Below are 68,345 nucleotides of genomic sequence, written 5' to 3' on the forward strand. Positions count from 1 at the left end.
GCTGCTCAGATCCCAAGTTGACTCATGGCTAAGGGCGGAGGCGGGGGCACTCACCCTCCCATGAGCTGCAGAACCGAGGCTTTGTCCCTTCGGCAGGTGAGGTGCCAGAAGAACTTGGAGTCACCTGGCCCTGGGGTTGATTTCAGGCCGGTGGTCCTAGCGAGTGCGCTGCCTTCTTGGACCCTCCATTTGTCCATCGTTAAGATGCGTGGGGCCTCAGCCCCAGGCGCCTGGTCCCCCCAGGCCGCCTCCAGCACAGGACTGGCTCATGCGGAGCACTGCCCGTCACTTCCCTTTTATTTCCCCTTCTCCCTCTGCAGGCCCCTGCCCCCCCCCCGCCCCCCCCCCGCCCCCCCCCTGCCGCCCACCTGCCCCCCACCTCCTGCCTCTCCCATCCTTCCACACTCCGGGATCCCCATCCTTGCACCTGCTTGGGGGGAGCCTGGTGTCTTGCTCATGCAATCCCCTCACCTGGAGTGCCCTCTCTCTGGCACCAGCTTTTGGGTGCTAGCTCAAATGCTCATGGGCTCCAGTTCTCCCTCTGTGTAGCTCTGAGGTTCCCTTCCAGGAGATCCCCCGTGACCCCATCGCTTCCTGCCTTGTTTTATGGACACACGTGTCAGCTGGCATCTTCCCAGGGATCAGCTGTACCTTTTGCAAGGCTGAACTCACCAGCGCCTGATACTATGCCCAGCATACAGTAGGCACTCATTAAATGCTTAACACTTAGAATTTCGATCCATTGAATTCCTGGAAGCCTGAAGTCTTTGGAGAACAGCTCTGGCCTGGCCCCAGGGGCAAGAAGTGACACCCCAGCCTGGAGGATACCCAGGTCTCCCGCGGGTGCCCCAGCTTAGCACCTGAGGGGCCCCGAGCTGTTCTGCCAGACCGCACGCTCCGCCTTCTGCAAACGGTTGTTGGGGCAGCAGCTTGGGTAAGTTCCACTTCCGCTTCCTCCTGCCTCCTGTCCTGCTGTGGCTGCTCCTCTGCCGGGGCGCCTTGCCAGGCTCTCCCAACCCCTGGAGCCCGCAGAAACCCTCTGTGCCCTGAGCTGTCACCAGCGCTGCCTCCCAGGTCCCGGACACGATGCAAGCCATCAAGTGTGTGGTGGTGGGAGATGGGTAGGTACCTGGCTGAACTTCCTCACCTGGCTGAGGCTCTTGACGGGGGTACCCTGAGATCCGCCTGTCCTGCCCAAATAGGAGTCCCTGGGAGGCAGCCGGGAGGAGCTGCTCCCCTCTTGTCCCGGGACCCAGAGAGAGCCCCTGAGGTGGGCAGAGGACAACTTCACCCTCTTTGCCTGCTTCACTCCGGAAGCTGCTTGGGTGGAGGTGGCTGGAGGGCACAGGACGGAGGGTGGAGGTGCCTGGGGCCCCTCCTCTGCACCCCGAGACCTGGAGCACGTCTCTTAGGGGACTGGTCTTCAACTCTGCGGATGCAGGTGCAGGAGTGGAGAGCCAAGATTCTGGCCTTTGTCCTCAGGCTGATCTGGGCTCTAGTATCTGGCTTGCATGGCTGGGTGTCTTCGGGCAAGCCACAGAGCCTCTCTGAACCTCTGTTCATCCATCTGGGAAGAGACCACGCCCCTGGGATTGATGTGGGGTCACCTGACCTATTTTGAGTGGCTGTGCTGGGCATAGTGTGCTCAATAACTATGAACCTCCTCCCCTCCTCCCTGCCTGGCTCTCCCCTCCCCCTCCCTGCAGCCTGCCTGGCTGGGGAGGATGTGTGGGGGATGTGGGTGAGAAGCAGGAGGGGGAGGGGGCATAAAGAGAAAGTGGAGGAAAGAAGCGATGTGAGGGTGATTGGGAGGGCTGGTGCGGGCTAGGCTGGGCTGAGGGGTCTTCTGGGCTGTGGGAGCACAGTGACCTTGGGTTGTCATGTCCCCGTGGGCCTCTTTCTAACAAGGTCTAAGAGGCCGGATCTGCCAGTCTCCGGTGCTAGCCTTCCACAGTGTCTCAGGCCCCAGCCCACAAGGTGCCTCCTGGGGTTTCCTGGGAGTCCAATCCAGCAAACCCCAGCATCTCAAGCTGGCAGACCTTCATTCCAATGCCCCGTTCTACAGAGGGGCAGCTTGAGGCTTGAAGAGACTCAGATCTTTCCTGGCCTGGGTTAAGCAGCCCTACATGACAGACGAACTTGGGCTCTGACAGGTTTCCTGAGAGCGGGTCCTTTATCAGCCCTCAGCTGATTCCGATGCACCGGCCTGGCCTTATCTGCCCACAGGCTGGGCTCTGTTCACTTCCGCTTTGTATCTGATCCGAGGAGAGGAGGGCAAAAGCCAACGTCCCAGTCATTCAAAGTCACCTTGGTGACAAGCTCTGGGCAGGGCAGTGGCGGGGAGAAGGTGGCCGGCCTCCTCAGAACAGGAAGTGACCAACAGAGGAGCAGGGCTGGAAGGCCCAGGGCTGCCCCTTTGGTTGCTAGACTTGCCCTGCACTCCCGGTGCCCCCTCCCAGCCCCAGCGACCTGCAGACCCCGGGGAAGCCAGCGCGCAGTCCCTAGCACTTACTATGCGTCAGGTACTGGACTCAGTCATACCCCCTCTATCTGGTTTTCCCACCAACCTAATATGAGGCCCATTTTCCAGGTGGGAAAACCGAGGCTCCGAGAAGTTAAGTAATTTGCCCAAGACCTCATGGAACGTGAGGCCAAGTCTCTCTGACTTCAAAACTCCGTGCTCTTAACCGCTGCTCTCTCTGGGGAGGTGGGAGGGAAAGAGGAGGGAGCGACAGGCTTTCCCTGATGTCGACCGGCTGTTACGCTCCCGATGTTCAAGATGGGGAAACTGAGGCCTAGGGAGATTAAGTGCCTTGCCCAAGGCCGTGTCCCTGGGAGGTGGTGGAGCTGGGATCTGGAACCCAGGCGTGTGACAGCAGAGGGCTGGTCAGGCACCGATTGTCCGGTTCAGTGGGCTCCCAGGTACCCCCAGTTCTTAACTGTGCCAGGTCGGCGTCACCTGGGAAAGCTTGTTAAAAATACAGATTCCCAGTCCTGTCTCGCACCATGGCTCAGAATCTCTGAGACAGGACCCTGAAGCCCACCCTTTAACACATAGCCTGGATGACCCTTGTGACTCAGGCTTGGGACCGCTGAACTTGGCATTCACAGGTGGGGAGACTGAGGCCTGGAGAGGTGGGGCTGGGTCTTCCCTGAGGGCTGGGCTGGGGGACCTGGAAACCTCCCAGCGTCCTGGGCAGGGGCCATGACCGCCGTCTCCTCGAACCTCCTGTCTTTCAGAGCCGTGGGCAAGACCTGCCTTCTCATCAGCTACACCACCAACGCTTTCCCCGGAGAGTACATCCCCACCGTGTGAGTCTGCAGGGGGCGGGAGCCAGGACACGCATCACCAAGCCCACCCCCTTGTCAGGCGCTTCCTGTGGGCTGGGCCTTGGGTGGGGCCTAGGAGGGGTGTCCCCACCTGGCAGAGCTGCCTGACGACCCGTCGGAGGCAGTGTGCAATGTTGAGGGGGGCAGTGCGGACCAGTGCCACCAGTGCTGAGGCCATCAGAGCGGGAGAGATGGGGCTGGTGAGGTGGGATGGGCGGCCCCCCGGCTGGGTGTGGTGTGGGCAAAGGGGGTCACGCAGGGCTGAGAAGTGGAGGGGAGCGTGGGCTGGTGGAGGAGGAGGAGGCTGTCCCTGGCCACGGAGCAGGCAGCGGGACTTACGGGAGAGGGCAGTGCCATCTGGAGGCCAGTGGAAGGCCCTGCCCTCTTGTCGAGGGTGGAGGCAAGGCTGCTATTGGATGCCATGTGGGTGGGTGGCAGCCTCGGGAGGGAAGTACGTGGGGAAGCACCGGCCCTCGGCAGCCCCCTTGCTCACAGGACAGCGTCCCCACCCCCAGCGGGACACCGGCTTCTCCCAACCTTCCCTTCCAGCATCACTGCCCCCACGCTGCCTCACGTTCTGTCTGCTTGTCCCCGCCACACTCTCCTTGGGCATTTCCACCTCAGGGCCTTTGCTCAAGCGGTTTGCTCTGCCTGGAGTGTCTTTCCTTCAAACTCGTCTCAGACTCCAGGCCAGCTGCAGGGCCCCTCCCCCGGAGACTTTGTCACCCAGCCCCACAGCCCTCTCACTCCCCAGAAGACTTGATCTGATCTTTCTCGTGACCAGGAGTCTCTGTGGGTGGGAAGGCTCAGCCAGTTCCCTTGGGTCACCCCATCAGCTCAGTTTGGTGTCTCAGGCACGCCGTGATCTACGCGCTGTCTTACACACACTGGATGTGTTTTGAGTTGACTCGAATTCATGGAGAGGCCCTGAGACGGTCCATCGGAGCTAGCCTCCAGCCACTGAGGGCCGGCCGTGTGCTGGCCCCTGCAGGGAACATCACGCGTCTGCTTTTATTTGAGCCCCATAAGAGGTGGCATTCCACCTGGGCCGCCCATGGGGAAACTGAGGCTCACTGCAAAGGGGCCTCCTGACCCCCAGGACCCTGACTGGCATCCCGGCCTGGGCCAGAGGAAGGCAGGCAGCCAGGACAGGGCAAAGACACCCGCGAAGGGAGCCTGGAAAACCGATTTCTGCCCCAGGTCCCCAGACGGTCTGGTGATGGCACCTGTCCCACTCCGTGCCTGCTGTATTTGCCCCTGGGCCGTCAGTCACCTCCTAATGCTGACAGAGGGCTGACTCTAGGCCAGAGGAAAGGCAGCTTCTGCACAAGGTCACCATCATCGACCCTGCACTGGCTGCCTGCTGTCCTGCCTCTGCCTGTCCCAGCTGGCTGGGGGCCCGTTTGCTGAAGGGCCTTAGACAAGTCACTTCCCCTATTAGAGGCTCAGTTTCTCTTTTTATAGGGACAAGACTGGACTGGGCAAGCCCAGGCTCACTGCCGGGGTGCCTCCCCTGGGCAGGGAGATGAAGGGCGTGTTCTCTGGTGCAAGACAGGGAGAGGAGCAGAGGCCAGGCTGGACCCAGTTGTTCCTAATGTCTTGGAGAGCCCTGGCCCTTGGTGGTCCCTGGTGGTCTCAGGACACCACCCTTGCAGGCCAGACAGAATGAACCAGGCAAGCTCTGCCTTTCAGGACTCTGGGGAGTAGGGTCAGACACTTAGGGCCGTCTTGAAATTCTTGGCCTTTGCACAGGGATCTTGCATTTTCGTTTTGCCTCTGCTCCTGCAAAGATGTGTCAGTCCTGCTTGTCCCCTTCCTGTGTGGTCCCGGACAGAGTTGTTTGGCTCTGGACGAGCCCTCCAAGGGGTTCCCGCTATAGTGCCTGTACCCCTGGTACAGGGAAGCGGAGATAAGTCACGCAGAACTCTTGACATTGGGAGGTGGGGCCGCTGGTGAGAGCGGAGTTGGGGAAAACAGGGGATCTCTGGCACAGAGATAAGATGGGGAGAGCTGCTGGGGTTCGGGGCCTGGAGGGTTTTCTGGGGAGGGTTTGCTGGGGCTCGGGGGGTTTTCTGGGGCTGGAGGGGTTTGCTGGGGCCGGGAGGGTCTGCTGGAGCCCAAAGAGTTTGCTGAGCCTGCAGGCACGTAGGCCAGCTCACAATCAGATAAGCAGGTGAGCTGCGCTCAGCTCCTTGCCAGGGGTAGGGGGTTAACAGCTCAGGGTCAAACCCTCGTGCCACAGAGGGGGAGACAGTCTTGTGCAGGGGACTGGGGATACCAGAACATGGCAGGAGGACCCTGCGCTTGCCTGCCTGTGACACAGGGGCTCTCCCCCACCCACGTCTCCCCCTTACAACCATTCTCAAAAGGAAGCCCAGATGAGTTTTCAAAAGCGAAAATTAGATGCAGCTGTGCCCAGACCTAAGCCCCCCTCCCACGGCCCCCCTTCACATTTGATACCGTCTCCTCTCCTGTCGTGTGAGTCCCGGAATGGCACCTGCCCCCCACCCCTAGCCTCATCTCCTACCATAGGCCCCACCCTTACCCCCTCACTCCAGACCCTTGGGCTTCCCTGTGGATCCCATCAGCCTCCCCACACCCCTGCCCTCCTCCTGGCCATCACTCAGTTCCCTGCTCAGGGATCAGCTCCCGGACCCCTTGCCTCAAGGGGTCCCTCCCTTTCACCCAGGCCCCGCCCCCCACCCCCCTGCTTGATTTCCCCTTTTTTCTTTTTTTTTTTTTTTAAAGATTTTTATTTATTTATTTAACAGAGAGGCAGGCAGGGAGAGAGAGGAGGAAGCAGGCTCCCCACGGAGCAGAGAGCCGATGCGGGGCTCGATCCCAGGACTCTGAGATCATGACCTGAGCTGAAGGCAGAGGCTTTAACCCACTGAGCCACCCAGGCGCCCCATGCTTGATGTTCTCTATGGCCCTTCCTGATCCGACTTCCCCTGGTCCGTCCGGTTCACGGCTATCCTACCAGCTTCTAGAACAGAGCGAGCATGTCCCTGGCACTCTGGAGTGACTGGGAGCTCTGGTCTGCTTTGAGAAGGTGCCAGAACTCAGCCACCCGCAGACAGCTCGGCTGGCGGGAAGGAAAACCACACAGTTAATTGAGGTCCCATTGGCCGGTACTTGAATTTCGCCTTCATTTCACCTCCTGACAAGTCAAGCCTGGACTTCCATGGATGCGGACACCCAGGGTCTTCTGCTGGGCGTTCACTGCCCCTCGCCCGGCCTCCTGCCACCACGGGCAGCCCCTTGTGCCCCGCCTGGGACACCCTCCACCTCCCCCAGCCACCCTCCTCTCTCCTCTCTCACTGCCGGCTCCACAAGCCTCCCACTGGCCGCCCAGCTTCCCCCCTGACCCTCCTTCCGGGCTTCTACACCCAGTGGCCAAGAGGAGCCTCTTATTTTTTTTTAAAGCTTTTATTTTAGATTTTATTTATTTATTTGAGAGAGAGAGACAGACAGAGTGAAAGAGCATGAAAGGGGAGGTCAGAGGGAGAAGCAGACTCCCCATGGAGCAGGGAGCCTGATGTGGGACTCGGTCCCAGGACTCTGGGATCATGACCTGAGCCAAAGGCAGTTGCTGAGCCAACTGAGCCACCCAGGCGCCCCAAGAGGAGCCTTTTCTAAATGCAGATGTGATCACACATCACCCACCCCTGCAGCCCCGCCTGGCCAAGCCTCTCCGCCGTGGCCTGTTGGCCTGAGGACCGAGACTTGAGTCCCAAGAGGGGTCCACGCCCCGCCTGACCTGGTCACTCCTCTCTTGTCCCCATGTCACGAGCCATGCATGCCCTCTGATCTCTGGGTTCCTTGAGTACACCTTCTTCCTTTCTGGGGGTGGGCTTGGGGCGGGGGTCCGGCGATGCTGTGTGCTGAGCTCCCTTCTCCCACGTCCCCAGTCCTCTGCTCCACTCCATTCCAGGGTCAGGGCTGGGCCTGCAGCCCCGAGAATACAGAAGGAGGCCGCACGGACTCGGCGTGAACACACGCCATCTGTGTCACCTCGGGCAGGTCTCTTCCTATTCCTGAGTCTGTGCCCTCATGGGTAGCATGGGAATAAGGGTGGTAACTGCTCCCTGGGCCCACTGAGGTGGTCTAAGTAGGAAGGGCCTGGAACTGTCATTGACACCCCTGGGTGTTCAGCAAATGTGAGTTCTCTGTCTTCCCACAGCTCAGGGAAGCCCCACGCCCAGGCTCGAACCCCCGCCTCTCCAGCCACAAAATAGCCCCCCTGTTTACCCTGTGGGATTTTCTGAATTGGGGAACAGGACTTACTTAGTCCTGGCCACCGCCAACTGACTGTGAGATCTTGGGCAAGTGCCTTCCTGTCTGTGGGCCTGTTTCCTCATCTGGAAAAAGCGGTGGGGGCCGGCCAGAGCGGTGGTGTAAGGTCCCTCTGGTCCTGGCCGCCCCTGAGTCTCAAATAAGGGGGACCCTGGAGGGCCGTGGGTCCCTGCTGCGTGCCTGCAGTGATCCCCTGGACCCTGGCGGCCAGGCCTCTGGGGAGGGACAAGCGGGTATGTGTGAGGACATTGGAAATGTGATCTCAGCAGCTTAGCATCTTCCCTCGGGGTGACCTGACTGTCCTCTGTCTCTTCGGATCCTCCTAATGGTCCTAAGAGAAAGGACTTTTTTTTTTCACATTGAAGAAAGTGAGGCTCAGGGAAGGTAGGTGACTCACCCAGGGTCACACAGCCAGAACAAGGCTTCACAAGGAACTCTGGTCCCTCCTAGTTCTGGGTGGCTGTCCCTGGGGAAATCACCGCCCCCCCCCCCGCCCCCAGCCCTTGCTCACTAACAGAGGTCACAGAAGGAGCAAGGCTCGAATCCCAGCTCCTATGCTTATGAGATGGTTGGCTTTGGAAAAGTTACTTGACATCTTGAGGCCTCAGTTTCCCCATCTGTCTGATGGGAGTAACTTGAGGTTCTTTTGTCTTAGGTTACCTGAGACTTCAAGACCTAACATAGAAAGGTCCCTAGCTTTCTGCCAGGCCCCAGATCTGGTACTTGGTGCTGCTCCAAGGTCCCAGGACCCCACTCTTTCCCCACTGCCACGGCCCCTGAGACCGTGGGGATGGCTCCGAGAGGACACAGGCCTTTGGCTCAAAGAATCTTAGGCGGATTTTGGGTACCAGAATTTCAGGCTGGACATTAGAGAGAAGAGTGTCCCAACCCTGTAAGTGTGTCCCAAAGGGATGTTCCTGACCGAAGCGAAGGCCCTTCTTTTCCCATTATGCCCTGCGGTGTCTTTCTGGACAGCGGCTTCTTCCTGACATCCCCCGGCAGTGTGGGTGGCATCCAGAGCTGGTACACAGAGCACCTACTGTGTGCCTTATACTGTGCTGGCCTCAGGGTGCCGTGAGGAGCAAGCCAGGCATGGCGCCTGCTTTGGCACAAAGATTGCTGGCTTGGCTGGACTGGCTGGGGGCCAGGAAAAGCTTTCTGGAGGAGGTGACCTGGAGATGGGGCTAGAGGCGGGTGAGTAAGAGTCAGCCGGGCACGGTGAGGAGGAGTGAGGGAGGAAGAAGAGTGGGAAGTCAGAGGAGGAGTGTCTGTAAGAATTTCCAGGCAGCGGAGAACGGGTCATCTGTGGAACTGAGAGGTGACTGGAATGCTCCACAGATGAATAAGCATGGTGTGTTAAAATGCCAGGCTGCTCACTTCTGGGTGCGTGTGTATGTGTGTCTTTCTCAGAACAGGTGTCTTTGGAGTCACTCTGAAACATTAGGGCTTCTTCAGCCTGTCACTGAGGGACATTCCAGGAGGGCTTCCTGGAGGAGGTGGCATTCCAAGGGCTTCATTCAGTTCACTTTAATTTCGATCCACTCACTAAGTGCTAGACCTCAGACTAGAGAGGAAGAAGGCACAGGCCCTGCCCTCCTGGAGCCCAGGGCCCCAGGCAAGACAGAGACACCCTCACAGCCTCTTTCAGTCAAGATAAAGAGGGAGGGAACAATGGGCTCTTTCCCGGTGAGGGATAGAGAAGGAAGTGGCCTGGAGCTTTCCCCAGAAAGGAGGAGCTGCCCGGGCAGGATTTTGAAGCACGAATAGGAAACAGGGGTGAAAGGGTATAAAAGTTTATTCTAGACAGAGGCACAGATGGGAGAAAAATCCTGGAGAGTGGGTAGGACTGTGTGGTCAGGATAAGTGGGAACATTTGGACAAAGAGAGGTGGGGAAGGGCATTCTGGGCAGGAGCAAGTCCAGGGAGGTAGGCAGTGTAAGCTTTGCCCAAGAAACAGCTTGGCTGATGTATGAGGGGAAGAGAAGGCAGAGGAGCCTGAGGTCTCAGTGGACCACGTCCAGGGATGCAGAGCAGGGCCTGCATGGGTAGCCTCAGTGAGGAGAGACAAAATGATGATCCTTGGCCCTCACAGGCAGGAGGTGAGGGCATCTCCGGAAAGCACAGGGCAGTGAATGCTAGAATCACACCCAACTGATTTCCCACTTAGTTTGGTCACTCACTGGCTGTGTGGCCTTGGGGAGGTCACTATACCTCTCTGATCCCAGTCTTCTTTCCCACAGGCTGAGAAACCAGCACCTTCCTCTAGTGAGAAATACTGTTGGGTTGAATAAAAAGAAAATCTAGAAGCTTGTTTGACTGCCCAGGTGGTCTCGCTGGTGCTGGCAGGGGATTTTGGCTGTTCCTGTCAGTACCCTGCCCCACCATCCCTTTGGCGCATGTCTTATCTGTGTGTGTTGGTGGCATTTCTTGAAATTGTCTGTGACTGATGGCTTTCGGTGTGCACTTGGGGGTGGGCTGGAAGACCAGGGATTTAGCGCCCTAGGATGTCCTTCTGCCAATGAAAGATAGAGGGCTGGATAGAGACCCCAAGTCATGCCCCTTAGAGGCACCCCGTCTCCAGCGGCCCCAACAGTAACAGCTCACTGGCTGGCCCTTCCTTGTCTCTTCCCCACTCCCCTCCCAAGGATGCCACTGTGTCGCCTCCTCGTCTCAGGGTTTGCTTTGAGGGGGACCCCTCCTGCCATGGGGGGTGACCAACCTCAGGCCAGCATAGTAGGTTGGGAAAGTTAGATCAAGCCTTAGAGGAAATGGCCTATGGCCTAAAAAAAATCACCTCTCAAAGGATAGGCAGGGGCAGAAAGGTGATTGGAGACAATATTTTCCTCTCGATGCTTACCTGTATTAAAAGTTTTTTAAATGTAGGGGCACCTGGGTGGCTCAGTGGATAAAAGCTTCTGCCTTCGCCTCGGGTTGTGATCCCAGGGTCCTGGGATAGAGCCCTGAATTGGGCTCTCTGCTCAGCAGGGAGCCTGCTTCCCCCCATTCTCTCTCTGCCTGCCTCTCTGCCTACTTGTGGTCTCTGTCTGTCACATAAATAAATAAAATCTTAAAAAAATATATTTTTTAATGTAATGAATCAGTAAGGAAAAAAAAGGAAAGAAAAGCCAAGTGCCCAGCGCTGTGTGACTGCCTATGACTGCCCCTACCTGGGTCTTGGCCTCCGCACAGAGCGATGCGAGGCTGACTGCAGGCCTGCGCTCCAGGCGTGGAGACTGACTCTTCTGGACGTCCCCCCACAGGTTCGACAACTATTCAGCCAACGTGATGGTGGATAGCAAGCCCGTGAACCTGGGGCTGTGGGACACGGCTGGGCAGGAGGACTACGATCGCCTCCGGCCACTCTCCTACCCACAGACGGTGAGCTGCCCTGAGCTCAGCCTGCTCCGGCTGGGGACGATGCCCTGGGGCCAGTGGCTGGGGAGCCCTGCCCATCGCAGCGGTGCCCTCCTGGGCGGAGCTGGGGCCTCTTCCCCGTGCCTCTCCCTGCCCTCCTGCAGTACCCCTGCTCTCACTGTGCCTGTCTCTCCAGCCCCTCTGCCTCTATGGGCTCTGGCACCTCCTGGCTCCCCAGGCAGACCCTGGATGGGGCCTCCATAGGGAGCCCAGGACTCTGAGTCCCAGGGGCTCTGGGGAGGGGAGGAGAGATGGGGGCAAGCTTGCAGGTGGCTCTGTGGCTCCTAGGCCCTGGCACCCTTGGTGTTCCTTCCAGGCTGGCGATCAGCTGACAGGTAGTGAGCACCTGGTGAGGAGTACGGGTTCTGGAGGCAAGCCCTTGATCTCACTTTCCCATCTGTAGAACGGGGCCATAGCCATACTGCCTGTAGAGGGTCCCCTGATGATTCACCACTTGGGACAGGCTTTTCCGAAGGGTTGGATAAACAGCTCAGGGGATGCCCGGGGGGGGGGGGGGGGGGGGGGGGGGGGGGGGGGGGCGGGCTGGGATGCCTCCAGGCCTCCTCTCTGGGTGACTGTTGCCTGCTCTGTCTCCAGGACGTCTTCCTCATCTGCTTCTCCCTTGTTAGCCCTGCCTCCTATGAGAACGTCCGGGCCAAGGTGAGCAGCACAGAGCGGGACCTTGGGGGCTTGGGGCAGGTGACCCTGAGGGAGGGAAGAGATGCAGGGGGCGCGGAGGGAGGGGCTGCAGGGGACGTGGGCAGAGAGCGTTCCCAGGGCCAACCAGGGCTGGGTGGTGGCGCTGGGGACTCCGGGGGTGAGACTCAGAGGGGGTTCAGAGGGGGCTGGGGTCATTAGCTTTCCTCCCCACACTCTGTGACCATGTCCCCACTCTCCTCTGCACACAACCTCTGCCTGCCTTTTATCTCTCGTGAATCTTGCTTCTTCTTTTCCTGTAACCACATCCCCCCCCCCCTGGACCCCCCCATGCCTCCTCCCCTCCCGCCCTCGTGCCCCCTCATCTCTTCTCACACTTGGCGCCCCTCTTGTCCCCATGCCCATGCCCCCTCGGCCTCCCCCCCACCCCCCCGCCGGCCCAGTGGTTCCCCGAGGTGCGACACCATTGCCCCAGCACACCCATCATCCTGGTGGGCACCAAGCTGGATCTGCGGGACGACAAGGACACCATTGAGAGGCTGAAGGAGAAGAAACTGGCGCCCATCACCTACCCGCAGGGTCTGGCCCTGGCCAAGGAGATCGGTACGGGGCTCGGGCTCAGAGAGGGGAGCTGGCTGGCTGGGAGAAGTGACTTGGAGCGGACAGAAGCAGGCACAGAGTGACATGTGTGGTGCCTGCTCTGAGCACAAGCAGCCAAGTCAAGCTTGGGTTATCCAGGAAGGCTTCCTGGAGGACGTGCCTCTGCCTTAGGTTTGAAGGATGACTTCCCTGCTGCCTCCTTCTCACCTCCCCAGCCTCCCTCCTCAGACCAGCTGCTCTTTGCCTCCTGATCCCTGGGCCAGAGAAGTAAAGTGACTTCTCCAGGTCACACAGCCAGGGGGTGGCAGAACTGGAATTTGAACACAAGATAGCAAATTGCTGGTCTGGGGGCTTCCTCGTGGGGACTCGGAGCTGCCCGCCCCAGGGAGGCTGTAACTGGGGGGTCTGGCCTCTCTCCCGGCGCCTGCGCCTGCTGTCCCAGGTCCAGTTGTGACCTGCCTGCAGCCTGGGGATGGCACATCTGCCCTAGAACCTGGTGTCCCCAGCCGGGTTTGACCCCCATGAGCAGTGACACCCCCTGCCCCGGCCTGGGGCACTCTGCCTCGCCACAGGGTCCTGCAGGTCCAGGGTTTGGCCCCTGAGTAGGTAGGGTCTCCCCGCCCCAGCCCTGCCTCAGCCCCACCGCTCTTCCTTCCGCCGGAAGTGGGAGGGCTCTGGGGACTCACATCTCTACAGGAAGAGAAACCGCAGCTGTCACCTCCCCCTTCCTGTGACTAGTCCTGCGACATGGCCATCTCCCTCAAGGGGTCCGGGGCTGCCTCTTAAGCCTTGGGTCCTGAGCCCCACCCTGGGGTCCTTGGCTCCTCAGCCCTGCGGGGGTTGTACCCTTGCCTTCTCTTGTTCTCTGACTAACCCATCCCCCAACTCCTTTTGCCCCGTGGCTCTAACTCTTTAGCCTGCATGTGACCCATCTCCTTCTAAAGCATGTGCTTTGGGGCAAGGAGAAGGGGCCTGGAAGCCTGGATGTTGGTCCTGGTTCTAGCACTGATAGTGTGTATGACCTCGGGAAAGTGGGACCCCCTCTCTGGGCCTCAGTTTCTCCATTCGTACCGGCTGGCCTGCATGATCCCTGAAGGTGCTTTCTCCTCTGTAAGGAGGTGGCTCGAGGTCCTGCCTTGGTCCCTGGATGATCCCTCCTGGAGCTGATCCCAAGTGTGGGTGGGGCAGGGGCAGTGACTTTGAACTTGACGGGGACCAGTCTGGGCCCAAGGGGAGGTCCAGGAGAGCTGCAGGTCTGATGGGGGGTGGGAGAGAGACAGCAGCTGCCTCCTAACCTGCCCCCCACCATGTCCTCTGCAGCTGCTTGGCCCTGCCTGCCTCAGCTTGACAGGTGTCCTGGGTCACCATGTCTTAGACAGAAGGGAGGCTCAGGCACAAACAGACTGACGGGAGTCGTCGGGTGGTCAGAGGCAGAGCCAATGAGAGCCCAGCACCCCCACTCAGGACCCTTGTTCTGGATGCCACTGGGCCAAGAAGAGCAAGAGGGTGTCTGGTTCTGGGGAGGAGGCATTTGGTAGGTGTGGAAGAAGTGGACACAGGCTCTGGTCCCTTGCAGGGAGACAGCCGGATGCCCAGGGACACCCTTCTAGGCACAGAATGTTATAAGGTGATAAGGCTCCCAGACCGAAGCAAGGGCACTCTGTCCCCGCCAGCCAGGCCCTGGGACCACTGCCCATGCTCCCTGGTGGGAGAGTGCTCCCGAGTAGAGGGGAGACATCCAACACGTGACTTTGTGCAAGGGACATGCTCTCTGAACCTCAGCTTCTTTGACCCTGCCCCACTTTTGCTTTCTTCCCAACCCCAGGTCCTCCATGGGCTTCCTTCTTCCAGGGGCTGCCCTCTCCAGAAGTCCTGGCTCCCCTCTCCCCAGCTGCATGTCTCTGGGACCCAGGCTTCCCCTCTCTTGGCCTGTTTGTTGATCTGTAAGCGGGGAAGTATTTCTTCACATGGTTTTTTGGAAGCACCCAGGCCAGTGCTTGGCAGGGAACAGGTGCCCATCAGAGCCTGTCTGCTTCCTTTCCCAGAGAAGAGCAGACCCCAGCATGGGGGCAAAGTTCCCCTTCCTGCCCCTCTCTTTCCTCTTGTTCCTGAAATGTGCCCCCAGCCCTTTCGAAGAAGGGTTTTTGTGGTTCCTTACTTTGGGGAAACTGTGTCGTAGTGCTTATGGGAACTCACAGAGGTTCCTTCCAGAAGGTCAGGGAATGCTGCCACTGGAGTGGGGGCTCAGCCTGCCTTTCTGGCTGTCTGGGCCCACAGCTCCTGCCCTGAGCTGTCACCTGGGAGAAGCCTGGTCCCCTCAGGTGGGGGAGGAAAAGCACTCTCATCCCGGTCCCTCACGGGCAGCCCCCAGCCACCCCTCAGGGGAGGAGAAACATTCAGCATGAAACTTTGGACAGACGACTCCCCACCTATGACCCTCAGTGTCCTCGTCTGTAAAATGAGGTGACGCTAAGGAATGGTCAGATGACATTTGGAAGGTCCTGGCGAGCACCTCAGGCCTCCTGGGGAAGTTTCTAGAAGAAATGGAGGCAGAGAGAGATTCAGTCACTGTCACTTGAGCTCCCTTTCCCCCCAGGAATGTATCCAAACTGCTGCCTGCCTTCCACAAATTAAGGGCTGCCGTGTCTAAGAAAACTTCAGACCTGCCCCTGTGGGTCTTGGCCTCTCTTTTTGAGGTCCAGCTTCCTATTCCAGGCATGAGGAAGCGGAGGCGCGGGCGGTGGTCCCCTGACCCCACGGCCTGGCTCGGGAGAGGTTTCTGCCCAGGGCCCTCCCTGACCTTGGCTTCTGCCTTCTTGATGTTCTCCCCACCGCCCCCCCCGCCAGACTCTGTAAAATACCTGGAGTGCTCGGCCCTCACCCAGCGAGGCCTGAAGACCGTCTTTGACGAGGCGATCCGGGCCGTCCTGTGCCCCCAGCCCGTGCGGCCACAGAAGCGTCCCTGCAGCATCCTGTAGGGTAAGAGAGCCTCCTTCCTTGCTCCGTGACCGTCCCCACCCGAACACAGCACGTTCCCGCCAGGAAGGGGCGTCCTGCCATGACTCTGTGGCCTTCCGTTTCGCAGGGGATGGCATTTAGGCCAAGACAGAAGGGGGGAGTATCAAAGCAGCCTCAGTTTCCCTATTTGCCTGAGCTCCCTCGGCAGGGAGCCCGGGTCTCAGAAGGAAGGCGTGTCAGAAAAAAAGCCAGAGCCACGGCAGGGGTGCCATGAGGCTTCCACTCTGCCAGCCCTGCCGGAGGGAAGAGGGATGGATAGATGCCTTTGGCCCCTGCCCCCAGGAGAGCCCAGTGGGTCCAGGGTCTCCCTAATACCCACCCATAAGGGTGGAGGCAGGGCAGACGGAGCTGAGGCTCTTGGGGCGGAGGAGGGACCCCTGTGGGTCGGAGGCAGCCTGGAGAGGGGGGACCAGAAGGATGGAGGGGCTTTGGTGTGATGGGTGAGCAGGGTGGGCCGATGGGAGGGCCAACCTGAACAAAAAGATGGGAGGTGGTCATGAGCCTTGAGCGGAGAAAGCTATGTGGGGGCACGCAATTCTGCTTGTCCCCAGGTCCTTACCCCCTGCATGTCTCCTTTCCAGGTGGCGCCCAGCCCTCCCAGCCAGATGGCTGTGACCTCCGGGGTCCTCACCCAGAGCCCAGCGGTACCCCAGCTGGCCCTGTTGTCCCCTCCCTGTGGTGTTTCTTAGCAGATGGCTGCAGATTGGTTGCTCATCTTCTCCGGGCTGGAAGCCCCCGGGGGCTGGAAGGCTGTGAACTTGCAGGCTTCGCTCCTGATCCCTTACTCCCGCCTTCGCAGGGGCCAGAAGGGAGCCATTAGTGTGGTCAGCACCCGCTGCCGCACGTGGCAGCATCTACCCCTTGACCCCAGTCCCACCCAATGCCCGAATCCCCTCTGGAAATTTCGGACAGGATGATGGCCAGCCACCACTCGCATACCTTCAGGGATGGGTCTCTTACTCCCTCCTGAGGTGGCTACTCCAGTATTGATGGTCTTGCTTGTCTGAACGTTCTCCTACTGAGCTAAAATGGGTATCTCAGAAGTTTGCTCCTGCGGCCTTAGCCCTCCTTTCCCGGACAACATCAAATCAAATTCTTTGCATGTCAGTGGGTCCCTGCAACAGCCAGTCAAAAACCGGGATCCCACTGACTCCTCCGGTTGCTCAAGTCTTTCTCCGTCATTCACAGAGCTACATTTGCCTGTAGGAGTCTTGAAACTTTCAGTCCCTGCCAGTCAGGACTTTTGCTACTGCAAATGGAAAACCTAATACAACCTGCTTAAGCAGAAAATAAACCTATTGATCCTATGAAATTTGGAAATATCATGATTTCAGGTGCAGCTCGATCAAGGGGGCTCAAAGCACATCATCAGGGCTTGCTTTCCTATACCTCTTTGCTCTGCCTTGTGCTGTCTGGTTCATTCTCTGGCAGGTGACACTCAGAGCATCCTTGCAGGTTCAAAGTTAGCTTAAAAAAAAAAAAAAGCAAGTTTCGGTCCCAGGTGAAGTTCTAATTAGGGTTTACTCTGATTGGGCCAGCCCACATCTTGGACCCCACCTCAACCAATCATATTTGTCGGGGGGGGGCTGCTGAGCTGTGATTGGCCAGGCCTGGACTTCTCACCCTGCTAGAGCAAGGAGTGGAGGCAATGCGGCATAAACCTTGCGTTTTAGGATGGAGGGGTTTGTTCCTAAATGAAGAGTGCGACTTTGCTGGAATATGGGGCTGTGGGTGTCAGGCAGTCAGAACTCCCCAGTCTCTACTGAAGTGTCCCCATGGTGCAAGGAAGCAATGCCTGTCGGGCAGGCACTAAGCCAAGGCGAGCTTCTTTACGAGAGAAGGAGGGACTGTTGAAAGGAATTAAGTTCATCCGTCAAGTCCAACAGCACCTGGTGTGGAGCAGGTCCCACCGTAGTGTTTGCTCCTTTACAAGTGCTGGCCTTTTGCGCCGGGGGATGATTACTCCTCCTTATCCCAGCGGTACCCGTGCGTACAATGCACATTTATTGAGCACCTTCTCACTCTGTTCTAGGTGCGGGGTCCAGCCGTGCGCACGAATCCCTGCCCTTGTGGGCTGACCCTCTAGAGAGGCTGCAAGGAAGGAATAAAAAGACAAATCTAAGCCCCCACCCCTGACAGCACAGAAGTCCCCCAACTCCCAGCTAGCGAGATGCTTTGGGTTTCTACCTTCTGCTTCCCCAGGGCTGCCCGCTATGTCCTGAGGTTCGGGAGGGGGCCTGCCAGTTCACTGGCCTCCTGGAAGGGCCTGGGTTGCGGGGGTGGGGGGACCCCGTGGCGCTTCTCAGTTTCAGCTCAGACAAGGCCTTTATGTTTTTAAGGTTACTTCTCCTTGGAAACCAACCACCCCCGTGAAAAACCCACACACGCATGACGCACAGACCCCACACCGACTATGTTTGTTGTTTAGAAGTCCTGGGACGCCCCCTCCAGTCGGCCAAAGTTGGAGGAGAGCCTTTTTTGCTCTCAGCCCTCCTGGGCCCTCCAGATAAATCTGGGCCCCTGTCTGGTGGGCCCCGGGGGCGGGTCACGCTCCCCTCTCTCTCTCCTCCCCTCCACCCTGGGACTGAACTCTCATTTCCTCAAAGCCACTTTGAGACCTCTTTCATCCACACCCTTCCACACCCTGATCTGGTCCTCTTTTCCTCGAATGATTTCCTCTGCTCCTCGAACTTCCTGCATGTCGAGGGCAAGCGGGGAGGGGAGGGGCCGGGGGCTCTGCCCTACATCTCTTCCCGGGAGCCCACCCCAGTGGGCACAGTCCTTGCTTTATGCCAGTAACGTCGGTAAATAAATTCTCTTGCCTCTGTGTGTTCTCACCTAGCACAAATTATCTCATTTAATCCCTAGGAGCCTTCCAATGGAGGTTCTAGCCATTGGGTTTTGCTGAGGCCCAGGAGGGAACGGGAGCCAGAGCTAGAGCTCAATTCACCTGGGCAGACACTCTACTCTCCCACCTTCTTCCACTACCCCCATCCTTCTTGCTAACAGACACATAGTTCCGTGCAGAACAGTATGGTGTCCAGCCCCAGACTAAAACTCTTGTTTTCCTAGCCTGCTTTGCAGCTGGGGTCCCAAGGGTACACAGCGCTGGCCCAAAAGGCAAGGGTAAGTCAGCTGGAGAGGTGACTTCTGTAACAGTGTTTGTTCTCTACCACCAAAAAATGGACACTGCCCTTTGTCCCATCCCTTCCCTGATGAATACTGATGTGATGTCTGGAGCTGCAGCAGCCATCGTACTCACCTGAAACCACAAACATGAAGATACACGCTAACATGTTCAGAATGGAGGAGCAGAAAAATGAAAAGAGCCTGGATCCTTGACACCTTTGGTCGGCAGCTGAGCCAATGTCAAAATCTGCCTTGTTATGGGAACAAAAGGAAAAGGAAACCACGGATGGTATACGACGTGGTGGGTCAGGCCTCCATTACTGTTAGCTGACAGCATTGTAATTGATGTTTTAGGTTTTTTAACCTGGGGCTCTTTCCACTGTATCATTGTGTCCAACGGTCACTGGACATTGGGGTGAGTCACTCACTTCTGTTCTGCGAAGTGGCTGAGCACCAGAGGCCCTTTTGGTAGGAAAGAGAAACCTCCAGGGGAGTAGGTGAGGAGCTGGTTTTGAAACAGGAAGAGCTGCTGGTTGCGCGCGGAAGCTGACAACTTGGTGATTCTTCACTCCAAAGGCAGCCATCCCTGAACACCCACCTAGCAGCGCCAGGCCCGTGCTAGGCATCAGGGCATCAGACTGGGAGCCTTGCCATGATGTCATTTCCTGGTGGGTGTGGAAAGCACCTGCTGGATGAGCAACTTCATTTGGGGCTTCCGGTCTCAGAGCCTGGCTGCTCCTTGCTCCTTCCTCCAAAGCAAAGGCCTGGGGGTCCCCCTGGCTCCCCTAATTCCCTCGCCCAGCATCCAATGGCCACCAGAACTGGAAAATCTGGCGTCTCGTTGTATGTTAACCCCACCCCTTTATCTGGCCCCGCTTCTGCTCCCTGTTCTGGGCTTTTTGCATCTCTTCTCTGGACGGTAGCCGTGACCACCTCACGGGCCTCCCAGCATCCGCTGTCCCCGCCAGGCGAAGCTCAGGGGTTCTTTTTCATTTACAAACAGTTGTGCCTCTCAGATGCCACAGTGTGTGCTTCTTGCCTTAAAAAATGCTTGTATGACCATGGTTTCATTCAGTCATCTACTCATTTAACGAATCATTATGGGGACTGTGCAGCAAACACAGGGTTTGAGGGTGGGTCAAGCATGGGCTTGTTCCTAGGAGCTCGCAGCCCAGGGAGGGGAGCCCTTCAGAGCCAACAGAGAGCCCTGAGAAATGACCCTTCTGCTTGGATGGCTCACCAGGGCCCTAGCAAGTAGCTGACACCTCGTAGATGCTGGATAAGTGCATGTTGTTTATGTAAATGAATAAGCAGATGGAAGAATAGACTTTAATGGAGAGAGAGACCCAGCCCGTCCAGTGACCCAGCTGAGCCCAGCCTTCAGCCGTCCATGCCAAGGGACCTGTCACGCTCATCAGAAATCTTAGATGTACAGCCCAGTCAAGTCCCCGGATGATGATGGTACCAGCCAAAATCACATGAGGCAGAAGAACATCCAACTGATTTCAGCGGACTTATAAAATCATGAGAAACAATACCATGGTATACTAAAACAGTGACTTTTCCGGGGCTGAGGTCTCTGTTATCTCTTCCTTTGATTTTTTCCCTCTCCTCCCTATCCTCTTGACTCCCCAACAGAGACATAGCCACCTCTGGGGACATCTGACTCCTCCTGGGTCTCATGGGCTGTACGAGGGAAGGTAGGGTAGGCTCTGGGGAGGGAGACAGGGATCTAAGATGGTTCTAGAAGACTTCTGAAGGCCCTAAGGTAGGTGAGATGGATGAGCAGTCATCCATGAAATTTGAAGTTCAGTTCATGTACTAACCCTGGGCTCCATGCCAAGCTGTGTGGGGGCTGGAGGTGCAGAGACAGTGAGATCCCGCCCTCTGCTCCCTGGGGGCTCAGAGGCTAATGAGACAGACAGAAGAGCAAATCAGCCCCTGCCATGTGGTTGATCCACATACCACAGAAGCGAATGCAACAGAGCAAGGACGAGATTTTGGTCTCAAGGTGCTGGGGTAGAGATGTTTCAGTCCCCTCCCCCTTGCTGAAAAAGAGCCATGACAATAAGGAGAACATGAAACAGAAACATAAACTCTCATCTTCAAAGAAACCAGGAGACACCTGTGACCCTGAACCACAGCATACAAGTCTGGAGAGCAGATGGAGGGGTGGTAAATGATTTAACAGAGCCCAGGGAAGGCAAACTTAAGCGCCTGCTGTTCTGAGGTGGGGTGTGGGGGGTTGGAGGTGGGAGAGATGCAAACTGACCTTGCAGAACCCCTGGGAGGCTCCGAAGTAGGGGACCCAGACACCACAGATGGCAAGGCAGGAGGCTGAAAATTGGTGGGTTATCTGTAAGTTTGTTTAAGGAGCAATCAGACCCGCAGGGCCTCCCCACTACACTAAGCAGCCGGGCAACCACCCGTCCTTAGGCTGGGCGCGAAGATCCAACCAGAGATTTCTGGACCCAAGGATGCCAGCTACAGGGCAGGTGGGGGGTGAGACCCCAGACTGATTATTTGGGATGTAGTGGTTTGGTTATGCTCAGCAGATATCACTCCTTCCACGCCCACCTCCAGGGTCAGAGCTACTTGCCCATTCCACTGGATGCTAGCTTTGGCCTTGTGACTTGCTCTTTTGCCAGTGGGATGTTAGCATGTGCATCATAAGTGAGCTTAGTTGTGCTTGTACCCTTGGGCATGCTCTCTTGCCCTGATGAAAGAACATGCCTCGGTAAGCCCACTGGTGCCAGGAACACAAGGGCAGAAGTATCCAGCTGACCTTCAAAGCAGATCTGCCTAGCTTAGCCCAGCCTATATCAACTCATCCCAGCTGACCTGAAGGTGTGAAGTAAAAGAAATGCTTATTGTTGGGCACTGTAGAGGTCTGTGTGGTTGTCTGTTACACAGCAATAGCTGACTGATGCAGAGGAATTCAGTGGAAGTCTGAATACTCAAAAGGTGACACTAGCCCCTTCCCTGGCTGAGTTCAGGAATGCTAGGACCCAGGTATATACTTATCCCAGATGAATCTGTGGTCAGTATATGACCCCCCCCCCCAGAGAAAAGTCTTACAGAGGCTGATATTCAGTAACAGCTAGGTATCCTTGACAAAAGAGCCAGCTGTCCCTCCAGAGATGTTTGCTATCTTGCAAGCTCTACCCTTTGACACAGAGTTCCTGATCCAAGCTTTATTGTTTTATCCTGAAAAATGAATGGGTAACAAAGATGAAGGGACAATTGAGGGAAGCTCTGTCATGAAAGAGACCCAATCAAACAAACTGAGGAAAAGGAACTATCAAGAAATAGAGACAAGGCAGTGAGCACAAGAAAATTTAAAAGAAACCATCACTGTTATCCTTGGGGAGAGAAGGAAACCTATCACACCCACAAATAAATATAGAAGACCATGACAAGGGAACAATCAGAAAACAGAGAAGAGCTCTTAGAAATTAGAAATGTGGGATGCCAGGGTGGCTCATTTGGTTAAGCATCTGTCTTTGGCTCAAGTTATGATCCCAAGACCCTGGGATCGAGTTGCATATTGGGCTCCTTGCTCAGCAGGGAGCCTGCTTCTCCCTCTGCCTGCTGCTCTCCCTGCTTGTGCTCTCTCTCTCTGACAAATAAAAAATAAAATCCTTTTTTTAAAAAAAAAGATTTTATTTATCCATTTGAGAGAGAGAGAGTGAGTGAGAGAGAACATGAGAGGGAAACATGTCAGAGAGAGAAGCAGACTCCCTGTGGAGCTGGGAGCCTGATACAGGGCTCAATCCTGGGACTCCAGGACCATGACCTAAGCCGAAGGCAGTCGCTTAATCAACTGAGCCACCCAGGCACCCTAAAAAATAAAAAAATAAAATAAAAAAAGAAATTAGAAATGTGTTTATTAAAATTTTTTTAAATAGAAGTTTTGGAAGCTAAAACAGAGTGAGCAACAACAATAATAAAAACAACTCCTAGAAGGGAAAATAAGATGGTAAAAGTGAACAAAAAGAAAATCACAGGGTTACTCTAGGAGGCCAATAGGTGAATAATAGGAGGTTCAAAAGAAAACAATAGAAAAATCTTGTCCAGGGTCGCTGGGGGGGGGGGGCTCAGTCAGCAGAGGGTCTGACTCTTGATTTTGGCTTGGGTCATGGTCTTGGGTTCGTGGGATTGAGCCCCATACTGGGCTCTGTGCTTAGCTCGGAGTCTGCTTGTTCATCTCCCTCTGCTTCTCCTCTCTCTCAAATAAATAAATAAGTAAATAAAATCTCTAAAAAAAGAAAGGAAAAAAATCTTGTCCAGAAATTTTCAGATTGAAAGAGTTCACTAAGTGCCCCCAAACACTTGGTGGGGGGACTATGTTGTGAGGGGTTGTAGTGGGGGAGGCACAACACAAGCATTTCCAAATTGCAGAAATTTAGGGAAAAAGCAAAGATCCTAGAAGCTTCCAGAATAAAGGGAAAACAACCTCAGGTTACACACAATGGTTTGAAAATAGGAATGGTACTGAGAAGACAAACCATGGAGAGTCCAAATCTCCAGTGATGAACAAATGGATAAAGAAGAGGTTATACCTATATGATGCAATATTACCTAGCCGTCAAAAAAGAATGAAATTCTGCCATTTGCAATTACACAGATGGGGCTAGAATGTATTACACTAAGTGAAATAGGTCAGTCAGAGCAAATCAAATACCATATGATCTCACTCATATGTGGAATTTAAGAAAGAAACAGATGAACATATGGGAAGGGGTGGGAGGGAAAGGAGAAAGGAAAATAAACCATCAGAGACTGTTAACAATAAAGAACAAACTGAGGCTCGACAGAGGGAGGTGGGTAGGGGGGATGGGATAGATGGTGAAGGGTATTAAGGAGGACACTTCTTGTGATAAGCACTGGGAGATGTATGTAAATGATGAGTCACTGAATTCTACTCCAGAAACCAATAGGGCACTGTATGTTAACTAAGTAAAATTTAAATAAAAATTTTAAACATTTAAAAGATTAAAATAAAATTTTAAAAATTAAAATGTTTAAAAATTTTTTTAAAAAATTAAAATTAAAAAAGAGTGGAACTGGGAGCTCAACATATGGACAGATGCCTTCCATCCTCCAAGTTCACATAATTCTCAACCTAGATTTCTATACCCAGCCCAGCTATCAAATGATGTGTGAGGAGAATGAACTCTTCTCAAATATATGCACTTGCTCAGGAAATTACCAGAAGATGTGCACCCACAAAATCAGGGAGTGAACTACTAAGGAGGAAGATTCAAAAAGTGGGATCTAACACAGGAAAATGCTGAAGGGAATTGCTGATAGAGCATTAAAGGGAGACTCTCAGGGCAGTCTCAGCCTCGCACAGACACAGAGGACAACCAGGACAGAGGGGAGCAGTTTAGACACATCTAGGCAGAAATCCTCACTGGGCTCAGACCCTGGAAACTCCCTGTGAGCTTTTTAAAAAGCAGGAGGAGTGTTTGCAAGTACAGAGTCCTAGAGAACTGAGATATTAAAAACAACAACAACAACAACAACGAAGTAAATGAAAAAAGTGAAACAATTATGAACTCCAGGCTGGGCGGAAAATAATGTTTACAGTCCATTCCTAATGAAACCACTGAACACACCCTTAACTGAAAATGTCATTTCATGGATAGGGTGGAGAGAAGGGACCAGAGTGTGTAAGAAATCTACAATCCTCATCTACCGTAGTAGGAAGTCAGTAGATAAAGGACAAAATTGAAGGATCGGAAGCTAGAAAAATAAATCCAATATTTGGCAAGATGGAGAAAATACGAGGAGGAAGAGCTCAGAGGGTAGAATTGCTTTCAGGACAGGGAAGGGTCAAGGCCACGGGAGGACAGCTATTTTCTGCTCTTAGAAGTCTTTTTATCACTTTGGTTTTTAAAATTTACTTGCAAACAGTACTTTGCCTTCCCATTCTCTGACTCTCCCTCCTCTGTCTTCTTTTTTAATCTGTAATGTAATTACTTTTTATTTGCCTTTATTTTTAGCCAAGTCCTAGGGGCGAGTGGGAAGGAAGCAGGCAGAGGCAGCTTCCATGGTCCCCTCAGGCCACGGAAAGGATAGAGGATTTCATTCTACAGCAGCCAGCCCTTGGCCCTAGAGGGTCTTAAGGAGGAAGGAACCGGCATGACTTATTTTTTAAAGGACTCACTCTCCCCCCTGAGGAGGTGGGGCAAGCGCAGAAGGAGGGGGACGGATGAGGCCATGGTGGCTTGGCCCAGAAGGGAAACTTGGGGGATGGAGAGCAGTGATCAGGTCAGAAAGCAGAGTCGGAGGTAGAAGCCATGAAGCATGGTGCTGGGGGCCAGGAGCCCACAGGCATTTCCTCTGTTTGACCCTCATAAAAACCCAGGGCCAGACAGGAAGGTGGACACATTCTAACGAAGGAGGAAGTTAGCAGAGGGGTTTCACAGAGTCACGCTGCTTGACTGGGCCAGAGCAGGGGCTGAGGTGCATCTGTGCAGACGGCTAGCCCTTCTGTCCCCGCCACAGAGGAGGACAGTGGGGTTCATGCTGCCTGCAGCTTCTCGGCGTCCCTGGGAACTGCTGCTGTATATAGGGATTAACTAATTCTATTATCTCACCACTCCTGCGCAGCAGGTGTTGACGCTGAGGGACAGAGGCTCGGAGAGGCTAAGTCACATATCCGAGGTCACACAGCCAGTGAGTGGAGCATCAGTAGCTCAGGCCCCCAGTCTACACCACAGTTGGCTCTGGCCTAGTCATTGTAGGGGAAAAGGGAAAAGAGACAGCACCATCTGGGCTCTCAGGAATGGGAGGAAACTACGCCCCAAATTTTGGGAAACCACCTGTCTGATGGCAGAGACGAAGTCCCTGGTCTCTAGTTTGAGGGTGAAGCCCTCTAGTCTGAGGGTGGAGACACGGCCCTAGACGTGATCTAGGGCAGGTCAGAGTGTGATGGGGCAGACATATCACTGTCCTGGTTTTGAGAGGCGGTCCAGGCAGTCCCTCCAGTATACCAGGCAGACACGACAGCACTGACGTGCCAGGCCTGAGGTCAGAGGCTCTCATGCTCCAGGACCTCGATGCCAGGCCACGTGGGGCCACCTCCCGGCTCTGACTCTGGGGGACACCTAGATTCCCCAGCCTCCCAGGGCTCACAGGCATGGAGTCGCACATCCTCTTTCTGCCCTGCCACCTCAGGAGGAGACATCGATCAGGGATCCCTCGGTTACATCAGCTTGGGTAAGGTCCCTGTCTGGGGGACGCTGTCTGACTCAGGCCACACCTGCCCCAGCCTGCTGCCCAGGACCCGCTACCAGCAGACATTTGATGGATTACAGTCTCCCCTCCTCCACACCCTGCTGCCTGATGCCCACCCATCTTCTTCTCTTCCATAGACACGCAGCGAACACCTACTCTGTGCCAGCCGGTGCCAGGCCTGGGGACATGGTGAGGCTGGTGTCGCTGGGAAGTCTAGAGGAGAGGCCTAGCTAATCTAGGACGGGGAAGCCTCCAGGAGGAGGCCACCTCAGGGAGGACTTCATCTCCCACATAGTGGGGTTACGTGAGGAGTGTGGCCAGGGTAGGGGCACAGCCTGTGCAAAGGCCCTGCGGAGACAAACACTGTCATCAGTACCTGACTGGTGAGCCTTCAAAGAACAGAGATTAGGTCAAGAAGTTCCTCTGCTCCCACCTGTGAAGCTCTCCACCCATGCGCACTGAGACAGGGCCCTCCGCCGCCTCCCCTGCCTCCCTCCCCTGCAGCCACTCTGCTTTCCATCTGGGCCCTCTCCCTAAATACTGCTCTGTCCCTCTCACTATCTCAGAGACCTGAACTCGCCCCATCTAGAGTCAATGAATGAGTGAATGGGCAAGGTTGGGTGTGCCTGGAGCTCGGGGAAGACGAAAATGAGCAGAGGACAAGGCAGGGGCCCGAGGCAAGACTAACGGGCTATAAAGCCTGGAGGGCTGCCCGGGGTGGGCCTAATTCTGAGGGGGATGAGAAGCCCTAGCAGGGCCTCGACAGCAGAGGGACAGAGACCTGGAAGCCCCTCCCTCCCTCCCAGGAGCTCTCTGGAGCCCCCCTACTCTTCAGGAACTTGCACAGACAGAACAGTGGGGCTGGAGGGAGGGGCTGGCTTGCCTAGGACCCCTCGCAGGTGGAAGGACAGCATAGAGGAACGGGGCCTCCAGAAGCCTCTGGAAGCAGATGTGCTCCTAGTCCTATTGTGCGCTGCGGCAGCCAGAGCGGTTCTTCTGGAAAAATCTGATGCCTGCCCCGCCCCAGTCGTGAGGAATGGAGCGCGATGGGAAGGGGTCTGGATGGTGCCTGGCACACCGCAGGTGCCCAAGCAAGACTCACTGCCCTTCCTTCCTCCCTTCTCTGACTGGTCCCCACTCGCCCTCTGAGCAGGGGCAAGGCTGCTCTGCGGGGAAGGCGCTTAGCAACGCACCGTTAACATGGGGCCCTTCTCTCCTCCACTTGCTGGCTGTGTGATCGCTTTCCCTCTCTGGGACCCAGCTTCCCATCTGTAAGCCGGATACCCTGCTCTGCTCCCCGCCGCCTTGGCGGATGCCTGTGAAGCAGGGGGTGGGGGTTCATCCAAAGCTGCCACTGCTAAGAGACCCCCAGATGTTTATGATGGTCCCATTGAAAGAGTTTAGGAATGATCCAGTCCAATCTCCCAACGATCCCGATGAGGAGACAGGCCCAGAGGAGGGTCGACTCACTGGTGGTCTCAAGGTGGGTGAGCGGAGCCGGGGTACACATCCAGAGGCCGCTCAGGCCCCGGGCAGAGTACCTAGACCACGTGTTGGCCAAGCCTGCCCACCACCTGCCTTTGTCCAGGCTGCTGACTCCGACCTGAGGATAGGTTGCAACCGACCTGAGGATAGGAAATGCTAACCTGAACTCTAATTAGCATGGCGTCCCCCCACCCAGAGAATTCCACTCTTCCCAGTAGCAGACCTGGGTCCTACAATGTTGCCCTCAATTATTACTACATTTTGAACTGTGTCAATTTATAAACAGTGGACATTTGTTTTCTCTTGTGTAATATCTTTGATTCTGCCCTTGGCCCCCAAAAGCCTGAAATATGTATTCTTTAACCTGTCTTTCCACAAACCCCCTCCACCCCACCACGCCCCGGGCTCTCCAGGCTGCCCCACCCGCCCTTCCTCTGGCTGGTGTCCAGCCTGTTCCCAGGACCGTGGACTCCCGGCCCAGTGCTCACCCCCTGCCCTCCCAGCACTGCCCAGTCCCTCACCTGCCTGGCCTCGGGACTGAGCTGTCGCCCTGGGGGATATGTGCCACGGTGGCCTAGGGGGGCATCCAGCTTCTCTGAGCACCACGCTCTCTTCTCCCACCGCCCCCCCCACCTCCCCTCCGCTTGCCGGAGCCAGGGCCAGCGTGGGTGGCCAAATCTCCTCGGTAACAGGGTCTGCCTCCATCCCCCCCACTCCTTCCCTAACCTGCCGCCCCTCCCCCCTCCCTGCACCTGCTCTCCGGCCCCTCCCGCACCCTCCCCCCACTCCTGCTCCCTCCTTCCCTGGCTCTCCATGTCACCATCTGTGGCACAATCCCTCTCTGTCACTCTGCCCGCCACCCCCTCCTTCTCCTTCCTCCTTCTCCGCTCTCCATCCGTGCCTCTCTCTGCATCTCCCTCTCGCCCCTTCTCTCTCTGCTCCTGCTTCTCTTCTCCCTGCCACGCATTTCTTATCACTCCCCCTCATTCTGGCTTTCCACCCACTCACTCTCTTCTCCCTCTGCCTCTCTCTCCACCTCCGACCGACCCCCCTTTCCCCTCTATTTCTATTGGCTTCCGACAGTCCCTGCTCCCCTTTTCTTTTCCTTGGGAGTTTCTCTGTCCGCCCCCACACTGAGCTCCTGCCCACAGACCCCCCTCTGTGCCTCTAACCCCCCCCCCTCCTCCAGGACGTGTCCTGGAGATGGGGGGGTGACGCACCAGGCGCCCGTGGAAAGTCAGGGCCGGAGACCAGATGGGAGAGTCTCTGTGGGCAGCCGTGGCCGCTGCAAGCCTAGGAAGGGGCTCGGGCCTGTAAGCTGTCTAGAAGTGGGCAGTGTGTGGGGACCCCAGCTAAGGGTGCTCTGGGCACTTGGGGACTGGGCAGGGAGAGGGGGCAGCAGAATGGTAACCAGCCTGGCGGCAAGCGGGGGACCCCTCACCCCATGGGCAGGTAAGGAGGCTGGGGCCTGGGGGGGGTCCCCGAGGGTGGGGTGCTGGAGCCCATCCTCTGCCCGGGAGGAGCTTGGGAAGCTGCGGCTGGGGACTGGGAGAGAGTGGGCAGGCCCAGGGAGGAAGAAGACCTCCCTGTGACCTCTTGGTGGGCTTGGGGGGTAGGGACAAGTTCATCTCAGATTCTCGTGCCATGATTCTAGAAAACTGGAATCACACAGTGGCAGAGTGTCCGAGCTCTGGAAGAAACCCTGGGCCTCGGCCCCAGGGCCAACTTCCTTGAGCTCCCCCCTGTGCTGGGCACCACGCTCAGCGCACTCCCATTTAATCTTTACAGCAACCCTGGGAGGTGGATCTACCTGTCTTCATTGGAACGGGTGGGAACTGAGGTCCAGAGACAGGAAGCCATTTGCCCAAGGTCGCACAGTAATTGGGGATTATCATTCCGTGGCAGAGTCCAAACCCCCAGCCCAGGGCTTGCAGGGTGTGTTCTTGGGGGTCACACCCCCGGCCTGGAATGGGAGTGAGTCTGTTGGCACTGATTAGCACAATCTAGATCTTTGGGGGGAAGGCCGGGGGTTGCAGAGGTAAAGCAGAACTCGGTTGGCTGGGGAGCATCAGCCTGCAGGCTTCGGGGCCATCCCTGGTTCCGGTCCTGGATTCCTCTCAGACAGGGGCCTTCAAGGGAAGCCAGCAGGGCCAGGAGGTACTGATGGTTGAGGAACAGACAGAACCGGGTTTGAATTTGGGTCTCGCACTCACCAGCTAGTGACCTTGGACAAGTTACCGAACTTCTCTGAGTCTCAGCGTCCTCCTCTCTAAAAATCCTCTGTCCTGGGCTTTGTGAGGATCTCTTGATGTGGGTCTGAGCCCCGTGCCCGGGAGCAATGCCTCGCCTCGCTCTGAGTTCTACTTGCTGACCTGCCTGGTCTGCCCTCATTTCCCAGGGCTGGGCACTGCGCCAGGTGCTGGGGCTGAAGAGCTAAGTAGCTCAGGGTTCCTGCACCCCTGAGCCAGCGCTCAAGAGGGTAAGCGGATAGGGGCAGACGAATGGAAAGTGGTTGGGGTGTCTGGCATCTCTGAGGGGCTGTCCTGAATTGCTGTGTGGCTCAGGGCCGCCACTTGCTGTCTCTGGGCCTTTGTCCCCTCTCCAACAGTCCTCCGAGGAGCCCGCCCCCAGCTTTCAGGCAAGCTTGTGCCAAAGATAAACCAGACAGGGAGGAAAAGTGCCTCCTCCCCCAGCATGAACTAGATCATGCACAGGACTCCAGCTCCTAAAAGAAAGGACGGCACCTAAATTGTAGGTTGGCTTCTGCCCACGGGAAGCTGTAATCTTCCTCCTTCTGGCGCCCAGCCTGTTCAACTTTGACAAGAAAGATGAGACCAGATGAGGGTAGAGGCATAGTCTTCTGGGGTAGCAGGCGGTTTGGGGAGGGTCTGTGGCATCCCCCGCCCAGTACAAAGGCAGGGCCTGGCTGGGTATGCTGTGTTCCTGGGGCCCTGTGTGTTAGCACGTGTGTGTGCATGCAGTGTACACACGTGTGTCTGAGCAGGGATGGGGGCGTCTTCAGAGCTCCCTCTGGGCTTCCCTGGGGGCATCTGTCCCCGCATCCTGGATATTAGGTTTGCCCAGCTCCCTGCTCCTCTCTCAGGAGCCTGGCACTTTCCTGCCTCCTCCGGCCCCGGGCTGTGATTGGCTGCCCCACAGGGATGCAATAAAAGGATGCGCGCACAGGGCGGCAAGGTGGACCGACGGTTGACGTAGGGCTCCCAGGCTGAGGAAGCCAGAAGGAACTCCAAGGTCTCAGGGTGCACAATTCCAGGTGGAAGAGGGCCGATTCTGGCATTCAAGAATTCTGACATTCCGATTCAAGGACACGGAGTCTAAAGATCTCGGCCTCCATAACTCCATTCTAAGAAATTACATTCTATATTTAGGATCCTAAGATTCCAGGGGTTTGAGCCCATGATCTTAATAGTTCAAGAACCCGAGGAACAGGGAAGGGAGCTCTGCATAGGCTGGTGGGGATAATGGGATGCCAGCTGGGGGCCTCCCCAAGGCCCAGCCTCAGTCTGCCGGCCTGTGAAATGGAGGAGTATGAGCGTGTGTGTGTGTGTGTGTGTGTGTGTGTGTGTGTGTGTGTGTTGAGGAGGACAGGTCTGCCCCTTTCTAGCTGTGTGACCAGAACTGTGTGGCCTCTTCTTTGCACCCTGTCTAATGGTGGGGACAACACTAGGCCCTCTCCCATAAGACCCCATAGGATGCTGTGTGTCACAGGCTTTGCCTGGAATCTGGCAGCTGGGGTCAATAACAAGGAGCTGGAGGAACTGGTAGGATCCTATGAGCCCAGCATCCAGATAGCCCCTTCCTAGTGCCAGTGTCCCAGGCTCAGGAGGGCTAATGAGGTCCTGGGGGTGATGACAGGTTGGGGCTGGAGGATCAGGGAGGGCTGCTCTGAGCCCAGTAAGCCTGGGGTATCCTTGGGGGGAGCCAATGCCAAGGGGATCTTTGCCATTCTCCGCATCATTGCCGGGCCTGGTGCTCAGAGCCTTTAGGAATCCAAGGTCCTCAGGCAGGGGCAAACTGGCAGGCTCACCCACCCAGGGGTGTTTATTCCAAGTTGGGGTGCTTTTCCTTGCCAGAAGCTTTGCGTCTTAAAGGTAGTGTCTGGCTAGGGCAGCCAGGTGGCAGGTCCCACGGGAGATGATGCAGGCTCAGTGTGGGCTCAGAGTGGGGATATCGGAGGCTTTCTTTTTCTCTCAGCGTTTTCTGTAGGAAGAGGCAGGGACAGACAGGAACCAAGGGGCTGGGGGAGGTCATCAGGAAGAAAGGGCAGGGAGAGTCCAGGCCCCAGAAGAGACTTGGCCTCTAACTGGGCCTCCTGAGAGAGGGTCACAGGTTCGGAGGTGAGCGGTCTTTCTGAGCGAGCGAGAGTGGGTTGAATTTCTGCTATCAGCAATTCACCCCCCTTTGCATTGAGAATTGGCCCCTCCGGGCTCCTCTGATTCATTCAACGCCTCAAACACTGAGGCAGAGCCTGTGCTGTGTGAAGGGACGAGGAGACAGTTCAAAGCTGAGAGGGCGTCTCTGCATTTAAGGAAAGCCAGTCTAGCGGGGAACGGGGAAGAGTCAGTTCTAGCTCCTTAGAATACATGGGATGTGTGATAAGAAAGGGACTAATGACGTGAGTGGGCATGACTGTTCCCACTGTGTCACTGGGCAAACTCTTATTCATGCTTCAAGACCCATCTGAAACACCATCTTCTCTGGGAAGCCTTCCCCAAGGATGCAGGGTTGGGCGGCGGGGGGGGGGGTGGCTCTTCTTATAAATACCCTCAGTGTGCTGTGAGATTTTCCAACATAGGTGCCACGTGCCCACCGGGCAAGTTCACAGCTAGCCACCCCAGGCAGGGCCTTTCGGGGGCACTGGGGGTTGGGCTCGGCATGGGAGGTCCCCAAGCATTCCGATTCCCAGGACACGGGACATAGCTGTACCTGTAGTTCTTTTTTCTTTTTCTTTTTTAAAAATATTTTATTTATTTATTTAACAGACAGAGACCATAAGTAGGCAGAGAGGCAGGCAGAGAGAGAGGAAGGGAAGCAGGCAGCCTGCCAAGCAGAGAGCCCAACGCAGGGCTCGATCCCAGGACCCTGAGATCATAACCTGAGCTGAAGGCAGAGGTTTTAACCCACTGAGCCACCCAGGCGCCCCTAAAGATTGATTGATTGATTGATTTGACAGACAGAGATCACAAGTAGGCAGAGGCAGTCAGAGAGAGAGGGGGAAGCAGGCTCCCCGCCAAGCAGAGAGCCTGATGTGGGGCTCGATCCCAGGACCCTGGGATCGTGACCTGAGCAAAGGCAGAGGCTTTAATCGACTGAGCCACCCAGGCACCCCGTGTGCCTGTAGTTCTTAACTCCATTCAGAATCTGAGGAATCTGATCAAAACTCTGGACTCCGCCCAGAGAAAAGACATGGACGCATTCACTTGCAGCAGAGTTTAGGGGGTTCGTGGACCACCCCTCCCCCACTGCAGTTCATCTAGAGACCCAGGTTCAAGGTTAAAGACCTGGGATACGCAGCACTGGTTTTCAAACGTGAGGACTGAGACCTGCTGGTGGCTTAATCCATTCTGGGGCTGCTATAACAAGTGGGGGGTGGGGAGCTTATAAACAGTATTTATTTCTCATAGTTCTGGACACTGGAAGTCCAAGATCAAGGTGCCAACAGATTCAGGGTCTGGTGATACCTGTTTCCTCATTCATAGTCAGTCATCTTGCTGTGTCCTTACATGGTAGACGTGAGGGAGCCCTCTGGGGCCATTTATAAGGCACTGATCCCATGGGGGGGACTCCATCTTGAAGACCTATGCACTTCCAGAAGTCCCCGCCCTCCAATGCCATCTCTGGGGGGGGGGATAGTTAGGATTTTAACATACAAATTTGGAGCGTGGGGGAACACATTCCGTCTATCGCCGTGGGTGATCCCCTTGGGGTTCTGCCAGTCAGAGCATCCTCTGTAGAAAGGATACGTATTGTTTTATGATTTCGTTGAGTCACATCGTACGTAAAACGCATTGGCGTCAAAGATGCTTGACTAACGGAAGGAAGGGCCTCTGTCGCCATGGGCTGATTGAATGATCCATCCGCTCCTCTATTAGACATATGAGGAGAATGCACAGGCACACAGTTGCAAAGGTGAAGGAAGGGGACACCGTGGTGCCCAGGCCAGCGAAGGTCCCTGCCGTCACTGTGCACCACACCCTGGTGGCGAGATCCACTTCGCCTCTCTGAGACTCAGCCTCCTCCTCTGAGAAGCGGGGACAGCTTGCGGGCCCACCTTGCTGGCCTCTGCCGAGTAAAAGGTGTGTGTCAAAGTCTGTCTGGGCACACTACAGGCCTCCAAGGTCAGTGTGATGAGGGGGGAGGGCAGTGCCGACAAAGCCGTCATGCACCGTAACGTGGCTGTGTCCTTCCTCCTCCAGGCCCATAGCTGACTGCTGAGCACCCCCAACCCCCTTGGCCATGGACACCCCGGGCTACCCGGCCTCGGCGCCCACACCCTTGGAACCTGGGAACACCTCCTCAGCCTGGCTCCCAGACGCCACCCTGGGAAATGGGTCGGCGGACCCAAGTGCAGCAGGGCTGGCCGTCAGCGGAGTCCTGATCCCGCTCGTCTACCTGGCGGTGTGCGTGGTGGGCCTGCTGGGCAACTCCCTGGTCATCTACGTGGTCCTGAAGCACACGGCCAGCCCGTCGGTCACTAATGTCTACATCCTCAACCTGGCCTTGGCCGATGAGCTCTTCATGCTGGGGCTGCCCTTCCTGGCAGCCCAGAATGCCCTATCCTACTGGCCCTTCGGCTCCCTCATGTGCCGCCTGGTCATGGCCGTGGACGGCATCAACCAGTTCACCAGCATCTTCTGCCTCACCGTCATGAGTGTGGACCGATACCTGGCCGTGGTGCACCCCACGCGCTCTGCCCGCTGGCGTACGGCTCCGGTGGCCCGCACGGTAAGCGTGGCCGTGTGGGTGGCCTCAGCGGTGGTGGTGCTGCCCGTGGTGGTCTTCTCGGGGGTACCCCACGGCATGAGCACCTGCCACATGCAGTGGCCTGAGCCGGCGGCGGCCTGGCGCGCCGGCTTCATCATCTACACGGCCGCACTGGGCTTCTTCGGGCCGCTGCTGGTCATCTGTCTTTGCTACTTGCTCATCGTGGTCAAGGTGCGCTCGGCGGGGCGGCGGGTGCGGGCACCCTCGTGCCAGCGGCGGCGGCACTCGGAGCGCAGAGTCACGTGCATGGTGGTGGCCGTGGTGGCGCTCTTCGTCCTTTGCTGGATGCCCTTCTACGTGCTCAACATCGTCAACGTGGTGTGCCCGCTGCCCGAGGAGCCCGCCTTCTTCGGCCTCTACTTCCTGGTGGTGGCGCTGCCCTATGCCAACAGCTGTGCCAACCCCATCCTGTATGGCTTCCTCTCCTACCGCTTCAAGCAGGGTTTCCACAGGGTCCTGCTGCGACCCTCCCGCCGTGTGCGCAGCCAGGAGCCTCCAGCCGGAGGACCTCTGGAGAAGACGGCAGAGGACGAGGAGGAGGAGGATGAGGAGGAGGGGGCAGGGAAGCAGGGGGAGAGGAAGATGAATGGCCGGGTCAGCCTCATTGCGCAGCCTGGCACCAGCAGGCAGGAGCGACCGCCCAGTGGCAAAGTCAACAAGGACAAGCAGTTCCTCCCCCAAGAGGCCTCAGCGGGAGACAAGCCAGGCACACTGCACATCAGCTATCTGTAGGGGGGCCTATGGAGGGCCAGCGTGCCCCCAGGACAGGACAGAGGCTGTGGGTATACCAAGGGCATGCTCTCCAAGGTGCCAGAGGCCTACGATGGGATGTTTGGAGGCCTGGGCTCTGATCCTAGCCGCTGAGACTCACTGTGTGACCTTGCCTAGGACCCTTTCCTTCTCTGGGCCTTGCGTTCTTTTCTGTGACTCAGGGATGGGAGTAATCAGCCAGGACAAGCTCTGCTAGATAAGAAGTCTGGAGGGGCATCACCCCCAGCTGGCCTTCCGGAGCGGGGTCCAGGTTCAGGGGACAAGGCCAGACTGGCTTTCCCCTTCAAAGACAGAGCATCCTGGGGGACCAGCCTGAAGGTTGGCCCTCAGAACAACACCAAGGTCTGGATTTCCTAGGCTCAGAGCTAGGATCACAGGGGAGGGACTGGGGTCCCAAGTAGAAGAAAGTTCTACCCAGGGGAGGGAGGGGTCCAAACCTGTTCAGGCCCCACATCAGCTCCCCCGACATGCTGCAAGGCCTCGGCCAGCTCTTCCTCTTCTTTGGGCCTCAGACCTCACCTGCTGAACAACTCAATAACCTCCAGGCCCTCTTGGCCAGATGTTAGTGCTGGGACTCCGTGTTCCTGGCCCTGAGAGGCGATGGATTTTCTAGGAAAGTCACTCAGGCCAGATTCAGGGTCCCTTACCGCTTGGGCCCCCCCAAGGCCCCGTATCTCATTTTGTACTTGGAATTTTATATTCTTTTTCATAAAGAAGGTCTCCAATCTGTGTTCAGTTGAGGCCACCCAAGGCCCTACTTGGCCCCTGTTGAGGGCAGCTGACCAATTCCCATAGCAGCTCATGTCGTGAGGTTGTGGCTAGAAGGGGGATGTCTCTGGGTCTCTGAGGGTTCCGGGAGCACCCCTTATAGCAGCACCCATTGGCATCCCTCCCCTCCCAGAGACCAAGGCAGGCCCGGGTCAGGCAGACTGGTGGGGAAAGGCAGTGTCCTAACAGCATGGGGTGGAGAAGGAGGGAGAGGGGGAGAGGGAGGATGAAGAAGGTGGAGGAAGAAGAGAGGGAGTTGGAGGGAGGAGGACAGATCTGCTCCAGGACCATGCTGTCCTTGGCCCCTCTGGGTGGAGCTCCGCGGCAGCACTGCTGAAGGCATGCTGTGGGTGCCCGGCCCCGATCAATCTCGAGGAAAGCGTGCGGTCAGGGGAGGGACTGGGGTCAGGGTGGGAAAGGAAACGCGCTGGAAGGTATAGTGCTGGCTCCCTTGAGGGCCTGCCTGGGCTGGTAAGAGGGGCTGCCCCTTGATGGTGGCCTAGGGCCATTGCTGAGACTCAGGACCCCACGGGTCAGCGAGCAGCCCTCCCCATTCTCTATACTCTCCAGGGCCACAATGTGGGGCACCCCAAGGAAGACAAGACAAGGGGGGCTAGAGGGGAACCACAGGAGAGGCCACTGTACGAGAATTCTCTCCCAGAGATAAGCCCTCGGGGCCATCGTGAGACTGGCCCCGGGGCAGGGTGGCACCTCAGGCTAACTCCCTCAATCCCCCACCCCAGCTAAGGGCAAGGGGGTCCTCAGGGAAAGCACGTGAACCAGATTGGGAGACCTAAATTTTCAACTCAACTCAGGATCCTGGCTAGCCTTGACCTCTCTGGGGTTCAGTTTTCCCATCATAAAATAGTAGGTTGTCCCAGTCTGCCCAGTTGCTCAGAATTGGGGGTGGAATGAATTATGTTGGACAAATTGCCCCCCATACTACAATGGGTAGGGGTGGGTGTATCCGATTTTAAAGTAAAGTATCAGATTATAAAGCCCCCAACTAGCAGTGGTCCACACCTGCTCCTTCATCAGGCGGCCTCTCTGTCTCTGGCCCTTGGGGGTAAGAGCAGTGCGGGACCCAGGATTGGGGGAAGGGGAGGAGGCAGAGGCCAAAGATAAGAAGGCGGGACTTGGGGAGCTCGCCTGCTCAGAAGTTCCCCAAACAAGACCTTGTATGGATGTTGGAGCTGGAGGCCCAGACCTCAGTCTGGGGTTCCTCTGAGAAGGATGTGGGGGTCTGGCATTTCAGCATTTCCTGGCCAACCCTGCCTTCCTGATTCCTGGGACAGGTGAGCCTGTCCAGCACGGGTGGCTGGAAAGCCCCTGAGGGGGACCCTTCGCTGCTCCTGCCCCTTGCTCTTGTCAATAAAGACAGTGACACATGACACCAGCTGTGACCTGGGCCAGTTCGTCTGTCTTGGTGGGCCCGTGTGTGTGTGTGTGTGTGTGTGTGCGCGCACAGGTCTGCGTGCACAGGTCTCTGTGTATGGCTTCCCAGAGTCTGGGTCTCCAGGGCGCACGGAAGAGGCCCCGATAAGCCTCAGCCAACATCCTTACAGATCTTGGTCCCAAAGCCGTAGGTAAGAGTCTTTTCCTGTGCCTGAATAGCAAGACTCGTGGCAGAAAGCTGATTGGCCCGGATGGGTCACGTGATAGCTCCTTGGGCCAATTACCAAAGACAAAGTGATGGAGTGCGGCGATTGGTCAGGTGTGGGTCACGTGCCCATCCTTCTCACCTGGGAGACAATGGGACGCTGCTACTGACAGGCTGGCCTGACCCCAAAGCCGGTGTGTGCCCCAGGCAGCAACAGGAGACTGTGTGTGCATTTGTGAGCACGGGGTGCCTAGGAGGGGCCCGGGCATCTCAGCCACATCCACACGTGAACACGCGCGGGAATGCGAACACCGGGGGTCTACTGTGCCCGAGGCAGGTGTGCCTGCGGTGAGAGCAGAGGGACTGCTAGCGGCGAGGGGTCGCACGGGAGTGGTTTCTGGGCCTGGGTTCCCCTCTGGATCCCACAGCCCCCAAGCTTCCCCACCATGCCATGTGTCACTGCCTGTGCCCGCTCACATTCATGCGTGTGGGTGCCCCACCGCCAGCCTTGCCTCTGCAGGCAAGGACTGTGTTCTCAAGTCAGGTAACTAGGAATATTTGCAATAAATGAGTGAATAGGGCAATTCCATTTCACAAACTTCAGGTGCAGTTTTCACGCGGTGACTCTGGCCTCCTCTGGCTCTGTGGCCTGCAATAATCCTGAATCTAATGCGGGGAGGGCCGGGGGATGGAAGGAACCTGTGTAGGGGTTTGGGCCTGGAATCTGTGGGTTATTGGAAAAGCAGGCGCCTCAGGGGGAGGTGAGGCCTGGGGCTGTGAGCCAGGGCAGGCAGGAAGGGTGGTGATGACCCTCTCTGCCAGATTCCCCCTCTCCAGATCTTCAACTTACTCACACCCAAGGCCTTACCTTGAACTTGTCTCTCAGAGGCGGTTGCCAGGCAACAGCCCATGGCCACTAGGCTCTGGACCAGGACTTCATTCGTCAGCATCCGCACCAGTGGGGAGGAGCTGGGAGACCGCAGGGGGAGGAGCTGGGAGACCCGGAGACCGCAGGGCCTGAGGGTCCAGACTTCAGGTTGTCCTCACCTACAAGATGTGGGGGAGACAGAGGCTACTGACCCATCGGGAGGTGACAGCTGGGCTCCACAGGATGCCAAACACAGCTGGAAACACTCTACAGGTGGGAAGAACCCCAGGCAGGAATGTGAGAGGCATTCCCCGGGATAATGCAAGGTCACAGTCCCGCCACGGCCTTGCACTGCCCCCGTCACTGGCAGGCCCTGGTGACCTTCTCGGTGAGACCACTGGAAGGCTGTGGGGGAAAGGCATCCCCTAAAGGCTAAGAGACCCGAATCAGGAGGCCTGGCACCGAGGCCCCGCGCTGTCACGAACCTACTGTGCAGCCCTGGGCCATTTACCTCATCTCTCTGGGCGTAGCTCATTAAGTTAACAAAGATTTTCCTGAGCACAGACAGTAGGCAAGGCTCTGACCCTGGACTGAAGGTGCGGTGGGGGAAGACAGATGCTGTCTCTGTGCCCTTGTTGTTCCTGGAGAGCCACAGAATCTAGTTGGGAGAGGAGTGTGATAGGGTAGGGGCTGAGAGGGCAGGGGAGGGGTGCATGTGGTGGGGACACCTGACTGCCTGGAAGAGGGACCTGTGTGTGCTAAGGCCTTGAGCCTGCAGGAATGCTGTCAAGAAAAAGAGGAAAAGCAGAGATTGGGCCCAGCTGAGGGGCAGAAGCTGTGTCAGACAGGACCTTGTAGGGGGTTAATTCCTGTTGTAGGTTGTGTAGAGTCTCCTTGCCAAATTCATGTTCAAGTCCTAACCTTGGGTGCTTCTGGATGGGACCTTATTTGAAAGTATGGTCCTTTCAGGCATAAGTAGCTAAGATGAGGTCATACTGGGGTAGGGTGAGCCACCAATCCAGTGTGACTGGTGTTCTTAAGCCAAGGGGAGATTTGGACAGACAGGAGCACACGAAGTTGCAGGGTGAGGCTTCTACAAGTCCCAGGACACCAAAGGTTGTCAGCTAAGTGCCAGAAGCTGAGTGGGAGGTCCTCAGAGCCCTCCAGAAGGAAGCAACTGTGCTGACTCTTTGATCTCAAACGCTCAGCCTCCAGAACCAGGAGCAAATGAATTTCTGTTGCGAGCTACCTAGTTCGTGGTACTTGGTCATAGCAGGTCCAGGGAGCGAACACAGTTCCCTGCCTGCAAAACAGAACTTATGGTCCCTCCTCTTGCAAGCCCTCCAGGGCTTGCATAATTCCTGGCCCGCTCACTCTTTCATTTAGCAAGTATTTGGGGGAGCAACTGCCAATTGCAAAAAGCTGAAGACAGAGAAGTTACAAGGCTCGTCAGTCTTAGGAGCAAAGGAAGTCACAGGGAAGAGAATAGATAAACTAGCCAGTTCTGAAGCACATGACCCCTGGAACTGCTTGGGCTTGAATCCCGGCTCATCCGTTCACTAGCTGTTTGGCCTTGAAGCAGTTAATCAACCTTTCTGTGTTCTCCCCGCAAGCCCTGTCTCTGAGATGGGGTTGAGAGCAGATGTTTCTATTGTTGGGAGGTTTAAATGAGTTAATATTTCTCCACAGTTAAGCACTGTGCCTGATGTGTTAGGTGCTGTGTTCAACGAATGCAAGAAGTGCATTCAGAAGGAAGGAAGGATCCCTCCACGGGTAAGGGGGGGTGGAAGACTCCTCAGGAGGCATGACGGCCCAGCTGAGTGTAGAGAGGACACTGGAGTGCATGCACCAAAGAGGAGTTATGAAAGACGGTCTAGGTACTGAGGACCTAGCACTGTTGGACCTAGGACAGCTCCAATATCCGTTTACAGGACAGGACAGTCACACCAGGGATGGTCAGACCAGGGATGGTCAAACACCTGGCTCAGGGTCATGATACCATAAGCGGGACCAAGAAGCTGTTTTCCCAGCCCCCAGTCCAGTGTCTACAGTTTTGTTTTGTTTTTTAAACTGTGAAACTGGGGGGCAAGGTGGCAGGGGCAATGCGGCACGTGGAGAGAGCTCTGAGGCCACTGATGCCAGCTCCTTGGTGGTCACTGGGTGTTGGCAGATGATATCCTTGGGGAAGACCAGACAGGTGTGAGGACAGCCCAGGCCCGTGGGGACTCCATGGCCTTCTGGAGGTTCTGCCACCCTCCAGGGAGCCCTACAGCCCAGAGGTGTGAACGAAGGGCAAACACTTGTGCACGTGTGTGTGCAGAAGGTTCCTTTTCAAAGAAAATGTCTCGGCCACACTTGAAGTCATCTCCAGGGTCCCCGACACCTCAGGTCCTGGTTCACACATCCCAGGAACACAGCCCAGAGGCAGCCAGGAGCCCACGTCCCCCGTGGCCGGCTTGTGGGGCCGGCAGGTGGGGAAAAGGAGGCCAGGGGCCCTCCTCGTCCTGTTATCTGCTCTAATTACCTGGAAATATGTCAATATTGGCACACCGAATGGTCAGTCCTGCGTTTGCTCAACACGACCCAGAGCCTGCTTACTTTCTCCGTCTGTAAGGAGGGGTTGACTCTGAGGTTCAGCTTCCCTCCGCTCATCAGACAGGTCTCTGCTGCTCTCGGGCCACAGAACAGCAGTAATTACAGGGAGAACAAAGCAAACTCACAGGCCTGTTTACGTGGGCGGCCGTCCGCTGAGCTGTCAGCCACGCAATCAGGATCCAACCCCAGCGGCCCCACTGCTTAGCTCTGCGGGCCTCCGGGCTGGCCTCGGAAGCGCTTGGAGCCTCAGTTTCCTCATCCATAAAATGGGCTTTATTCATAACCTCACCTCACAGGACTGTCGCGAGACCTGGAGGCCGAGGACTGGCTTGGCCGAGGCCCGCGCTGTGCTCTGTGTCCGGCAGGGGGCGCCACGGAACCTCCGCCTGGTCGCCGCTCCGCTCGGCCGGACTCGGCTCTCTTCGGCCACGCTCGGCTCCACTCGGTCAGACTCGGCCATGTTCGGCCGCCCCTGCCAGGCTCGGCCAAAGTCGGCTCTGCCCGGTTGTCCTCGGCAGCACTTGGCGGGATTCGGCGATGCTCGGCCAAGTCCGGCCTTGTGGGCTCCTGGCCGGCTCCGCTCTGGGCTGGACGCGCGGGGGCCCTTCCCTGGCGCCGAGGAGCCGCCTCGGGTTGGGCTTCTCGGGTGAAGGCCCAGAAGCCGGAGCAGAGCTGGCCTGAGGGTCCGGTTTGCCTGAGCCCTGGGCCCTGCTTTTCCAGGGCATCGACTGGCAACCAAAGGGGCGGGCCCGCTGCCGGCGACTGCCTTTTCCCAGGGGTCCAAGCCGAAGCCGGTGGGCCGGGGGTCGGGGAGTCTCTCCTTACTTCTGCCAAGCGGAGCCGGGAGGTTGGCGGCTGCCTCATCGTTCTGGTTCTGCCACTGGTCGGCCGTCGGGGAGGGAGCCACTTGCTGCACCTGTTCCTTAGCCTCAGTTTCCCCCCAACAGTTAGCCGGGTTCTTCTGGGGCGGGGTGGGGGTGGAGACGGCCGACAGACTCCCCGCGACCTGCTGGCTCTTTCTTTCCCTGGGCCTCTTGGGGATTCAGTGTCCCCTTCTGTAAAATGGACTTAAACTCGCCCAACTCGGGATCAGACATGGGGTGTTGAAAGCCCAGGGTGGAGAAACTGAGTCCGGAGGTAATGTTCACCCAACCCACCCTGGCTAATCAGTGGAAGGCCTCCGTAGTAGAACCGAGTCTGGGGTTCTCCGCGCAGGAGGAAGCGGGACGAACTGCTTGGGAGAGGGAGGGTCCCTTGGAACCTCTGGCCAACCTCTCCCCAACTTTGTGGGGAGGGGATTGGAAAAAAGTGCTTGGGCGTCCCAGCCAGCCCCGAGCACGTCGCAGTGGCCTTTCATCCTTCTCCTAGCCCTCTGCTACCCCCTTAGCTCCCGACGAAGGGGATGAGACGGGTGGGGAGCATCACAGGTCGCCGGTTCCATGAGGTGGGTGCCCAGTGGGCTGGGTCACACCCACCGCGGGGCCCCTTGGCTCTCCCCAGCAGGTGGCGCTCGCGGTTGCCTTTGTTGAGTTTCTTAATTGGCTAGTGACCCTGAGCAGTTAAATCTGCAACTTGGCATTCACAACTTGCAATGCTGACTCCAGGAATCATGTTTTCTGTCTCACCTTTTGACAGGCACACATTTTATCTTTTTAAAATACATGAGGAAAAAAAAAAATAAAAATAAAATACATGAGGGGTCCTAGCACTCTGTAAGCACTCACTCACTATTTTTATACCTGGGTCCCAGGGCTTCCGACTCAGGTGTGCATGAGAAGGAGCTGATACCCTTACCCTATTCAGAGTGTGACCACGGAGAAGCACTGGTGGGTGGCCAGTAGAGGGGACCCCTATCGGGTATCCCACCAGATCGCTCAGGTGCTCTTGGCTTCCTTATGTCCCTCTGGCCCAGGAACACCAAGGCTCAGAAGTAGGGAGTGTGCCCAAGGTCAAACAGCTAGAAGGAGCTGGAGCTGGGACATAACCCAGTTTTGTCTGCCCCCGGGCTGGGGCTCTGTCTCCAAGCTACCTGGCCAGCTGGGAAGATCCTCCGAATGGCTGGGAGACCACGGATGCTGCACAGATGAAGGTATTTTAGGCAGAGTGAGAGTGAGAGGGAAAATATTGAAGTGTAATATATCTGAGTCTTGCTCTCTTGTCCACCCTGCCTCCAACTGGCAAAGAGAACAAGGAGCCCTTTTCTGGGGCTCTCGGCCTGGCTGGGAGCCAAAGGAGCCAGCCCTAGAACCTGGCAAATCGAGTCCCTTTCCTGGCCTCAGTCTCTTCATCTGTTAAATGGGCTGAGTGGCCTTTGGCAGAGCGGCTGTTGAGTGTGGCCTGGAGCAGAGGGCTGGCATAGCATGGGATAAACTTCCTGTGTCCCCAAGCTGCGCTCCCCATCCCCCATCTGTCTTCCCTTCTCCCTTCCTTCTGAGGCTAGGCTTTCTAAGCCAAAGGGCTCAGAGGCAGCCACTCTGGTGCTGCTGACTCAGCCCTTTCCCTGGTGACAGCAGCAGGGGGAGGGTGGGAAGGATGGCTCCCACCCTCTGCAGCCCTGGCTCAGCGCCCTGGGAATGCTGCCTGAGGCAGGGCCACATAGAGGGCATGGCCAGTGTGGCCCTGGTGTTTTCTCAATGCTGTAGAACCTCAATCTGCTTTTGGGGGACCCCCTGGGGTTCCTAAGTAGGTCAGGGTAGGGGGGAGGACTTGGGAGGCTTGAGAGGTGAAAGCAGCACAAAGCTGAAAGCTGGGAGAGTCTGACTTTCATTCCAGCTTTGGCTTCGGTCAGCTGTGACCTTGAGCCAAAGACTGGGGTCTATCCTGGGTCACGGAGTCTCTGCTGGTCACATTAAGTAATTGGGTCAGGCCATCTCTCAGGGTCTTTCCAGGACTGAAGTTCTGCTGTCTGATTATCCCCAAAACTGCTAGAAAGACTGAAGGCTGGACATGAGACGTGGTTAAAGATACACAGGCCACAGATATCCTCCACACTTGGCCCGGTGAGTAGGGGCTAGGCTTTCATGCCCTAAGCCCCAGACTGAATTCCATCCCCCTCAGATCTCTACATTTCTGTACTGAGGGCAGTAATGTCACTGCCTCCCTCTTCCCACGGGACAGACCAGGAACTAGAGCCTTTGTCCCCCCCAACCCAACCTATTCCCCCTGCCCAGGCATGTTCCTAGGACTCCAGTGGGCTGGGGACCCCTTCCTTTCTGTGGAATTGTGGCTCCTCTTCACTCCTCCCAGCCATGGGACCCTGGGAAAGCACAAGGCTGGGGTCAGCTAAGTTGAAATAATGGATGGGAACACCCTTCTGGTTCCAAAAACCCCTGCAAAGATGAGGCCCAGCTCAGGCAGTAAGCACTCAACCAGTGCGGAATGAGAGGGGGCTGGAGTGGGAGGGACACTGGAGACCATCTGGGCACCCCAGAGTCCCAGGGATGCATGAAAAACCTTGGCAGCTCAACTGGAAGGAAACTGGGCAGGACCCCGCCCAGGCCGAGGGGCATACTACATGGGCTGCCCCCTCTTGCCAGCAGGACCCTTCTGGGGGGGGGGGTCATTTCCACAGAGGGGTTGGCTCCATAAGACACGAGGGATGGACCGTTCAGGGGAGATTTCCAGGCTGAGGCGGGGGACTTCCATGTCCATTGGAGAGGGGGTGTTGACCTGGCTGTTGCCCTTACCTAGTACCTGAGGGGGTCATACCTGCTTATTGACTTGGACATGTGCTGAGCCTCCCCTGTGCCCGGCACAAGAAGAGGGGACTGGAGCTCTGCAGATTCCTAGGGACGGAGAGGTCAATGGATTGGCCCAAGTTCTGAGCTAGGGGGTGCCCGCGCCCTCTCCCCTCAGCACCCTGCCCCTGTGACCCAGAGCAAATAGGCCAAGCCCACCTCTCAGCCCGGATTCCAGTGCTGCCGCCTCATTCCTGAGCAATCTGGGGGGCTCCTGCCCCTTCCTTTCCCTCTATTTTCCAGCCTGCACCTCAAGGGGCTTCAGACCCCTTCCCACTCTGACTCTCTTGGGCTTCTGAATCAAACCAGACCCCACTGGACAACCAAAGAGTTAAGCAAAGGAAAACCCCAGCTCCCTAGGCTCCTTTTATCTCCCACAGATCCCAGAGGCTGGAGAGGAGGGAGCAGAGAGGAGGGGAAGTGGGAAGCCAGCTCAGCCCGCTCCCTCCGCCTTCCCTTCCCTCCGCCTCTCTCCCTCCTTCTCTCCCTCCCTCTTCGGCTCAGCCCGGGGGTCTGGGCCAGCAACTAGCAGACATGGGCCAAGGAGCCAAGGACTGCCCAGAGGCCGGGGGTCTGTGAGCTGCCGTGGAGGCCACTGGACACGGGGTGAGTGATGAATGTTCCTGTAACTTCTTCCAGCAGGGCCCCGGGGGCTGGGGTCAGAGCCCAGAATTCCCTTCCTCCCTCCTCTCTTCCTAGACACCTCCTGGGTTCTGCTCTCTCCCTCTGATCCTCTCAGCCCCTCTAGCCCCTGGTGAAGGGCTGCCCTGCCCCTCTAGCGGGAGCCAGTCCCTGCCGGGACACTCACCACCTCAACTCAGCAGGCCCAGCTCCCTCCCATCCCAGAGAGCTCCCAGCTCCTAAGTAAAGGCAGCAGGGAGACCCCCCCAACCCCAAATCACCCCAGATGGCACAGTCCCCCACTCTGGATCCCTGCGTGGTCCCCCTTCCCCCAGGGCCAGTCCCTGATCATGGCTGTGGTTATTATTACTCTTGTTCAAAGACTGCTTTGCTTCCTGCTTCCTGCTCTCCCCAGGGCACAGTTCTGTGTCTCAGAGCTTTTGACTCCAATCTGGCCTCTGCCAACAGAAACATCCCCAACCATGCCAGTTCTCCAGGCGAAATTCTGCTCTTCCCATCCCGTGTGGGCACTGGGTAGAGGCCTTGTCTGTCACAGGAAGGAACATGTTTCAAATCTTACTTGTTTATTACTGAAGTGTAATTGACATTATCTTGCTTCAAGCTTGCAACATTGTCATTCAGCAATCTCGTGCATTACTCAGCTCTCACCACTGATGAGGGTCCTCACTATACAATGTTGGCAGATGTCCCTCTGCCATCCTTTGTATTAAGAGTCTTAGAAGTCAGGCATTTGCCCTGCATTTGGATCCTCCTGAACAACCTGGGAGGTAGGCAATGGTTTCAACTCCTTGTGAGTGTCAAGGAGCAGCATGGAAGACTAGAGAGGTTAAGCTACTAGCCTGAGGTCACACAGTTTGTAAGCTATCATGGGATCTTAGGTCCAACCCTAAAGGCCTCACCCTTTCCCATAAAGTCACATCTATGGCCAGGAAAAAGGGGATTTTTGTTCTTCTCAAAAATCACCGAGATGTGGCATTTACAAACACAGGGTGGGGGTTATAATCTTGAACAGAGAGGATGTTGATCTCTGAGAAGTTTATCTGCCTTATTGAGCAGAACCAGGAAAACAGACCAGGGTAGAGCTGGGGAATGGTCACTTCTAAGAGAGGGTGTTATCTGTGGGGACGACCTGCTCGCCACCACCCTTCTAGCTACTGTTCAGCCCCCAGATGGTGGAATGTGTGTGTGTGTGTGTGTGTGTGTGTGTGTGTGTGTGTGTATAGAGGGGGAACTCCTGCCCTTTAAAACCCATCCCTTACCTCAGTCCTCAGTGAAGATAGAATAGCATTTTTTTAAAAAATAATAATTTTAACTTCTCTATATGTATTAACCGCAGAAAAAATATTTTTGAATTGTACCAAATGTTAAAGGAACAAAAAGGAAATAAACAAAGAAACGCCAGAAGTGTAAAAACCAGTCTGGTTTCAAGAGCCGAGTTTCTGATCCTGCGATAATATGCCAGCCCCCAAACACTGCTACCACCTCAAAGGCTCTTTGCCGGGTTTCCTGCCCACCCAGCCCCAGCCTGTCCCCAGTGTCTGCTGTCCTGGCCACTTCCTGCCCCCCTCCTGGAACTCTGGAACCTCCCTTGGCCAGGGCCATAGACATCTTCATAAACCCCTGGGCTTCTCCCATCCTTTTTGAATTTTCCAGACCTTCTAGTCCTGCTCTTTAATTCCAATTTACCCCCTTGGCAGTGGATTGGTAGGTCTATGATGATTGACACGACTCCCTTCCAATGAATTAACTCCAGAGTCTTAAGGGCTTCTGTGTAAGGCTGAGCTGTGTGGGTTGTTGACTGCACAAAGGTGCTGAGGGGGAGGTGGGTTGACAACAGCCTTTGCCAATCTACAAACCCTCAGTGTTGCATTTTTCCAAAAATGACTTCTATTTTTGTTTCTAATTTGTCGGCGCAGAGAGGTACCTGCTTCTGCCTTGCACACAGGCACCTCTAGGCAGGCCAACACTGGTCTACGTTCTGAAATTCTGCATACCTATTCCTGAATTCTTAAAGATGCCGTAACAGCATCCCGGGGCACAACACTGTGTATTTTCTCTGGATGTTGCTTCCTGACTGCTATAATAAATGAACTTTCCTAGATCTTGGTCAGGACCATGGTGCTCAGGTGCCAGATCTGCACCTCGTCCCCTCTCCTGAAGAGCGAGCCTGCAGAATCATTTGCATTGGTCGCAGGGGCGCACTAACATCCCTCATGCTGGGCTGGTAGCCTGTGCTTGCTGGAGAAGGCTGGGTCGGTTGCAAGAAACAAGCCAAAGGGAGGTGGGCAGGGCGGGCTGGGGTGGGGAGCATTTCACGGTCTTACTGGGTAGGACATGTGGGTGGCTGGAGCACCTTCCTCGCCCACCCCAGCAAAGGCGTCCCGGGACTTCGTCTGTTTCCCCGGCTGTGGCTATCTTTAGACGGGTTTCCTTCCCAGGCCCATGTGTGCCAGAAATCCCCATGGACTAGGTTCCAGGGGACCTGGCCTGCAGGCCCTGCATGGCCACAGGTCTCTTCATGACCTGGGAGAAATTGCTTCTCTGTGTCAGTCTCTTTTTTCTCATCTGTTAAATGGGGACACTAACTCTCTGCCCTCGAGTTACATCAGGTGTGCTGATAATATGGGGGAAGCATCCGTGCTGCACAGTGCGCGGTGTGGACGGTCCCTTAAATAGAATCTCTGCCCCTTTTTACTTGCTGCAGGTCACCATGGGGATAGCTTCCCTGGACCTCCTCTGTGCAGGGCTCTTGCTCCCTCTCTTGGTGTGTGCGGTCCCCACAGAGGAGCCCTCCTCTGGGGATGTGGTGGCCTCGGGTACCCCTGGGTACTGTCAACGGTGCTGTGACTCTGAGGACCCCCTGACCCCTGCCGATGAAGCAGTGTTATCTGCCTCTCCATCTGCCCTCCCATACCTGCTGCCTGAGGTCAGGCCCTACATTAACATCACCATCCTGAAGGGTGAGTAGCCCCCTCCCTCCCAGTGGCTCAGGCTAGAGTGGCCTGGCTGGGGATGGGGAGGGCGTGGAGCCCTCTCCTTGGGCTGGGGTTGGTGAGGGGGAGGGAACAGGAAAAACCTAGACAGAAAATTGTCCCAGACCCTTTCTGTCATTCATATATTTATTGAGCAGCTACTATGTGCCAGGACTGTTCTGAGTTCTGAGGATGGAGCATGAGCAAACCAGACAGAAGTGCCAACTGCTGTTCCCATGGGAGAGGCAAAAAGTGAGCAAAAAATATATTGCTGAAGTTAATGAGACAGAATGTTTGATGGTGATAAAGGGGATGGCGGAGCCAAAGTTGAGGAGGGTAAGGGGCATCAGGAGTGTAGGTGCAGGGAATAGGTTGCAAATTAAATGGGGTGTCGGTTCATTGAGAAGTGAGGGAGAAGCCATGTGGCTGTCTGAGGAAGAGCAGTCCAAGGAGCATGAGCAGCAGGTGCAAAGGTCCTGTGGTAGGAGTAGGCCTGGTGTGTCTAAGGAGCAGAGAGCAAGAGGAGGAGCTGAAGTTGGAGATAAAATAGGGGCAGGGTCAGACTTGGGTTTCCTTGAGTGGGAATGGGGAGCAGGGGAGGGTTCGAGCAGAGAGACCTGGTCCCACTGGGGCTACAAATGGATCTCTCTAATATTTCGTGGAGAATGGCCGGTAGGGGACAAGGGTGGAAGCAGGGAGATCTATGGGCAGCCATTAGGGCTATCCAGGTGAGAGCGGGCTCCCTGTCCTCGAAAATCGGGAAGAGGCTTCTGCTGCTGGGGACTGTGAACAGCTGGGGCCTGGGGCCAGGCCCTGGACACCCTTCAGCTGGGGTTGTGTGGCCAACCACCCCAAGACGTCAGTCCTTGGTCATTGCTCCCATTTTGCAGAGGGGGACACCGAGCCTCCAAGCAGGGAGGCGCTTTCCCAGGAGCACACAGCTATAAGGGACAAAGCCTAGATTTGTCCCTGAGGACTCGGGCCACTCCACCCTAGAGCCAGGGGTTGGCTAGCTTCTGAGGACTCTGGGCCTCGGGTTTCCTGGGGAAGGACACCTCCCTTCCTCCAGCACCCCATCTTCCCCAAGGCCCATAGAGCCTCTGCCTGAGGCTGAGGAGCTGTCTGGAAAACCCAGGATTAGGAGGACACCCTTGAGCCAGCCTTCACTATCTGCCGGTGCGGGTGGGCACTCGGCTGTGGCAGGAGGCTCCTGGCTGGCGTCAGGAGTCCCCTGGGTCCCCGTCCCAGCTGCTCGCTCCCTCACGGTACGGATCGGGCTGGTCTCTCTGTCCCTGGCTTGCCGCCTCCTTTGTAAAAAGGTAAAGGTAACCCCTTCCTAGGACCAGCGTTCACCCCCCTCCCTTGGGTCTGGGGCAGGGAGATGCAAACCATAAAGTGTGGTGCATGCAAGGGGGTCTTTCTCTATGGAGGCTGGGGGGCCAAACTGCTGCAGAGCCAGGGACCCCCTTCTCCCCGCTTCTTTCCCGGCCCCCCCCCCCCCCCCCCCCGAGGGTCTATGCCTTCCGTTTCGCTCTTTTCATCAATACTGCCGAGGTCACAGGAGACCTTGGGAAGACACAGGGCTGTGCGGGTCTCTCAAAGGGGAGTGGCTGATGGTAGGAGTTCTGGCGCGTGACAGGCGGCAGGGAAATGCTTGGGATCAGGTACCTCAAGACACAGGGGATCCCCTGCTCCTTCTGTGCTCAAGGTCAGCCTGGAACTGAGGCTGGGCAGAGGCGTGTGTGCCTAAGGATGAGGCTGGATGTTGCCGGAGCCCCGGGCAGTCAGGGACAGGCCGAGCGTTGCTGGGTGGACCCTCCTGCCTCATATTGGAAGTCTATAGGGCGCTCCCCCATAGGACATTTTGTCAAGGGCCCAACATCAGCCCTGTGAGGTGGGCAGATTCCTCTTCAAGACAGAGACAAAATAACCGAGGCCGTGACCGTGAAATGCCCCAGTGGGACATAACACTAACCAAGGGCTGCCTGGTTCCGAACCAGGGCCTTTCCCTTCATGTAGGCGGAGGCTATTTTCTTGGCTCCTTCTCTGAGTCAGAAATGCAAAGTGCGACTCAGCTGCCAAAGAGAATGAGCTCTTGCCATTTGCAACAGCATGGATGGAACAGAGGATATGCAGCTGCGCGAAATAAGTCAGTCGGAGCAAGACGAAGGCAGTACGCTTTCCCTCGTATGCAGAATTTAAGGGACAAAACAGATGAACATAGGGGAAGGGAAGGAAAAAAATAGAATAAAATAAGAGAAAAACAGAGAGGGAGACACACCATAAGAGACTCTTCGCTCTAGGGAACAAACTGAGGGCGGCTGGAGGGGGGGAAGGGGAACAGAGTCACTGGGGGATGGGCATCAGGAGGGCTTGGGATGTTATGAGCCTTGGGTGTTCTGTGCAGCTGATGAATCACTAAATTCTACCCCTGAAATGCATAATACACTGTCTGTTACTTAAATTCAATTTAAATTAAAAAAAAAAAAAAGAAAGAAAGAAAGAAAAAGAAATGCCAAGTGGGTCCTGCAGCCGCTACCTCTCCGCTGGAGTCAGGCTGGGAGTCGTGACTCTTGGGGTTTGGGCCTGGCTTCCCAGGGAACGTGATCACACCTTCACTGGACGGGGAGGGGAATGGGCGGTGGAAGACAGAGAGGTCTTGGGGCTTGCCCCTCCTGCTTCCCCTGAGCTGTATGACCCTGGGTGAGTCACTGAACCTCGCTGTGAGTAGAGATGATCACGGTGTCTTCTTTAGAGGGGCGTTCAGCAGAGCGGTGCTCGGTATGCAGTAGGTGCTCAGTACATGCTGGCTATTCTCTGGCCTTCCTTCTCAAGGCAGGGGCGGAGCCTTCTGCAAGCAGAGACAAGGGTGCCGGCCCTGACTTTCCCCTTCTTGTCCCCACAGGTGACAAAGGGGACCGAGGCCTGCTGGGCACGCCCGGGAAGCTGGGCCGGGAGGGTCCCCGGGGGGAGCGTGGCCCGCAGGGCACCAAGGGCGCCAAGGGGCAGGCGGGCAGCCCCGGGGCCCCGTGCCAGACGCGCTTCTCAGCCTTCTCGGTGGGCCGCAAGACGGCCCTGCACAGCAGCGAGGGCTTCCAGCCGCTGCTTTTTGACACTGTCTTCGTCAACCCCGATGGCCACTTCGACCTGACTGCCGGTCACTTTGTCGCCCCGCTGCGTGGCCTCTACTTCTTCAGCCTCAACGTCCACAGCTGGAACTTCAAGGAGACGTACGTGCATGTGGTGCACAACGAGGAGGCGGCCGTCATCCTCTACGCGCAGCCCAGCGACCGCAGCATCATGCAGAGCCAGAGCGTGATGCTGGCGCTGGCGCCCGGGGACCGCGTCTGGGTGCGTCTCTTCAAGCGTGAGCGGGAGAACGCCGTCTACAGCGACGACGTGGACACCTACATCACCTTCAGTGGCCACCTCATCAAGCCTGAGGATGATTAGTGGGGCAGCCCCGGCCCCGGGGTGGGGGGAACTGTGGGCAAAGTTGTCCTCCATGAAGTGGGCCCCCGGGACCAAGCATTCTGGATGGGCTTCCTCTTCTTTCCTTCCCTCCAACATCTCGCTCTCTCTCTTCTCTTGGGACTATTTTAAGAAGAACCTGAATATTCTAGAACTTTCCCAGCCTGCGAACGCGGCAGATTCTGATTCTGGTTCTGAAGGGGGCGGTGTCCAGGGCTCTGCACGTATAAGAAGTTCCTGGATGTAGTTGGTGCTATTGGTCCAGGGACCCCCCCTTGAATCCCGATTCTAGACCTTTCCCAACATTCTGGAATCCTCCAAACATTCTAGACTCTTGCCAAATCCTTCACTTCTCTCATCTTTCCAGGACCCCCACCCCATCCTCTTGCTCCTTCCACCTTCTCTGTCCCTCTCTTGTGCACCCCACTTGTGCAGCCGCCGGTCCCTTATTCATTCATCAAACGCTCTCTGAGCACTCACTCTGTGTCAGGCTCTGGGGAAGCTGAGGTGAGACACAGGCCCTGCCCTTGGTGAGTGCCCAGCCCCGCCAGGGTGGGGAGACACAGGCTCAGGAAGCCAGACCCAGAAAAATAGCAGGGCTCTCATCACAGAAGTCTGTGTCTGGACGTTCAGCCACCATGGACCGTCCTTGTCTGCAGGTCCCCAAGGTGAAGAGTCCCCAAGGTAGGGGGGATCCTTATCCTTGTCCATTTCTTTCCTTCCTGCCCAATGCCCTTCATTAAAGCAAACCCCAGAAGGGCCTTGGTCAGGGCAAGGGTGCTATGAGGGGAGGATCCAGGGGCCTGCAGCATTTGGGGGTGAAGAGGGCCCTTGGGAAAGGGAGCCCAGACTCACATCTCCCCACATGTCAGGTACAGCAGCCCGTGAGGACTCCTCCCCTCCTCACACATCCCCTTCCCCATCCCCAAGGTGCCTGGGCCTCGGTTCTCCCAGGCTCCCAGCCACCGCCAGACACTGATGTCGTCCCCAGGTGCTCTCTGACCCTCCTTGGCCCTCCTTGGCGGCCCAACGTCCCTGGCTTTCCAGACCTGGTTAAAGTGCTGAGGTCCCGATGGGCAGCTCGTGCCCGGCACGGAGCCTCCTGTGGCCAGATGCCACCTTGACACGTGCCACCGGGCCATGGGCCAGGCTTTGGAGCCCTCAGCAGGTCTAGGGAACTGAAGCAGGCAACATCCCAGGTCAGTGGAGGGGAACCTCCTCTGAGCCATGAGGCTAAGACAGGCACTGGGAGTGACCAAAGCCAAGGAAGGGACATCAGGCCTTCTGTCCTTTCTCCCTCTCCCGGGGTGGGGCAGTCTGGCGGTCTCCGGCCTTCTTGTCTCCTATCCCAGGTAGCCTGAACCTCTCTCCAGAGGGAAATGGCTGCTTCCCGTTGGTGCTGATGCTGACCGTGGGGCAGAGGCGCCCCGGGCAGTGGTCTCTGGTGCTCACTCGTAGCCGACGGATTCACGGCTCAGTGATGGGGGGCTGGCAGCAGGACCTGACCCCGTGCCGTGAACGCTGGTGCTATATCCTCACTCCTCACCTGACTTCGCCCCTGTCCTGCTTGTCTGGAGTGATTAAAGTGTGTCTGTCTTTTTGGCAGTTCAGGCTGGTTCTTTCTGCTCGGCTTCCTATGCCCCTCCTCGGGAGGGCAGCCAGTCCTGGTTCTGCTGGGGGCCCGACCACAGGGCTCCCCTCCATGGGCTCCCCATCCCACGCAGCCCCCTCTGTCACTCATCAGCTGGTAGGCCTTGGAGTGAGTGGAGCCAGGCTCGGAGCCGGCTGGGCTGCGCCTTGTCTGTGGCCTCAGGCCAGGCTCCACACACCTGAGCCTCCGTTTCCTTGTTTGTAAAATGGGGATGCAGAGAATCTACCCCAGGGGGTGGCCATGAGGATGAGAAGAGCGATGTTTGAGCCACACTCACTGAGTGCCTGCTGTGTGCTGGGTACCCTGCTAGGCGTGGAGGTGCAGGGCGAGCCCAAGCCATCCTCTTGCCTTCGAGAACGCTGTGGAGCCTACATTCCAGTGAATCACTTGTAAGTGCCGAACCCTGCAGGCCCTACTTGGGGACTCTGTCTCATGGTTTGTGTTTAATATTTACGAGAGAACTGTTGGCTGTTCTCTGTAGGAAAACACAGCTTCATCAGACAGTGGACTGGGTTCTGACTTTCCAAGATAGCGCGTAATCTATTTATGTTTGCAGTGACCCCTGTGGGCTTGCCTGACACACTCAAGGCACCTGTGTGTGTCCCTATGGCTGTGCTTGGTGGCATTCTGACACCATGTGCAAGATGCAGCTATAAGGAATGAAACTACTGGAACTGCCCTGGTACTCGGCCCAGCCCAGGCAAGGGAGCCCTGAGTCTCTTGTTTCTCTGAAACTTACATGGCCACGGCAAGAGGCCTCCCACTACACCTGAGTGCTCCCCATGGGTCAGAGGCTATGCAGGGGAGCGACCCCAAGGCATAGTTTTGGCCCAGACTCTGTTCACGTGTCATCTGTCTGCCCCCAGCAGTAAAGGTAAGGGTTACCCCCAGCGCCAGAGCCTCTAATCATGGATGCTGTGAGGACAAGCGGTTTTGCCAATCTGCTAAGGCAGCCAAGTTTTTGTTTTGTTTTGTTTTGTTTTTTGGCAGCAAAGTTTTGGAAACTTCTCACCAAGCCCCTGCAGGAGAATTCGTTTGTCCTTTGCAAGCTGAGGCCAAAGGTCGCAGGCAATTCCAGGCCACATTAGCTCAGGGCTCTCAGAACCAACTCCTCCATGGTCTCAGCTGATTTGCAGCAGAAGCTTCAATCCTGGTTCCAAGTGGCTTCCGACGTCCGCCTGCGCTAGTTTTTCCCACAGGAGCCCGGTTTCCGGCTTGGTGGCAAATCTCCAAGGAGTGGCAGGAGCCTCTGGATCTTTGTGATGGGGACCCTTTCAGAAGGTGACGTTCCAGTGGGGGCCGGGCAAGGGCCCTGGAACTCTGGAGGCCCCCAAGCCTGTGGCCAGGTCTGTGGGGACCAGGTCCCCCAGGAGATCTATAATGCTTAGTCCTGGGGACCCAGGGAGCCCATACAGCTATCTTGTCCACCCCTGCCATCCCCTTCAGTTACATATTTTGAAAATAGTATGTCCCTCTGAAGTATTAAACAAGGAAGGGGAGAGAGAAGTGGGCCACGAGGAGAAGCAGCCCATGAAATGGAAAACAGCCTAGGCTGGGAGTCACAGGACTTCAGCTGTGCTCTGCCATCGCTTGGTCGGGGGTGAGAGGGGGACACTGCAGGGAATATTAAGGGGGAAGTTCGATCAGACAGAGCTGGTGCAGGCAGTTGAACCGGGCTGTGTCCCTGGGGACTTAGTACCTGGATGGGTGGGCTGGATCCTTCTACGGGCTTGGTTTGGGTGTATCTGGGAGTCCTTGGCCTTCCTAGAAAAAGAATACACCCAGGAGGTCCTTCTTCTGTTGCACTGGAGCATGAGGAAGAGAGTAGAGAATTCTAGAAAGGACGATCTAGGAAAGTGTCGGAGTGGAGGGGACATTTGAGCAGGGTCTTGGAGGATGAATAGGAGTTTGAAAGACATATGATGTGGGGGAGAGAGACAGCAGCATGACGGGGCGGGGGAGGTGGGACAGTGCGGCCTACGTTCTGGGCAACGGGAGAGGCCCATAAGGGATGTAAATGTTTGGAAAGGTGGTAGAGACAGTCCAGGATGGGATCTGAGGATGGACAGGTAGGGAGGGGCCACGTCGTAAAGGTCCTCGAACATCTGGCTAAGTTGGGACTTGACCTTATAGGTGATGGAGAGTTGCTGGAGGGTTCTGAGCAGCGTGGTCACTGGTTAGAGTTAACTTAAGAGGCAGATGGCTGTGGGGCCCCCTGGAGCATGGATTCTATGGAGTGGGACTGGAGGCAGCTGGTCCAGGAGAGGACACGGGGTAGACTGACAATGTCATCCTACAGGAGACGGCCATGTTCCCACTCGACTCCAAAGGAAGTCAGAGGTTTAATAGCAGAGGGACAAGAGGAGGGCACCCAGGTTGGGGGGGGGGGGTCCACCTTGGGCAAAAGGCCTACCAGTCTCCGCTGTTCCTATCAGACTTTTCTATGCCAATGAGAAGAGAGCAGGCCTAGGCATCAGGAGGTGGGCTCCTGGGCCAGCTCTGCCCTGGGGAGTCCCCTGAGTGGCTGGGCAACTCATCTGGCTTCTTTAGACCCCTCACTATCCTTTTCTGTCCCATTGGATTCAAAGTCCCTCCTCTCTTGCCCTGCTGAGGCCTGGGGCGGGGGGGGGGCGTCTCCGAGGATTTATGGGGTGACAATTTTCAGAACCCCCGATCAGGACCCCTGGACTAACAATGGGGGAGACTGTGAAGAAAACAGTGCCGATTGTCCCAGAAAATATTAAGTGCCAAGTGACAGGGGCCAGAGAAGTTTCAGAGAAGTGGTAAGTACTCAAATGTAGGAGTGAGTGGGCTCTGGAGCCTGGTGGGGCGAGGGTTCTGATTCCCGGGTCCGAATCTTCTTAGAAGAACTCTTGGCCCAGGGCAGGCCCTGTTATTTGTCCTCTATCCATGTGAGCTGGGCTTGTCCCTCTGAGTCTCCGTTTTGTCCATCAGCAGCGGCCGGCCCAGAGAGGGCGCTCTGTAGCTCCCTCTGCAGCTTCCTCCTCCCCCAGCCAGCTCCACGGCCCTGCCCGGACCCTGGAGCCACATACTGCCACGTGTACCTCTGGAGGAGGGGAAAACAGGCAGAAACGCAACACAACCAGAAACAGATGTCAAGAACATTATGGGTGGGGCCCCGTGGGGGGAGAGCCAGGGCCAGCTGCGGCCAGCGGCTGCTGCAGGAGCCAGAGAGGAAGGAGGGATTTCCAGGACAGGAGTCAAGAGTGCACGGCTAAGCCCCAAGCCCCGTGCCTGGGAGCAGCTGGGCTGCAAACCAAGAGGGAGGGAGGAGGAGGGGGCATGGGCGGTGGGTGGGGGGGAGCAGGGTGTGCAGAACAGGGTCAGGCTGGGGTGTGAAGTCTTGGCCTGAAGGTGGTAGTGTGGGCGGGAGGAAGTAGTAGCTGAGGTCTGGGCACAGGGAGGAAGCAGGGGACCCAGTGCAGGACCGGAGCAGAGTGAGGGTGAGGGTGAGGGTGAGGGCGTGGGTGGCCGTCCTTGTCCTGCAGCTGGCTGACTGCTAGGCTGACTGCTGTGCACCATGGGGGGGACAGGCAGGGAGAGGAAGGCATGGATGCCCCAAGCTCAGATGTACAAAAACTGGAACTTGCTTTCTTCCCCACTAAACTTCATTTCTTTCGGTTTTCTTTGAAGATTTTATTTACTCATTTGACACGGAGGGAGACAGAGAGGGATCACAAATAGGCAGGAAAAGGAGGCGCAGGCTCCCCGCTGAGCCGAGAGCCTCATGCTGGGCTTGATCCTGGGGTCCCTGGGATCATGACCCAAGCCCAAGGCAGATGCTTAACCGACTGAACCTCCCAGGGCGCCCCTGAACTTAATTGCTAAGAGGCACTTCCATCCTGCTGAAGGCAAAGAAAGGTGCTTTGGGCCAGCTGGAGCTCCTCTCTGACCTCATGTCCAAGGGGAGCGGCTCCTAAGTGCCCCATCCTGTGGGCGGTGAGAGGTCAGCTGTCCCCACGGGTCCACATGACCCCTGCTTAGTCTGTCACCGTGCCATCTGCTCTGGGTTCTGCTCAGGTGTCCGCACACCTGCTGAATCACGCTTGCTCCCGCAGCGTCCTGGGTCCTCAGCCCTCTCCGGAGGGCTGCTCCGCGGTGCTTACCTCACAAATTCTGTGTCCCTCAGAGCGCTGTCGGAGCCCGGACCCTGCTGCGTGAATACGCCATGGGGCCGCTTCTTCCCTGGGTTCTCAGCCGCCTCCCCAGTGTCTGGCCCGGGAGAGAGGGGTGGTCCCTCCGCGTCTCAGACCTGCCGGGGGTCTTCTGTGCGCAGCTCCCCAGGCTCAGCTGGGGAGGAGGGGCCAGGATGCACTTCAGCCAGGAACCCCAAGACTGAGGCAGCCCTTGCTTCTCCGCTGCCGCCTCCCCCCAGGGCTGTGCTGGGTCCGGGAGATTGGGGTGGGGGGTACCGTGTGTCTGGTCAGTGCATCCTGTCCCAGAGCTCTCGGCTGGGCAGGCAGGCTCTCTCCTTTGGGTTTTAACACACAGAGAAAGAATCCTCTCCTCCCTCCGCTTTGTGATACAGATTCCCCTCTGAATCTGTGAGGATGCTTTTGGATGCAAGGAACGCTTACTGAACAGAAAGCATCAAAATGGAAAAATAACCCTTGATCCCAGGATAAGGCAGCTCCAGGGCTGGTTAGCCCAGCAGCTGAGCGGCACCACGAAAAACCGTGGTTTGTCCCCCACGTCCACTTGGCACCCTTAGCGCCGGAGCTTTGTTCTCAGGCCGGCCTCCCTTGGGGCCACAGGAGGGCAGGCACAAGATGGCGGCCCCAAGATGGCGGCCCCAGGTAGGCGTCGCCTCAGGTTGGGAGAAAGAACAGTCTTTCCTCCCGCAGCCTCTCCCTGCTTCTCATTGGCCAGAGCGGGTCACATGATCACACTGACACCAACCCCGCCCCAGAAGAACAGGATTGTGGGAAGCAAGATTTACCTTTGAAGCCTGAGGGTCTGGGCTGAACCGCCAAGCAGGATTGGGGCAGGGTTGCGGGGTGGGGAGACGGGGTTTAAAATACAGCTGACACACCAGATGTGGACGTCTGACTCAGCCAGGGTGTCTCGGTTCTGGGGAGCCTTCCCAGACTTGGGGGGGCAGCCTTGGCCCTGAGCACCCCTGGTTACAGCCCTGCCCATTGATTGGCCTCCGAGCTCGCGGGGCACGGAGGTCACCCCGGCCTGGAACCCTCTCTGGCCCTCCGAGGCAGAGTCGAGCTTCCCTGAGCACACTGGGGACACTGGGGACACTGCCCGGGCCCAGATGGAACCCAGAAATGAGGGCACTCCCGCGACCACTCTGCGCCTCAGTTTCCTCACCGCGAAACGAGGGTGATGGAAACAGCGTCCACCCCGGAGCGCCACGTGGGGAGGAAAGGCGGGAAGTATGTGTGAAAGGCGGGCTCACGGCACGCTCGCTGGGGGTGCTGAGTATTATGTTAAGGTAGACACGGTACTGAAGTCTTTACGGGAGAAGCCGTGACAGCCCGAGACTGGATGAATGCCTGCCGGGACCGTGTGTCCCTTCATTCAGCGGTTCAGGAGCGACTCCTGAGCCCAGGCTCTGCGCTGGGCTGGGCACTGGGGGCAAAGCAGTGAACACAAAGGCCACACGGTCTCTGCCCTCATAGGGCGGACAGACCTGCACAGAGCCTCACGGACCACACACACTGCAAACGAGGGCAAGTGATGTCCAGGACCACAGGGTGAAGATAATTGGAAAGGGTGGGGCGGGGGTCAGGCAAAGGCCCGGAGGTAGGAACTGCTCAGCACTTTCAGGGAACAGAAAAAATGGTGGGAAGGCGCCAGCTTTGCAGGACCTGGGATTTGGGACGTAGCCGGTGGGCAGCACCTGAAGGAGTCTAACCCAGGCCTTTGTGACAGCTGTCAGGGGCCTGGGCTGTTATGTCTCAGAGAATGGCTACAAGGTAGAACAGATCCTCGAGCTCTTTTGGTCAGTCCCGTGATAGGGCAGGACCTCTTGCAGGAGTCCCGGAGGAGCTCGTGCCCTCTGACCGCAGCAGGTAGAGCAGGTGGTGCGCTGGGGCCCGCTGGCATCTGCTGGCCAGGGCCATCTGTGCTTATCTCTTCCCGGCTCTGAGATCAGGGACATCGTGATGTTAGCTGGAAATTTTAATTTTTGCAAAATAAAGCTTTCATTAAAAATAGCTGCCTTGGGGCACCTGGGTGGCTTAGTGGGTTGAGTGTCAGACTCTTGGTTTTGGCTCAGGTCATGATTTCAGGGTGCTGGAATGGAACCCTGTGTTGGGCTCCATGCTCAGTGCAGGCGGGGAGAGATTGGGGTCTGCATGGGATTTTCCCTCTTTCTCTAAAATAAATGAATAAAATCTTTGAAAAAAAATGCAGCTGCCTCATGTTTTGTTCACTGTTGGGTTCCAAGTGCCTAGAATCAAGCTTGGCACAAAGCGGGCTCCCAATAAATACTTGTTTACTGGGTGAATATGAGTTTTAGAACTTGGGGAGCTTAAGGCAGCGCTGGGGAGAGGCTCTCCCTGTTTGCCCCAGCCAAGCACGGCTCTGGGCTCTGTCTTCTGCCTGTGTTTTGTTTGAACTAGGCATACTCTCTGTCTCTTACACCCATCATGACCGCTTTCTCTAAAGCCAAAATTGCCTCTGTAAACTGAACAATTCTTTTTTTCTGTCTTCTCATTCATTTAGATAAAGCCTTAAAAGGTTTAGAATGAAATCACATGAACTTTCGCTTATCACTCGGTACTGGGGTTGTCCTGACATTTCAAGCCAATGGTCCCTTAGTTACAACTATTTGTGTGTCATTGTGTCCCCTATACAGAGAGAAGGGGGTTTGAATGATCCAGATGGCAAGTCCCATAGTGCCTGGCCTGGGACTATCAGCAGAAAACCTAGTAAATCTCTGCTGAATTCAAGGAAATATGAACAGACATCTTGATCAGATACTGAGAATGTACTAGCATCCATCCATCCACTCATCCATCCATCCATCTTTCAACAAATACATTGTGAGTGTCTATCCGAGCCATACCTGGCTTTAGGTGCCACACGAGAAGCCATGGGACCTTGAGGAGCTGTAGTCTGGCCAGGAAGACAGACACCAAGCAAATCCTCCACCAACGCCTGACCAATTACAAATGAGAGCAGATGCCCGAGGGGCCAAGGGCAAGAGCCTGAATGGAACAGGCTGGTGTCCACTGTAGATGGGGTGGGGCTGGCCAGGGAAGGTCTCCCTCAGAGAGTGACCACGGCTGGAGCCCCAGACAGGGAAGAGGTCTGAGCCTTCTAGGAGCAGACAGGCGACCAGGAGTGGGGTGGCCAGGATAAGAAGGAGCCAGAGAGGCTGCAGGTCTGGGTCTCCCAGGGCGAGGAGGAGAGGTTGTACTAGGAGTGCGGCAGCAAGCCTTTGAGGGGTTTTAAGCAGGAGGGACACGACATTATCTGATTTTTGTCTTAAGAGGCTGCTGGCTGGGGCTGAGGGCAGGGCAGTGGTACTTGGGAGGGAGAGTGGGAGGGTGAGGGAGGAAGGGAGAAGGGGGCTGGGGATGCGGGTCTGGGCTGCAGAGGCCGGACTGTGAGTCCTTGGCGCTCAGGGGCAGTCAGGGCCGGAGGTGTGGGAGGATGCCATCACCTCGGCTAAGGGAAAGTGATGCAGGGGGAGTGGAGGGCTGTCTCAGGGACCCTAACGGTCAGGATCTAGAGAGGGAGGTGAATCTGTTTCTGAGAAAAGGAAGACAAAGGGCCTCCTGGGTTAAGTTCCCTGCTCTGTCTGGGGGTTGAGTGGGATTGAGTGGGATCTGGGAAGCTGCAGGCCAGGGTTCAAGCCTCCTCTGCTGTGTGATCTAAGGTTGATAGCTGCCCTCTCTGAGCTCAGACTCATCATCAGTACAGGGAGGGGACGGACTTGAGAGCCTCCAGATTCCCTTGTAGGTCATTGGTCTTGGCTTTCTCCTTCCTTGGGCTCCCCTCAAGCTGTCTTCCTGGAATCCAGGGGCCCTGCCTGTTTACCCATCTTGTCTTGCGTAGGGGAAGGTGTGGGGGGCGGTCCTCAGAACTCCCAGGAAGGAATCCGGGACTGTGCCCTGTGGGCCACCCCTGGCATTTATTTACCTCTTCTTCCTCCTGAAGCCCAAACCCTGTGTAGAAGCAGGAGAGAAGCAAGTATCGCCCTCTGGTGGCCACTTCTGGGATCACGTGTCACTGTGTCCTGAGTCAACTCAAGTGTCCTTAAAGCAATTACTGAGTGCCTTTTGTGTGCAATGTTCTGAGCCAAGCGTAAAGGGATGGCAGTAAGGCTAAAGAGGGGAGGGATTCTGTACGTGTTGCTCTAGGACTGAGCTGACTCGTGCTACGTGTGAGCTTCTGGCTCCCGGCCTGGGATGCACTTACAACACACGCTTGCTCAGTGCCTTCAAAGGAGAAGTCGTCCAGAGGGGCGCCCTGTTGTGCGTGGACACACCAGCCTTGGGGTTTCTCCAGGTGGAGCTCATGTGCAGAGGGTCCCCTTCCTCGTGCCTGCCCTGCAGTGCTCCAGGTAGGGCGACGGGCTGTGCGGGTCCCGAGCAGACACACTACCGAGTGACAGCAGCATTTCTGAGGAGTCAGGACTTCAAGGGCCTAAGGCTGGGGCCGGGGGTGAGGGGCGTCCAGTGAGGGGAGACCCTGGGCCTGTGAGGCATCTCTCGCTCCCCAGTTAGCAGCTGGGCTGGGCTGGGCTGGCTCTGCCCAGCTCAGGTTTGTTTGAAGGAGGCCTACCTATGCACAGGTGCGCCTGAACTACCCCTCCACCCTGCCCCTCCCCGTGCACACCAGAGCTAAACTGGGCCTGCTCCTCTGGAAAAGAGTGATATTTTCATCACAGGGGAGTTCAAGGGAGCCTGGGCACTCCGGGTGCAATGCTGTGAGCCCTGGATGAGACTTGGCCTTGGGGATGTATGTAAAGCTCCAAGTGTCTGCTTCGCCCGCCCAAGCCTCTTTACCTTGTGACCATTCCCACCTCTGCCCCTTTGCTCTGCCCTTTGCCTTCGGGGCCTGGTTCAGAGTTGCCTCCTCCATGAGGCTTGCCCTGAAGAAGCCATTGCCCAGGGAGCGTCTGAACGCCTTATGCAAACTCGGATTACTGTCACTGCATTCACACGTGTGCCCGCCTCCTGGGTCCCTAATGAGACCCTGGGCTCCTTAAGGCCAGGCTGCCCTAAGCACCTTCGGCTGCCTCCGTAAGTCCCGGCCCAGACCTAGGCGGATACAGGGGCCAGACGAATGCTCCGGTGGACTGCACATGTTCTTACCTAGTACGCCTGGGAATATAGCACAAAAAAAATTCCAATGCTCCCTAGAGAGCTTGGGGTCAGAGAAATGGTGGCAGCGCCAGACTGGGTGCTGGAAAGCCAGAGTAGCCTGGCACTGACCCCCCGTATGACCTTGGGTGAGATACTCAAGCTTCGTGCCTTGGTTTCCCCTTCCATGAAATGGCATCCCTAAGAGTACTGACCTGAAATGGTTGTTGTCGGGACTGAATGATTAACAAGATGCTTCTCAAACTTCCATGTGTACGCGAATCACCTCAGGATCTGACTAACAAGCAGATTCTGACTCAGCAAGTCTGGGGTGGGGCCTGGGATTCTGCATTTCCAACGAGCTCTTGGCCAAACCACTCAGGAATAACGTCTAAAATGCTGAGAACAGGGTCCAGCCCATAGTAAGGACGGGCAGAAGTGTTCCAGGTGCTGTTAACTGGTGTTGCTCAGGGACTCATATGGCTTCTAGAAGGTTCTGTCCTCTCCATCTTTGATGCTGCTCTGTTCTCTGGAAACTTGGTGATGCTGTAGCTTCTGATATCTTTGAGCGGGCTATTCTGAACCTCCTCTGGGTTCTGGTCTGGGCTCTGGGCCCTGAGGAGGAACAGATGTTGGAGGATGGGGAGCAGACAGAGGAGGATCTGAGGAGAGACCAGAGACCAGAAACAGGAAAAGGGGTCGGTGGCGAGCAGCGGCTCTCTTGGCCCACTCACTGGAGTGTCCGGGCTTTCTCTGATGTGAACTTCACAGCCTAAACCACACACCTCACAGCTTCCCCCGCCCTGCCCCACCTCTCTGCCACCTCCGCTCCCGCCACCCCTGCTTCCTGAGGGAAAGGCATGGGGGACCTCCGCCAGGTCGTCAGCAGCTCTTCTGGGCCAGAACCACAGGCCTGAAGCCATCGGCCACATCCTACTGATGGCAGGGCCCCAAGGCTCTTTACTCACCCTGATCCCAACCCCCTCCTCACCCCATTGGCATCTGGCCCCCAGGCCCACTGCCATCCCTGAGCCCTGGCTTAGGAAAGGGTAAAGCTGGGTACCAATCCCAGGTACTTCTGGACTGGTGGCGGAGTCTAGGGGTGGGGAAAGCAGGGACTGGTGGGCAGGGGTGTAGAGGGAGAGTCCTGTACAGCAGCCAAGGGTCCGGCAGGAGCTGCCTCTCCGGACACACTCTTGTTCATGGTCTCTGTTTTCCATCTCCCAGCGGGTGTCAGGGGCTCGTTCTGGATGACCGTTGAATAGGGCTCTGGGAACACAAATAATCCATCACTTAGGGGTGAGCAAGGGCCCCCCAGGTGGGGCAGCTAGGGGCCTCAGGGCTAGGCCCGAGGAACTGAGCTAGTCACAGCCCTCCCCAGGCCTCACCCTGAGAGACAGCGGCACGGCCTGGGGCCCTTTACCCTCTGCTGCTTTCAGGTTGGTTCATGAGCCTGCGGAGGCCCCTGAGATCAAGGTCACTGGTTCAAGCCTCACATGGGGGATGGAGGTGAGCTTCCCTCCTTTCCACTCGGGCAGCCCTGGCCCTGCCGTGGTCTCTCCTAGATGGGGTGTGGGGTGGGGGTGGACTCGGAGCGGGGTGGGGGACATGCAATGCACCCTCAAGCCTGTGGCTGCTCCTGAGAACTGAACAGAGCCCCACATCCCCGAGGGAGGCAAGGCGCCCAGGTCGGAGTGCCCCAGGTAGAGGATGCCTTTTCTGGAAGAGCTTTAGGGATCATTGGACCCGATCACATCCCTGTGGGGCTGGCCTTCAAGGCTCTTCCTGGCTCAGCATCTGTCTGACCCCCGTTCCTGGGAGCAGCACCCCATTTCTCTTTGGAAATCTATCTACCTACATTAGATGAAGTCCCGGTCAAGCTGTCAATCAAAGTACCTCATCCTCACCAGCGAGGGGGGGTGGGTGTTGGACCCCATTTAGCCAATGGGACTCTTGGAATTCTAGTGGAATGAACTTGGGAAAAACCTGGAAGTTGATACCCTGAAGGGGTCTTGCTGCTGGTTTGGAGTCTGCCTCCCAGCCCAGCCCTGAGGTCTGGGTCTTTGGCTGTTTCCAGAACCTGTAAACCACTCTAGATTCTTCTGGCTGGTTCTGTTCGGCTCAAGTCAGCCAGGGCCTGTTCCTGCGGCCTGTAGCCCTTGAACAGCGATTACCGCAGGGAGGGACACGTGACCCGTGAGCCCGCTGGGACTTGAACCCAGGTGTCTAGATTCCCAGCCCGCGCTCATGTCCCCTGGGAGGAGCCTCTGGCCAAGGGGAGTGGCAGGACCGAAATGAAGGGGAACCGAAGAGAAGAAATGAATATTCTTGTCTGTACGGTTGGGTTGGGGAGGCTGGGGGGTTGACCACTGAGCAAGGCGTGGGGAGGTGCATGGAAACTGGACGGGGGGGGGAGCTCTCTGCAGGGCACAGCGAGCCGGCAGGGCTCCTGGTACCACGGACACGTATCGTGGCCCTGCCCAGCACCCCGTGGCGGTGGGTAGGAACTTGGCTCTGGGCTGGGGATGCGGGCTGCGGGGCCTCCTGGGGAACAAGCTTTTGGTAAACAGAGCATGTGCTGACCTGGTTCAGACAAGCCGGGGTGGGTTTGTGACTCCGTGTGGTGGGAGGACCCACAACCGGGCCATGTCTAACTCACTGTGAAAGCGAAACCAGCCACCCACCAAATACGGGGGGCCCCTGCGAGTTCTGAAAGCTCCGCAGCCTGTCTCTTTATTAACCAACACCCAAAGTGGAAACCAGTCAGTGGGACAGATTCAAGATCAGCCAGCCAATGGTGTGTGTGTGTGTGTGTGTGTGTGTGTCTGTGCACGCCTGGGCCTCCCTAGACCTTGAAAGTCAGGCCTTCAACCATGCAGCCAGCCAGGAAGACATCCTGCAGCAAAGCCCCTTGGGTCCCCTTAGGGGTGACCCCCTAGGGTCACCCACCCCCTTGACTTCCCTAGGCAGCAAGAGGTGTTTGTCTTAGGCCCTCCTGACTTGTCTGCTGAGACCCAGCGCTCACACCTGGCGGCAGGGTGGACGTCACACCTCAGATCCCCGGCCAATGCCCCGGCAGACAGAACTGTGCGGCAGCCCTATTTCTCTTGTCCACTCACCAGATTCTCACCTTGCTGTCCCCCAGGCTGGGCAGCCATTGCCAAAGCGGGTGGTGGGGTTGGGTGACAATAACAGGCAACCTCAAATCTTAAATCAATCTGCTAAGTGACGGTCGGTCCCTCCACGAGCGGCCAAAACACCTGTTCCAAGTCACAGAGCCTGACCTGGCCTTGTTTCATTATAAAAGTGATTGATTTAGGACCTTCTAAAGCTTGGAAATCTCTGGCAGGACCAACCAGTAGGGCTTGGAGGGGTGTCACGTGTAGGATGGGCCAAGTGGCTGCCCACCCCCACCCCACCCCCAGCCTCTGGGAGTCCTCTGTGTCCTTGCTGGCCTCAAGGGCTCTGAGACTGAGGTCTCCAGTGGAGACTCCCGCCTCCCCCTCTCCCCCGAGGAGCCTGGTCCGCTGCTCACCCCTGGTGCAAAGGACGCTGGGAAAGTAACATTTTGGCTGGTTGCTTGGGACACAAGGGCTCCTAGAGAAGCAAACACCTGCAACACAGGAAAGGTTTGCAGAGCCGCTCCGTGACCACGGTGGAAGTAAATATCCGGCCAGCACCTGAGATGAAACGGCCCCCGACAGAGGGTCCTGCAGCAGCCCCGGACCTCAGCCTCCCCACCCACAAATGCCCCTTCCTGTGTTGTTTTCTGAGGCAGACCTGAGCGGGGGCGGGAGTTGGGGGTATGTGTTGTGTATTTCTTAGCACCGATGGCCAGTATTTGAAGGCAGACAATGTTGTGTTTTTAAACCCCTCTGTTGAGCCTCTCTTGAAAAGGGGCGTTTTGGGGCGGGATGGAGCTTGTGTGCCCACCGGCCTTCTGTGTGACAGTTGGAGTCTGGGGGCTCACCCCTGCGCTCCCGCCTGGCCCCACAGGCATGTCAACAGCAGACTCCTGTCCGCGGCCCCGTGAGGGAGATGCCTCCCCTCGCGTGACCGTCCTCTAGGCTGAGGCCAAGACAGTGGGGTGAGTGTCAGTCGATTGCTAATGGTCCGTGATGTCCTCACCATGGGATTGGGTGGGGGGCCCTGGTGTGTGCCCACAAAGCCTGTATACTTAGAAACGCTGCCCGGGGATCCTGCTTTCAACTTGGGGGCCCACTTGTGTGAGGACACAGGTGGGGAACGGTTAGGGTTAGGGTGCCCCGGGAAGAAGGACAGGGGCCGTCGCTCCATCGTCCTCCCCTGAGTACCATCCGCAGGAGCTTTCTCCAGGAGTCCTTGTCACAGGCCCAGCACTTCTGGAAGCTTGTCACCTGCCCTGAATGTTCCTTCTGCAGGCTCAGTTCAGCCCCTTTCTTCCCGGAAGGAGACCCATGTGTTCTGTATCCTCCCTGTGTCCTGTTTCGGGATCTGCCAAAGTAGCATTGCTCCTTTTCTCTCAGAATTGCTGAGAATTCTTAAAGAATTCTGGGATTCTTAAAGTGGCAGTGGGACCGACATGCCAGGATGCCAAGGGTCGGGGACCAAGGGAAGGTTTTGCAGTCTCTCTATGTGATGCAGGGCCGGGGCCAGCGCACCTGGGACCTGCCCACTGCTGGAAGCTGCCCTCCTCACTGCCCGGGGGGTCCCCTGTTGTCTGAGGGTCCTGGGTTCCCGGCCCTGGAGCCCGGCTTGAGTGGGGGCGTCATTCCAGAGCTGGGGCCAATTTCGGACCCCATCTGGCTGCTCTCTCCTCCCAGCAGATATTGTAGGCGAGGGGTGGGGGGCAGGCACGGCCTCCAGAGAGAAGAATTTTTTCCGATTCCTTAAGAAAAATACCAAGAAAAAAAAAAGCAAGCAAGCATAACGTCTCGATTGAGAGGAACTTCTCACAGACACATTGCAAACATCACACGTTCTCTTTCCTCGGTGTAGCACCTAGATTGTCTTCTGAGAAAGATCACAGATCTTGGTGAAACCTGCTAAAAAAAAAGTGAAAGGATTCTTTTCTACCTGTTTCCCACGGGAAAGGGGGAGACCATGGCAGGTGCTGGTAGAGGGTCTTGGCGTTCTCCTGACCGTCCCCACAGTGGGACTCTGGCCTGGCTATCCAGAGCCCGGGATTAGGAGTAGAGATGGCTGTGGACAGAATGCGTCTCTCCCCGGTCTCCTTCGGCCTAGGGAGGGGGTCCCACAGGCCTGGAGACTTCAAGGACATTTTCAGGTTCCTTGGGAGAGGTAAGGAATGATCAGGGGGAGTAGGAGGACTGGTATTCGGGGAGCCCTCCGAGGAGCTCTGTCCCCCACAAAGGGTCCCCTACTTTTTATTTTGTATTTGGTTCCAAATTTTATTTATTTTCTTAAGTAGATATGAGGTTCCCAGGAAACAGAATTCAAATTGCACAAAAAGTTATTCAGGAAAGTTCCTCCCCTTCCCTGCCCTCCCAGGTGTCCCAGCTCCCCTCCCAGAAGGAAAATACTGCCACCCGTCTCTAGAAATTCCTTCCGGAGCAACTTAGTGCACGTACATGCTAGTTCACGGACACGCTCACACACACACACATTTGCACACACTCACAGCGTTACACACGCATACACAGCATCTGCATAAATGCACACACTCACATGCCCGCATGCTTCCCCCCCGCAGATGTGCCTTCACACCCAGCATATACTCACATGTGTGCTCACACCTACTCACCATCACATCCTCGCACGCACTCTTACAAATGTCCACACGCCCATCCGTGCACACACACTCA

General features: G+C 56.7%; 3 protein-coding genes across 5 annotated transcripts; all 3 read left to right on the forward strand.

The window, feature by feature from the left end:
* Positions 1 to 937: 937 nt before the first annotated feature.
* On the forward strand, positions 938 to 16,627 carry RAC2 (Rac family small GTPase 2). Its single transcript, XM_059402075.1, has 7 exons — positions 938 to 1,121; positions 3,241 to 3,312; positions 10,887 to 11,004; positions 11,638 to 11,700; positions 12,141 to 12,300; positions 15,145 to 15,276; positions 15,897 to 16,627. The coding sequence occupies exons 1-6, from the start codon at positions 1,087 to 1,089 to the stop codon at positions 15,273 to 15,275; spliced, it is 579 nt and encodes a 192-aa protein (XP_059258058.1). The 5' UTR covers positions 938 to 1,086; the 3' UTR covers position 15,276; positions 15,897 to 16,627.
* An 11,395-nt stretch (positions 16,628 to 28,022) lies between these two features.
* On the forward strand, positions 28,023 to 37,109 carry SSTR3 (somatostatin receptor 3). 2 transcript variants are annotated; one of them, XM_059402076.1, is made up of 2 exons: positions 28,023 to 28,626; positions 33,612 to 37,109. In XM_059402076.1, the coding sequence occupies exon 2, from the start codon at positions 33,652 to 33,654 to the stop codon at positions 34,909 to 34,911; it is 1,260 nt and encodes a 419-aa protein (XP_059258059.1). In that variant the 5' UTR covers positions 28,023 to 28,626; positions 33,612 to 33,651; the 3' UTR covers positions 34,912 to 37,109. The 2 variants fall into 2 exon arrangements, with proteins under 2 accessions (XP_059258059.1, XP_059258060.1); XM_059402077.1 differs by lacking the exon at positions 28,023 to 28,626 and adding an exon at positions 32,762 to 33,491.
* Positions 37,110 to 43,763: 6,654 nt separating this feature from the next.
* Positions 43,764 to 53,223, forward strand: C1QTNF6 (C1q and TNF related 6). Of its 2 annotated transcripts, XM_059404609.1 has the most exons (4): positions 43,764 to 43,780; positions 45,023 to 45,124; positions 47,865 to 48,120; positions 51,038 to 53,223. In XM_059404609.1, the coding sequence occupies exons 3-4, from the start codon at positions 47,871 to 47,873 to the stop codon at positions 51,583 to 51,585; spliced, it is 798 nt and encodes a 265-aa protein (XP_059260592.1). In that variant the 5' UTR covers positions 43,764 to 43,780; positions 45,023 to 45,124; positions 47,865 to 47,870; the 3' UTR covers positions 51,586 to 53,223. The 2 variants fall into 2 exon arrangements, with proteins under 2 accessions (XP_059260592.1, XP_059260591.1); XM_059404608.1 differs by lacking the exon at positions 43,764 to 43,780 and having other exon boundaries at positions 44,929 to 45,124.
* Positions 53,224 to 68,345: the final 15,122 nt, after the last annotated feature.

This window comes from Mustela nigripes, chromosome 6 (genome assembly GCF_022355385.1).
Source record: "Mustela nigripes isolate SB6536 chromosome 6, MUSNIG.SB6536, whole genome shotgun sequence".
Taxonomy (NCBI): domain Eukaryota; kingdom Metazoa; phylum Chordata; class Mammalia; order Carnivora; family Mustelidae; genus Mustela; species Mustela nigripes.

Excerpts from the sequence above, each read along its gene's own strand:
- RAC2 (XM_059402075.1), top strand. The coding sequence starts at position 1,087 with ATGCAAGCCATCAAGTGTGTGGTGGTGGGAGATGG. Across the intron at positions 3,313-10,886 it reads GGAGAGTACATCCCCACCGT|GTTCGACAACTATTCAGCCA; the intron begins GTGAGTCTGCAG and ends GTCCCCCCACAG. Across the intron at positions 11,005-11,637 it reads CACTCTCCTACCCACAGACG|GACGTCTTCCTCATCTGCTT; the intron begins GTGAGCTGCCCT and ends CTCTGTCTCCAG.
- SSTR3 (XM_059402076.1), top strand. The coding sequence starts at position 33,652 with ATGGACACCCCGGGCTACCCGGCCTCGGCGCCCACACCCTTGGAACCT.
- C1QTNF6 (XM_059404609.1), top strand. The coding sequence starts at position 47,871 with ATGGGGATAGCTTCCCTGGACCTCCTCTGTGCAGGGCTCTTGCTCCCT. Across the intron at positions 48,121-51,037 it reads TAACATCACCATCCTGAAGG|GTGACAAAGGGGACCGAGGC; the intron begins GTGAGTAGCCCC and ends TTGTCCCCACAG.